Source organism: Seriola dumerili, unplaced genomic scaffold, assembly GCF_002260705.1.
Source record: "Seriola dumerili isolate Sdu_G_001 unplaced genomic scaffold, Sdu_1.0 BDQW01000044.1, whole genome shotgun sequence".
In the NCBI taxonomy this organism is placed as follows: domain Eukaryota; kingdom Metazoa; phylum Chordata; class Actinopteri; order Carangiformes; family Carangidae; genus Seriola; species Seriola dumerili.
The window spans coordinates 5,089,578-5,150,525 of record NW_019174299.1 but is presented as its reverse complement, the minus strand read 5'-3'; the positions used below and the strand labels follow the sequence as shown (position 1 = coordinate 5,150,525).

At 42.1% G+C, this 60,948-nt stretch overlaps 3 protein-coding genes across 4 annotated transcripts; all 3 read left to right on the top strand.

Moving 5' to 3' along the window:
- Positions 1-329: 329 nt before the first annotated feature.
- Positions 330-18,073, top strand: znf652 (zinc finger protein 652). The gene is made up of 6 exons (XM_022739759.1): positions 330-445; positions 4,779-6,341; positions 9,492-9,639; positions 9,966-10,081; positions 13,077-13,221; positions 15,294-18,073. The coding sequence occupies exons 2-6, from the start codon at positions 5,301-5,303 to the stop codon at positions 15,911-15,913; spliced, it is 2,070 nt and encodes a 689-aa protein (XP_022595480.1). The 5' UTR covers positions 330-445; positions 4,779-5,300; the 3' UTR covers positions 15,914-18,073.
- Positions 18,074-20,777: 2,704 nt separating this feature from the next.
- On the top strand, positions 20,778-23,699 carry phospho1 (phosphoethanolamine/phosphocholine phosphatase). Of its 2 annotated transcripts, none has more exons than XM_022739554.1 (3): positions 20,778-20,914; positions 21,415-21,520; positions 22,090-23,699. In XM_022739554.1, the coding sequence occupies exon 3, from the start codon at positions 22,128-22,130 to the stop codon at positions 22,893-22,895; it is 768 nt and encodes a 255-aa protein (XP_022595275.1). In that variant the 5' UTR covers positions 20,778-20,914; positions 21,415-21,520; positions 22,090-22,127; the 3' UTR covers positions 22,896-23,699. The 2 variants fall into 2 exon arrangements, with proteins under 2 accessions (XP_022595275.1, XP_022595274.1); XM_022739553.1 differs by having other exon boundaries at positions 21,919-23,699.
- Positions 23,700-25,073: 1,374 nt separating this feature from the next.
- On the top strand, positions 25,074-38,747 carry eftud2 (elongation factor Tu GTP binding domain containing 2). Its single transcript, XM_022739454.1, has 28 exons — positions 25,074-25,192; positions 25,895-26,009; positions 26,114-26,276; positions 26,418-26,496; positions 26,687-26,762; positions 26,971-27,036; positions 27,153-27,188; positions 27,448-27,538; positions 27,648-27,730; positions 27,852-28,018; positions 28,387-28,511; positions 28,619-28,682; positions 28,793-28,883; positions 29,023-29,158; positions 29,509-29,636; positions 30,041-30,234; positions 30,326-30,437; positions 30,529-30,669; positions 31,516-31,617; positions 32,038-32,120; positions 32,416-32,502; positions 33,657-33,783; positions 34,423-34,510; positions 34,684-34,802; positions 35,120-35,214; positions 35,550-35,703; positions 37,936-38,043; positions 38,126-38,747. Exons 2-28 carry the CDS (start codon positions 25,905-25,907, stop codon positions 38,219-38,221), a joined length of 2,916 nt encoding a protein of 971 aa, XP_022595175.1. The 5' UTR covers positions 25,074-25,192; positions 25,895-25,904; the 3' UTR covers positions 38,222-38,747.
- The last annotated feature ends 22,201 nt before the right edge of the window (positions 38,748-60,948 follow it).

Here is a 60,948-nt window from a genome sequence, read left to right as displayed (position 1 = left end):
TAATTAGACTTTCAGGATTTGCCTTTGAGAGGATAAACGGTCCTCAGGGTCTGCTCATTATTATTTAATCAATCAGTGATTTCAGCCCAGCGTGCGCGCGCGCCGTGCCCTGTCTGGTTTGGAGTGGAGACCCAGACACGCCGCCGCGCGCCTGCTCAGACAGCGGCCTGAATGCCTGGGATGAGCGCGGGACGGCGGTGGTACGCGCGAGAGCTTGGCCGGGCCACGTAGCGGGGCTGAGGACGCACCGGCGCAGGTACCTCCGCAGCCCGCAACGCACATTAACAAATAATCTCCCACATTTTTGCACAAAGAAGACCACTGGCATTTATAAATGCACATCCGCGAATGTAGAGGGGGGGCGAGCGAGAGAAGTGCGCGTGCAACCCTGAATCTGTGCAACTCTGATTGCACGGACGCAAGAGGGAGGTCGCTCTTGACGGAGGTAAGCCAGCAAACCGACAACAAAAATGTTGCCATATAACTTAAATTTATGCACTTACGTGTATGACAAGCATGGCAGCCGCTGGGAGAAGCACACACGGGTCACCGGTAACCAGTGGCCGAAGCTACGGTGAGAAATATCCGTTAGCGGAGCTAGCAGTGACTTTGTGACAGTGTCGAGTTGAGTGGGTTTGTCAGAAACGTTACAGCAGTCTGGGTTTTGTTAGGAAAGCGGTGCTTTTCATTTTTGCGCGACAAGAAAGATACGTTGATAACAGAGCGTGACATCGGCTTTTCATCTCGCTTCATGTGAGTCCTATTACTGTCACACTTCCCCATGAAAGTGCAGTATCGAAATTAAGTGTAACGTTAATGCTAAATATCCGACGTTGACGCTAGCTTTAAGCTAACTAGCCCCAATCTGGGCGGTTTTGGGTTAAAAAAAAGTGAAAGTCCTATCTGTTGTTAGCTCATGCATGTCAGCAATAGTAGCCTTTGGATGGTATATCTTATGCAAGGTAATATGCTTGTTATTCCGGCTGAGTAGCCTTAACTGCACTAGAATATCTACAGACTGCACCTTGAGCTAATGTAGCCAAGTTAGCTTGTCATGTGTGTGTGCAGGTTAGTACCTATGGATGCTAGCTAGCTAAGTAGCCTAAGTTGGCCAGGCCTGCACAGTGTTACTGCTGTTCGGTGTACAATGTTGCCTTTTTGTTTTAACCCTTTCTTCGCTTCATACAAACTGCATTGTGAACTCAAACTCCTATACCTGAAAAGATTTCCCTCTGCAAGATGTAGCACTATAAAATCAGAATGTAGCTGCTGCACCATATCTCGTTGTACTCCCCAAAATTATGTATTATGTTGGTTTCGCGCTGTGTAACATCGATTGGCAACAGTGGAAGGCTTGTTGAACCCAGTGCTTCCGTTTGTAATTCAGTAATTTTTCAGTATTGTAATACAACAGGCATCAGCTTTTAAACAAGAGTCATGTTGAATATTCCCACGTTATCTTTCCATTTTCAGAATGCATATATCACAGTATTAAACATTAGTGGCTTCTGTCTCCTGCCAGGCTTTATAGTGTCTCTCCTTGTGTGGTGATGAGAATAAAGAATACTATGGAAAGGGAGAGCTTAAGGTGGCTGAGATTATAACCCTCCCACTCTTCTATCATATCTCAGACCAAAAACACTAGGCACTGCTCTATGACCCGATTATGGGCTTGAGGGCCAAATACCTATGGAGGCATGGAGCACCCCTGCAGTGCACCACACAGTGAGCTGGTTAAGGTCTTATGAGTTTGGACAGAGTGAGGAATGTGAACCCTCACACGGTCCGCTACAAGCTGCAAAAGGGAAAGCTCATTAAAGTCTAGACTTGAGAGGGAGCATGGATTTAAGGAGCACTGCTGCATAATAAGAGGTAAACGTGACACATTTTGACTGCCTCAGATGTCTCATCTGCTTTACTGTCACAGTTCAGCCATAAGCACTTGCGAACACTTGCACCATTTAGTGCTCTTGGTTTAAGTGTTATATAGTGCCTTTGCAGTAACACTTCCAGCATGTGTCATTCAAATTTTAAGCCACAGTAGCATCTATCCGGTATATGACTGGCTTTGTGGCTTACCCTATATAAAATGAGTTTTGGTTTCTCATCACATCTCTGAAACATACTCAAGAAGGGTTTAAATTAGTTATTGTTGAATAAACTTGGTTTCTGGGCAAGTTTTTCTGAACATTAGTTATGCTTGGGATTCCTGAGATGGAGCTGTCAGAGAGACATTCATTGATGCAGTTTTAGTTTTTTCATCAGTATGCAGAGTTCATCTTTAAAAGCTATCCAAACTAAAAAAAAAAAAAAAAAGGGCAGTCAAAAATGATGATCATTCCAATAGGTTTGACCTCCTGATCTGACAAAGGTGATTGTTTTTGACTTACTACCAGTGATATTGAAGTTTGCGCTGTACTTGATTCCCACATCAAAGGGTTGCATTATTTCACTATGAGTGAAACTCTTAAAGTGACTCATCGTTGATAATGATAAGAGAGTGGAAGGATTTTACTCGATGTGAGTTACATAACACACTGGGTGTTTATTTATTTGCACGTGTGTTTTTTGTGACAGTTTTCAGCAGTGAATTTAGTACTTTTAATGAATTTTATATTGTGATTGGAAAATTAAATACATTCTTAAAATCAGCTGTAGTACATATTTTCAAGTCCATAAATATTTATTTAACAGGCATGAGTTTAAAAGAGAATGGAAGCAGCTGATTGCACTTTTAAGTCAAGTTCAGGCAGTGGGTTCTCATGCAATTTATATTCCTCTGTCATCCAGAAGTAGGATAATCTATTAGGCTTTGTGTCTAAGACAGCCATGTGAGTTGAGTTGCTCTGTCAGTGCAGAGCTTGCCCTCCCCTTGTGGTCTTAATGCTCTCAGAGCTGCTGTCCAATTCTCAGAAAGGATCAGAGTCAGCATGCACAAGAAGACAGGTGTGTCTCTTATGTGTGGGTAGTCAAATTCTGCATAAATGGCTTTCACTTGCAAAACTGGTAGAACAGATTGGTATATGTTTGGTTTTAATATAAACGTAACAAACACAGTACAGTTCAATTTACACATGCCTTCATTCTTGCATGCTTTTTATTAGTCTACCTAAATAAAGTGACAGGAGGAACAAGACAATCAATTTTAGGATTTACCAACATGGATTATAGCAGTTAATTTGAATCAGCTTGACCAGAATTTAAATTCAGATTGAATATTGAGATACACAGCGTCTTTAAAAGAGCAGACAGAGCATCTTTAAAAAATGGATCAATAAACAAAGTTGAAACTGATAAAAATGTAAAATACTGTATGTAAATCTCCTTTTTTTTTTTGATTTCAACAATAGATCTGTCCTTTGGAATTATTCTGGTTTTATTACAGATTATTCTGAGCAAGTGCAGCTTCTGTTCATTTTGAATTTGAGCTGGAATTGAACTCTCAATAATAAAGAAGTGGTAAGGACTGTAATAAATGTAAGAGAAAGAAATAATTATTTTTGTGGCTCAATTGTGAAAAATACTCATGATCACAGTTGATGAAATAATCAGGGTTATCATTTTTGCATAGCTCTACGCTCATAGCTATCCCATCCCTTACACACACATTTGCTCCTTTTCCTGGCAATCTGGCAAAGCCTGCATGTTAACCATGACTGTAAATCAAAGATTAGAAATAAGTAGTCTTCATGTTTGAATATGAAAGTCTCTCTTGGCTAATTTTTTATTTATTTATTTATTTTGTGCACGGTGCAGCAATAGTTGCTAAAAGAAATAAAGCATAAGATGTTCGTGAAGCCACAGGAGAGGGTGTTTGTCATCTCTAGGAGGGGAAACTTGTTTTTTTGTTTCTTGCTTAGGGAGGTTTTCTAGTGAACTAACCGCCCTGGTGCACACTCATTATGGGGAGTAGGGTGTGAGGTTGTTTGAGGTCTTTCAACTGTAAGCCAGGGACACCCCAACATCTATGTACACAAAGGTCAGGAACCAACAAACAAAGTAAGTATAAAAGTAAGGAGTCCACAAGAAAGTAGATTTGTTTTTAATACTTTCATTTTCATCTTTAACTTGCAAACATGATATTACTGTAGGTTCCAAACTGCGCAGTGCTTATGCTTCATTGAAAGGTTGAAATACAGTTTCCTGTGGTTATATTTGCAATACAAGCTCCTGAGCTGTGGTTACACTATGCTCTCTATAACAGTCAATGGGAGGTATGCGCACATCAGTGTGTGTTGTTTTAAACTAGAGACAATCTCGTTTTTAATCATTGGTTTGCTATCGAGTTTATTGTGAAGGAATCAAAATTCAGATGATGTACAGTGATTGCAACTATGTTTACATATAGTCCATTGCAATTGATGTTGAGCTATTAACAAGCTTTTCAAGTTTTTTTGCTCTGAGGCTCATATAAAATCTTTTATCTGATCATCTTGAATAAAATATTTTACATCTTTTTCACAGTGGGGAAAAGTTGTGCCTTGTATTTCCATTGTTGTAACAATCGGAGTGAGGTGTTTCACTTGTGGTCTGGAAATATTTAGACTGCTGATTTTCTGAAGTTGAATCCTCTCACATTCATGTGTAAAGGCTGTGGTTTCAACTCCTACTCACAATACTGAAACATTTGCGGGCAAATGTGGTGCTGCTTAGTGCTGAAATCTTGACAATATGGCTGTAGTTTCAGTTCACAGACTCTCTAGTGACACTAGACAGGAGAACAAAACCTTTTCTAAACTCGTATATATTTCTACCTGTTTCTCTCTCTTATCTTACAGGTAATGCACTGTAAATGGCTCTTCAAGCAAGACACAGTAGTCCCTATAGCAGTTCCATGTCAGGCATTCAGCTTGTCTTTACCTGCTCTGCAATTTGAAGACACTGGCGCCCTGCAGAGCAGCAGTCTTCAGAGAAACTGAATCTGGAACCTGCCTACACCTCACGTAATAACTGGAGTGGAATTTAGCTTCAAATGTTCAGCATCAAAGACAAGGAGCCTTTGATTTTTCCAGTCTGATTTTTAAGCATATGAAACAAAACTTGGAGCAGATTGTATGTCTTTCCAACTGCATTTCCTACCTTGGACAGCATGGATGCTCTTTTTGAATCAGGTTGACTGTCTCTCACCTCATCCCCTCCTTCCTGTCTCCTCAGTAGAAGGAAGGCGGGGGGTTGGTGTGGCATCCCCTGCCCCTCCTTGTAGAATACGCTAGTCTAACCAGGCACGCACCATATCAGTAACTCTTCTCCATTGCCTTGTGGGCCTACCAACTCCATCCCTCTATTCCCTCTCCCTCTTCATGAAATCCTGCCAGAGCCTCAAGGAAGAGGTTTCCGTCCCTAGCCTTGGCGGGATGTCACAGGAGGAAGGACGCAGGGCGCCAGTGTCCCAGTCCTATTTTCATTCCCCTAACCCAGATCTGGACCTGACAGGCAAGCTTTACAAGAGGGAGGTTGGTGGTAAGCCTTATTCTGTGTTAGTGGACAATAAAATGGCAGCCAAGACATCCATGGGAGATCAGAATATTGGTCAGTTGCCCACACAACATGTGACTCCACAGCAACATCAGCAGTATTTCAGAGAGGGAGGAGCAGGACAGGAGGTGGGGATGCAGGGGTCCCAGGCTGGAAACAATGGCACCTCTGACGAAACTGAAGATGATGATGACGATGAGGAAGAAGAGGGTGAGGATGAGGATGGTGAAGAGGAGGGTTTCAAGCGTGAGCAGATCATTGTTGAGGTTAACCTGAACAACCAAACTCTTCATGTATCCAAGGGTGACAACAAAACTGGAACCACAGCAGATGACTCTGAGCGAGCTGGCAGCGATGAGGAGGAGGAGGAAGAAGAGGAGGAAGAGGAGGAGGAGGAAGAGGAGGATAGCCCTGATGAAGAAGAGGAGGAAGACGACGAAGATGAGATTGAAAGCCGAAGAACGAGGTCAAAGAGGGCCCGTCAGGGTGCCAGTAGCTCAACAGCCCCCAGCCAGCCGCGGAGGAAAAGCCTCAGAACAGCTCTGAGCACTGCCACTGCTGGAATGACCACCAGGGGGAGACGGAAGCGAATTGAGCCTCCAAAGAGCATGCGCAGATCAGCCAGGTCAGCCCCATCGTCTGCTGGCTCCACAACCACAAATACAGGAGGGAAAGCAGAGGTGGAGGAGAAGGAGATGCTGGCATGTGAAAAGTGCCCTCGAGTGTTCAACACACGCTGGTACCTGGAGAAGCACATGAATGTTACACACAGGCGAATGCAGATTTGTGACAAGTGTGGCAAAAAGTTTGTCCTGGAGAGTGAGCTGGCCTTACACCAGCAGACTGACTGTGAGAAGAACATCCAGGTAAAGCAAACCCCTCCTGTCTCATACCATACCTCTGTAATTACTCTAGCAAATGTTATTCTTAATGGAAGGGCAGCGTATTTTTAGGGTTTACCATACTGTTAGATACTAAGTTTTAAGATGTAGATAAATTTAGCACCTACTATGTAGATTTATTGGTTGTTTTCATGCATTAACCTGATGTTTAAGTGGATTATTTTGTCCACACATGCAGAGTACAGTCAACATTTGAAACATTGCTGTTGTAATTCCTGTTACACATAGTGTGAGGTAGTTAGTTTTGTTTTGTCTCTCGGCAGTTAAATGCCCACACCCTCTGAAACTGCAAACATGTAGAAAGCTGTTTTCTCATATGAACTCCAGACAATGTCCAGAGAATCAGGTGTGGACATTGTCCAGAGTTGCCCTTTCACTCATGTAGCACACAGCAGGTGTGTGACCATGTCAGACGCGTTCTCACCTACTGGAAATACTCCATCTGGTTTAGGCAAGGAGTGATGCCTGGGTAGAGCATGCAGAAGGCAGGTTAGAAATGACATCATCATATCTACTCGCTCGCTGTGAATTCTCTGGACAATGACCGGTTCTATACACACATCAGCTCAATTGGACATTACACAGACTTTGTATTTGGGAGCTGGCGGGGTAAAGTCTGTTTCATGACTGATTCGGACAATTGCATTCTGACATTCAGCTCCTCTGCGTAATGTCCGGATAAGTTCAGGGTTGCATGTGTGAAAGCACTAGAAAAGTCATCAGCTGCCATTGAAGACATTTCAGAAATGTGGCTCCAATATGGTTTCACTTCTCTAAAACTGAAAAAGTTGATTTGGCATATTAATACTCAAGGGTACTGTGTTTTGAATTGCTTAATTTAGCCCTCTGTTTTGCTGGGTTTGACTTGCATCCTTAGTTACTTTGTGATGACAATATTGTCAGCTTACCTCAGCTGGCTAAAGTAGTTGAAACTGTGAAGCTCTGAAGATACAAGTTTTTTAATGATTAGTTGAGCTTTATAAGGGAAATATTTACTGATGCTGAACCTGATAATACACCTATTCTGCCTTGTAGGCAACACACAAATGAAATGCTTCGTGCATGTAATCTTCAGTGAAGTCTTGTCAAGCAAATCAAATGCATTGACACACTGACTTGCAAATATGACATTAATGCAGTGTCCATAATAACTAACTGCATAGCTATTCATCCATTTCAACTGTAATGCACCAAAACATATATAGTGTATAATAATTATATATATAATTATTTGAATGGAGATCACTTGTATTGAATCAAAGTGTTAAAAGTGACTGTCAACTGGTTTGTCAATTTCGTGGTCAAAATAATATTATTAAGATAAAAATAAAACCAACCAGAAAACCAATTAAGGACAGTTTAAATCTGTGTTAAATAGGTTGACTTCATCAACTAAACGTCTCAGTGATAAAAGTACCAGTGAGGCTCCCAACAGGCCTGTGGCAGCTGTGGCTCTTCAGGGTTCATAGCTGAGATGAAGGACGATGTGCACACAACTGTTTCCCCTGGTGCTTCACCAGTTTTATGGAAGAGGAAAAGAGAGACACTGTTGGAGAAAAATCATATGATATATTGGCCAACGTTTGCTGCAAGGCAAGTAGGAGATTCTAAAATTTGAAGAAGTCTCTTTGATCTGATGAGACCACAATGAAGTTACTATTTTTCAATCACCACGCTGATTCCTGAATTGATATTTTTATTATTCACACTGGGCTAGTAGCAACAGCGCAGGAGCTAGCTGGTTTGCCTGGTAGCATCAGCATGTGAACTAGAGAGTTGTTTGTTGGAATGGCAGCCATAGGTCACTGGTTTCCCTCTCAGTAAATAAATTGTCATGTTTAACTGTGCAGCTGGCTGGTAAGAGTTTAACTTCGCTAACTGCTAACTGTTGTTTTCCGAACATATGTTGACTGGAAGCTTCAACTGGAGGCTTCCACTTTGATTCATTTCATTATAACAGTACTTTATTTACCTTTATTATAACAGTGTTTTATATACCAGTACTTACCAGTACAGTACTTAATTTAACTTCATTTATCTTACCTATAATACTACTTTATCTAATTTTATTGTAATAGTAGTTTATCTAACTTAATTATAACAGTTCTTAACTAACAGGTAGAAGACTAATTTATTTGTCTGTTGTCTACTGACCTCTTAAGTGGTTTTCATGTTGACAAATTTTTCATTAGCATGGTTTTAAGACAGAGCCAAGGGGTTTATAGCTACAATGCTGCTGCTGAAATAAAACTTAGACTCACTGACATGTGATTTGCATTGTTTTGACTCCTGATATACATAAACTGAATCTGAGCTCAATCACTTTTCAAAAAGAGAATAAGAATCCGCAAGTCAATTAGCAGCTGAGGATAGATAAGAAATCCACTATAGATCAGACCATCTCATTTTGCTGGGGCCTTCATGGTTTTCGGAGGAAACATCTTCATAGACCTTGTCCTCTGAAGGATGTGACCACGGAATTGGGACACAGCTATAGTCTCTAGAAGTGTATGGTCTAGTGTTTAAGTGAACAAAAATTAAAAAAAAAAAAAAAATCAAAACTTCAAATCATAATACTTCTAGAATGGTCATACTTAAAAATCACAATACATATATAATCAGCTTACAAGTATGATGGAATCAAATTGGGAAGTGAGCACATTGTCACAGCCTTATCGAAAAAATTTGATAAATGTGACTAAATTCATGTATTTAATAAATAACTGTAGGCCTTATTGTCCCTGCCTCATTCTTTGATCAGTATGGCTGTGGAAAAGGTATCAAAGTGCATTTTATGTAGTATTAAAAGTTCTGTAATTTAATCTAGAATCACATCAACAACCAAATTTGCATTGATTAAATCTTTATATTTAGTTTTTGTTTCTTTTCCTACCAGCATCTATGCTGCCTGCTCTTATTGACTGTCATCAGAGGATATCCAGGGATTTCAGAAAATTAAATCCATGCTGGATTTATCCAGCAGAGGGAGCTGGAGTACCAGGAAACTATTTAAGCAAATGGGAACCATCTAAAGAACCCTAAAGTTTAGTTTATCATGATGCCTGTCAGCAACAATAAGCTTAGTCTTTCTTTCTGCTTTTATGTGTTCTTCAGTGTGTCTCCTGCAACAAGTCTTTCAAGAAGCTGTGGTCACTGCATGAGCACATCAAGATTGTGCATGGCTATGCAGAAAAGAAGTTCTCATGTGAAATCTGTGAGAAGAAGTTCTACACTATGGCTCACGTCCGTAAACACATGGTTGGTAAGTGAGAGCCTTTTTTCACGGTTCCTATTGTGCTTCACCACCTTAATATCCCATACTACAACTATGAGCCAACACACAGCTTAATGAACCACAAAAAAGTTTTATATTATCAATATTTTTCATCCTGTATTTTGTGACTTTACATTTACCATCATCTCCTTTTAAAGGTGCTTATGTGGCATCAGATAAATTTTCTATAATTTTATGTGGATAGGATCAGAGGTTATCATTCTTCAAACACAGCCATTTTGAAACCTTGATAAAACCATATCAGGCCTACTCAGTTGTTTCAGTGTTGTTTTCCTCTTTTTTCCCAAACCCAGCTCACACTAAGGACATGCCGTTCACCTGTGAGACATGTGGGAAGTCATTTAAACGCAGCATGTCTTTAAAAGTTCACTCACTCCAGCATTCTGGAGAGAAACCCTTCCGTTGTGAGGTAAGATGCACACACTGTGGCCTGGTTCAGACATGACATCCTGTGTTCAGAGAAATCAAGATTGGGCTGAGCTCTGATAGACTGATTTCAGTTTGCAGCAGGCTTCAAAATGTGACATAACTGCATCTAGAGTGACCATCTGATTGTATCTGTTAAAACTAAGGCTAGAGCCCCACAGCCAAAATACAGATTTGTACTAGGCCATACAGCTGGAGAACATGATTACCTCACCTTAGACGTCGACTACAAACCTTTTTTCTAAGACAAAACGGCTGAAACAGCAATTGGGAGGTTTGTTGTACTGTATGCGAATTGTCCTTCAGTGTGTGCACGGATGCATTTGTGTCACACTCTGCTACATAGTTTAAATATAGTACATAACATCCCTGGCTTAAGTCAGATACAGACTGTCTTGTATTTGTTTTTATTTTATTATTGCAAGTAACAATGATATTAATGATAATGAACTTGATTTGTATAGTACCTTTGACACAATAAATGCAGTACAAAGTGCTTTGTAACAATTACATCCAGTGCACCAAGTACATCACATGAAAAGACATACACTTAACATTAAAAACATTAATATAAAATGAGATGGAATAATAATGAAACAATATCATGATAAAATAAATAAATAATTAAAATAAGTTCAAAATTGATTACATAGAATGCATAGAATCGGTAAGACACCAGTAGTTATAACGGCATTCAAAAGAAGTGCTGAGCAGTACAGAGGTACGTAGCAAGTTGCCAAATTTCAAAGCTACTTAAAGTGTACTTAGTGTGTGAATTGGTGCACCAAAGCCCCTTTTCCACTGGTCAAAAATCCCACTAACATCTAGCTTTCCTCTGCAATTGAAAAGGGTTCAATCAGCATTCACACCTGGGTCAAATGACTCTGCAGTAGATGCAGGTATTTATCTGCTCTGATCGGCATTGATGTGAACACAAACCTGGGTGAACATGCTAATTTTCACCCCCCTTTTCTGCCGTAACGTCTTTTAGAGCACAGACAGTGTAGACAGACCCATCACCTGTCCAGCAGTGCTGTTAAACCAGAAATACCACAGCTACACTGCGCTCAGAGATGAAAGAGTGAACGCAGCCCTGAACATCACTAGCAGCTCACTCATCCCCCCTGCGTCTTTGTCTATGCTCCTTGCACTTGTGTGTCCTCAGTCCAAACGAAAAGACAAACTCGACTGGCAGTGGAAGACGGATCAATCGTCTTTTATTAGCGGGTTTGGCCGCATTTAAAAAAAAAAAAAAAAAAAAAAAACACTTATACCCACTAATTTTGGTGGAAAGGGGGAATGATAGGAATTTTAGAGCAGAATGCAGCTTGCTTGTCTTTTTGTTCTATCACCCTTTCATATCCTGCTGCTGTTGAAATGTGTGTTTCCTTGTAAAGGTCATTCACATAACATAGAAGACACATGACTCAGCCTTAGACCACTACAGTTCCCAGCCAGACACACTGTTTTCTAAGCAGCCCAAATTCCACACTTGAATGAGTCTCTCTCCCCATGGTCATGGGTTAACTTACTTGCCTGATCAAAACCCCCTATGTTAGAACCTATATAATGTTTAAATTCTGGAGTGTTGGTAATTATTAGATATTGTTTGTCATAAACACACACTTACCTAAAAGTCACAGTCTTTCTTCCTTGTCCTTTGTAACATATTTATTTTGAACTCAGCGAGTGATTGGCTGTCTTGAGTGGAGTGACTGAAGGTTACAGTTTTGAAGAATTTGCCCTTGTGTGCCGTAAAATGAGCCTCAAAGTAGTTTGTACTCATTAGTTTGAGCAGATGTGCCATGTGGTTTGTGAACAACCCAAAATAGTCAGTTATATTCAGTTGATGTTTTTTTTTTTTTTTTTTTTTTTTTTTTGTGGGGGGGGGGGGGGGGGGGTGTACACAGAGAAGTTTAAGTCAAGCCATGTCAAATATTAGCAAACCACGTAAACATGATGTTCACCAATAAACTGGAACATAATATAAATGTAGAACTAAATGTTTTTGGAGCTTTGACTGGCCTCTTTCAAGGATGCTTATTCAGTCACATTGTTCATCAAGGTTCCTTTCTGCTCAGTGGAGTTAGTAACAGTTGATAATCATAACCGTGTCCTGACTCATTGATTCAGAGGAAGGTGACAGATGGGGGTGCTTTACTCCCACCCGAGGCCTGTCCAACCACTTGAATGGAGCATGTGTGTATGGGTGGAGCTGCTCTAATTAAATGTTTTAAGTCCTCCTACACTGTAACATATAATTATGTGCTTATTAAGGGTGTATGTAATGTATAGACCATCATTTTCCTCAGTGGTCTTACAGAGCAGTGCCATATGGAACCTGCTAGATTTTTTTTCACTACATTTATTTAGCCAGGTAGTTCCATTGAGGTTGTGAATATCTCATTTTAGGTAACACCTGACCAAGAAAGCCTCATAATTCAAATAGTAGTGTTTGTGTGGTCACATGCACACAAATAATCTGGTTATTGTTGGCTTGCTTCAGTAACCTCATTTCGTATGTACACATGTATCCTGGGCTGGGCTTCCTCATATGCAAAATGGTTAAAATCCACTTGTTAAGTCTGACTACAACTGAATTGTCTCATTGAAATGCAGATAAAAATTTTCCACTTTCCTGCCTAACCTGACGATAACAAATAACCTGCTTTCTTTTGTGCATGTTATGTAGTCTATGTATGTACAGTAGTCACAGCAGTGTACACACTACTGTAAATAAGATCACATAACATGTATATGTGTACTTTTGAATGCTCAAAGGAAACAGGAATAGACTTAATATTGTTACTCTCTTAAACTGCTAATGGTTGTTTTCAAGTAAGAAGAGTATGTGAAAGATCTTAAGGCTAATTCAAAGTTTTGATTTGTGTGTCTGTGTGAGTGTTTTTGTGTGCATGCCCTGTGCACTGACCTGCTGTGTGCATGTTATCTGAATGCCTCTGTTGTCTCTGCTATAGAACTGTGACGAGCGGTTCCAGTACAAGTACCAGCTGCGCTCTCACATGAGCATTCACATCGGACACAAGCAGTTCATGTGTCAATGGTGTGGCAAAGACTTCAACATGAAACAGTATTTTGATGAGCACATGAAAACACACACAGGTGAGAAGTTTGGCTGTGAGTTGTAAGTCAGTCTATATGCTTACATAGACCAGTTGTGCCATTGTATTTTGGTCTGTTGTTATTTTTCATCCCAAAAACATCATCAGGAACCTTTTTATGAAGTAAGAACCTCAACCTGCTTTTTCACTGTAGGCATGTACTTTCCACTTTTAAAGCCCTTTTGACTTAACAAGCTTTTCCACAAATCTGGGAACTTTTGCAGGAACTCAACCAGTTTAGCGACTTAAAGCACCTCTGTTTAAATTTAGTTACTGGGCCATAAGAAGTTCCTGTTCCAGAGACAGTTGTTTCCAGTGGCCCAGGAGCTATCACTATGGAGTCTCCAGTAAATAACCAGTCAAAGAATGACACAACTTGTATACAGGATTCATTCAGATTGCAAGCAAACTACTGGTTGTGGCTAGTTTCAATATTATACTTGGGAATGGAATTTCTTGTGATGTTATTGACATTTAAAGTTATACAGCAAACTTTCCAACCAGTCTGACAGGGAGTGGGATGACGGAAAGTGAGGGAATAAGAAAAACTCACAAGAACAGCGTTTTACGAAGTGTGGTTTAAAGTAGCTAAAATCAGAAAAATACTATTTTGGAGAGAGATGTCTCGCCTCTCTGGCGTTCTCAGTCTTCCCTTATATCTTTGCACATCTCCTTTCCAACATCTATTTAAATATCACTCGGTAGAGAAACAGTAAATTACAGCGAACAGCAAGATAACTCCTCTGCAAAAATGCAAAAGCTACGTTTCATAAAAGCAATTATTTATTTTTAAACTTTGCTCGATATACACAGTTCGTTAGATAGAAATAAAGACATGAATGCAAAAAGTGCCTAAAAGACTTGTTACTAATGTAGGTCCTGAGTCTCGGTCAGTTTATGTAAAAACACTACATATTTCTTTGTTGTCAGATGTATTTTTTTTTTTCTGTTAAAAATCTAAATACAGACAGTCTGCAATTCTGAAATGAAAACTAACAAACAAGTGTGTTCCTGAGATCCGTCAGTCAGCCAGCCAGCCAGCTAGTCTCCATGTCCTCCCTAAAAAAGGAAAGACACGGGATGTTGCCAAGATGAACATTATAGTGGTAAGAGCAAAGAGACTGCCCAGTTGTTGTAATGAGAGGGACATTTCACATCAAAGAACAGTCTTGCATATATTGCAGCTCATAATGACTACCCAGACATACTGTATTACATCCCTCTGATTTTCTGTCCCTGCTACTTTGCTATTTCTAAGACCAAACCGAGCAATGAAGCCTGTACGTCCTTCACTGTTTTTCTCAAGCTGTGCCTGTTGTGGGTGGACACACTGCTCTCCATTGGCCCTCACAGTTATATTTGTGATGTGTAATTACACTACCCTCTCCTCTGCCTGCCACTGGAAACCAATTTAGCCTCCTGCAGGAGGAGACACACCCAACCATGCCCTGTAATAGGCAGCACATATGTTAAACACCCAAAGTTGTGTTCACGGCACCGATTTTTCATGAAATCTTGAGAGTGAGTGTAATGTAACCGTTACAGAAGACTATCACATTAGCTGTCACCTTTTGATATTAGTTGGTTTGGAGGAGCTTCACACATAACATGCCAGAATAAGGCACATAGAGAGCACTTCAGCAGCCTGTTAATAGATGGCTGTGTGGGTGGTAGCAGGCACATTCAGTGGCTCCATGGAGGGAGGTTAATGAGAGTGGCATTCCAACTGAGCTGCTGTTGTTCACTTTCACATCTCCTCTCCTCAAAGTGTGAATGGTAATAGCTTCCTGCGGAGTGGGTGGGTTGACAGCAAAGACTCTCAATTCAAGATGGCAACTTATTAGCATTTTTAAAGTAGAGCTGCTGCTCTCTGTAGAGGAAAAAATGGGGAAAAGTTAACTTTGTCATTTGGAGAGCTTTAATGAGTTGATTATTTTAAATTTTGAAATCATCTCATTTGACAGCAAATGATTTGAGTCCGATGCATCATATTTTCTCTGTAAAGCTTTTTGTGAACTGATACAGTGTCTGTCTCCCTCATATGTTGATATCTCGTTTTCTGAATCTGTGCAGGAGAGAAGCCTTTCATTTGTGAGATCTGTGGAAAGAGCTTCACCAGCCGGCCCAACATGAAGCGCCACCGGCGCACCCACACAGGGGAGAAGCCCTATCCCTGTGAGGTGTGCGGACAGCGCTTCCGCTTCTCCAACATGCTCAAAGCACACAAAGAGAAGTGTTTCCGGGTCACCAGCCCTGTAGTTCTGCAGACCAGCGGCCCACCTGTGCCTGTCCGCATCTTTGCCAACACCTTCTCCTCCTCTTCTTCCACCTCTGGCCCCGGCCCCTCAGCTGCCACCCCGGCCACCACCTCAGCTTCCCTGGGCCTCAGCCCGACAGGAGGGCCCATGCCTCCGCGGGGCCCTGTGGGACACACATTTTCCCATGTGCAGCTCCACTCAACCCCTTCTCACCATCATCCCCACCCCCCAACATCCCAACAACACCTCTCAAACACACCCCAACATGCCCCACCTCACCCCCACCACCTGGCCGTGCCCCCAGTCTCTCACCTGCCCCCACCCCCTGCCCTTTTTAAGAGTGAGCCCCTAAACCACTGTGGGCACGAAGACAGCAGCTACCTGCACCACATGGCCCCCCCTGACAAGGGTCCTGGAGCCCCACAGCACCACTGAACTATGCTCCAGCACTGCAGGCCCACACCAAACCACGCCTTGTTCCTCTTCTTCACATAGTCCTGCCTCAGTCTCTCAGTTGCAAGGCCCCTAATACAAGGGTACTCTTCTCAAACAGATATAAATAAGTCAAGCTGAACATGCACACCTGTGTATGTGTGAAAGACTCAGACTGAAACACCCTCAGTGCACACGTTATTTAAGTAAGGAACCTACTTAAAAACCCCGATCAACTGACAAAGATTTTTTCATTGTGTAGAATTTTTTTTTTTTTCATGAACATTTTCTTGGGAAATCTACAGAAATGATTTCTGTGTGAGTTCTCTCTCTGTACATTGATGGGTGTAAAGTATCTCCTTTTCATCATAAGCTGCTGATGGAATTCATCATATGTATTACCTGGGCTACATGGATCCTAAAAGATCAGTGTGTCATTGAACTTTCGTCTTTATGTCAAGTTGACTTACGGTTGCACATCGGTCCGGACGTTTGCTTTCTGTGCAGGTCCTCCCCATAGCAATACTCAACCTTTCGTCCGCATTGTACTGCAGAGCCTCAGGCCCCACAGGAATGTGTAATGAATGTTGTAACTGGTTCTACCTGAGTCTTTCTTTGTACTAAGGTTGAGGCTTTCTGTCAGAGGGGAAACAGCAGTAGTGCAAGATGCAGTGCCATAGGTTACAGTAAGAAGGGGGGAGGGGGGATTTTTGTAAAGGACATCGGAAAAAAAAGTTTTGTAAATGGTTAGTTGAATCTAGACGTAGTCTGAGATTCATATGGTTAAATGGTGCTTTCCATTCCAGTACATAAAATATTTCTTAATTTTGCTTTTCCATTTTATTTTCAGAAGTGTAATATTACAAATTAACAATGTATTGTGTCATATAGAACATGTCTTGCCGGCCTGGCTTTTCTACAATGGATTTGAGGTTTGACTAGACTATTTTGTGAACAAGAAACTCAATTTATGCAGGACATGCCCTGGGCACACGCAGCCTCACATTTACTCAAGCACACGCAAAAGACAAAGACCATATGGTCACTGATTTACTTACTGTGATCAGTGCAACCTCAGCTTTTCAGTACTGTTGGTCAACAGATGCTTTTAGATAGCAGATGACTGTCAAATACTGCCACTGTGAGGGGCCAGACACATGGCCCCATCAGGATTTACCCCAACTCCCTTCGCTGCTGTTGAAACGATACGGGTTACCATGTTAAAGGTCATTTGACACACAGTATACACACCTGGGACCTTTTTCATCACAGGTCTTAACAGACAATTATGCATATTCCTCTCAGTCTATATTCCACGGTTTGATGTGGGGCGTTTCTGGTTTATTTTTGACTTTTCAACATACTGACACACTTTGATCCACACAGGCAAAGGCGTCGAAACCTGATGAATGTTGCCTACGCAGAATGATGGCTGCTGAGTCATTCGTGTTTTTTATGTTCTCTGATAATTTGCTCAGTTCTAAGCTAATGAATGGGTCTGTAGTGTAGGTATACTGTTGTTAGCACGTTAGGAAATGTCAGGATAAAATCCAGTGGTCATACAGTTCTGAATACTCGGAATTCTCTGTATAGATAGGCGTAACGTGAAAAAGTCAGCGCAAAAAAGTACATTTGTTAATGTAATAGCCAATGGTGTGAATGTTATTTGTTGAAAAGAAGCAGAAATGGTTGGCAAGTATTTGGCACGAATTTGGGTTGCTTGGTTGTTACCCCTTCACTAAGTATAACGGTGTATTGAGGAGGAACATTGAGCTGTGTGAGTGTGTGTGTGCGTGTGCGTGTGTGTGTGCGTGTGCGAGCATGCGTTAGTCTCTACCTGTCTGTCTGTCTGGTTGTCCCCAGTGCTCTTGTACCAAAAGCTGCTTTTACACAGTGTGCCCCCAATATATGTGTACTTGGGGATAGCTGACATGGATAATAGCAGTAATTTAACATCTTTCTACCACTCTAATGGTATTCAGTCTGAAGTGGTTCAGCTCAGTAGTTAAGGATGTTCCTTCTTTGATTTGAGACCTGCGATTATCCTGCCATTTCTGTGGGTCTTAATACCGCTGCATTATTTGCTTATCATGCTGTCCCCTCAGTTTCACTGCTGCTCTTCAGCATTTCGCAGTATGGATCTTTGTCTTGTATTTTTTTTTTTTTTTTAAAGCCTTTTTCATTTGTGTGTATTCTCTGCACTTTACTGCTGCGTGGGTGAGGCGCAGGGAAGGGAGGGACTGACAATGCATTGTGGAACAGAGTGCAGTTGTGGCTGCATGGGAAAGGGTGGAGGTGATTACTCTGAGTGGATGTTTTTAGGCAAGGAAAGGAGGAGAATCCTGGATGGAGGCGGTTAGTGTGGAAGGGACCATAGCAAATGAAGGACATTTCTTTAAGTATGTGCTTAAAGTTCATTTCCTGTTTTTTAAAAGAAATGCCCTTTTGCTCCATTATGGACCTCCCTTCAAAGTGAAAGCGATGTTCCTTTTGCTTTGGCAACTTTACACTAGCCCCTCCAAGCTATGTCTGAAATACATTCTTCTGTTATGTTTGTTCATGGAGTCTGTCTCTCTGCCATGTCCTGTTCTGTCTTTCAGTTTGCCGAATGATTCTCCTCCTCCTTTCTTTGTTATATAGAATGCACTTTCTACTAAAAATCTTGGCTAGTTAAGAAAAAATAACATTGTATATTCTTTAAAAGATGTTTTAAAAAAAAATCAATATACTTTTTCCCCTTTGTATTTTTAACCACTTAATGTAGCATTGCGTATTTTATTATTGTATCTGGTACAAAATGTGCAGCTTTATAATGTCCTGGTTTGTCCTTTTTTTTGTATGTTATCTGGAGATTGAGGAGAAGTGAAAAAGTTGGGCCTTTTTTGATAATGTACATTTAACTGACTGCTAACTTTGAGAAGTAAAAATGAGTAGCCATGATTATCACATATTTGTGTGTCTCTCTTTATCTTCAAACACTGCTGGTTCACTGGAAACAAGACAGGTAGTTGAATGTGAAACTGAGAAAAGTAAGGATTGTGCACAGTGTGTTCCTGATAGGTCAACAGGTTCAGTCTCAGGTAAGTTTCACAACAAGCTTTGCTGAAAAGCTTAAATTCCTACAGGCTGTTGCAGCTGCACTGGCTTGATTTGCTTGAGTGTGATTGTTTTACTATTTTAGGGTCACTAGGTTCTTGGCATAACACCTCTGACTGCCGCCGGCTGCACGTGACACTGTAGACCTGTTTGCTTGTCACTGCTTTTATCTGACAAGTGAAGTTTCGGGTCCTCTTTGCGACCGCTTCCTCTTCTTTAGATGTGACAGCAAGACTTTTTAAATAGAGTTCATGTTTGTTTTTGCAGATCACGTGAGGGTTCCTTACAGTAATGTTTATTGTAGTCACAGGCTGTGACTGTGACCTTTTGTGACCTCGGGCAGCGATTCTCCAGTTAGGTAAAGTACAGCTTTAATCTATTCATCCAAACTTGTGTCATACCTTTTTTAGATAAGCAGTTACATATGGAGACAGCTTGATTTGATTTTTACAAATTAAATGTCAGACCAAGAGCAAGCAAAAACAAAAAAGGATAGTGTTGCTTTTTTAGTCTTCTTTCCTGGAGATCTCTTGTTCCAACTCAAACATCTTTATTAACACAGTGTTCCTCCTCTACAGCCACATTAAGACATTTACTGTTGCTCGAATACCTAAAATGTCGTGTGCTCTCTGTCACCATAGGTAGTTTTAGTGGCGCACAAATGAGTCACATAATCCTATAAGGTAGCAGAGCAGGCCGATGGGTAGAGAAAAGTGTTGAGTGACTCACTCATTGAAGGTGAGTGGGTGGTCAGGTACAGAGGCTCACTTCACGCGCAGAGGAGATAATAACACACCATCTGCACCATCTCCATTCCCGTTTGGGTTTGAAAATAGTCAGCCACCCCAGCTGTTAGTCATTACGCCTTGCGGTGTAGAGGAGGGAGGAGGCAGCGTCTGTCAGCAGGCAGATAAGGAGAGGAGGGCTTCACGCCGTGTTTTTCAGGCGTGCGTTCGGTGCTCTGGAAGTTGCTGTGTGGGTCATTAATCACAGTGTATTTGCAGGGTTTTATCTAGACAACTGTCTTCGCAGAGGAGCGATCAGCCAACATGAACTCCCTCGCTGTGGCGCTAATATTTCACTGTAGTTCACAAATGGAAACACCACATTGTTTCAGACTTGAAATCATTATTGCTTTTGACACACTTTATAAATTTTATTTCCAATCAGCCTCTTGCAGCTTTATCCTCATTCCTCATGTCTCCCTTACAAAAGAGGTCAGAGGTCAGTAAGGCCACTGTTGATGTTGATTGTTTTTCCACTGTTCTAATAGTCACCCAAATATAGACCATACTGTTAAACAAAGGCCTTTCACTGTTAGTTCATAGACAGCAAATGGTCTGTCTGTTTGGAATAGCGGGATATCAGTTATTCAGATATTTACCTGTTGCCTACAGTTACTGCCATGCACTGTGACATCCCAGAAATCAGGCTCCAAACTGGGTTAACGCCAAACTTAAAAATACAAAAATCTGCGGATTGGACCTTTTCTTATAGAGCTGTCACAACCAGTCATATTTATTCTCGCCTTTTGTAAACGCTCCGCTGGAAAACATGAGCGGCCTACATTAGATCAACTGTAGACGAGAAGCAAGAAGATCTGCGGAAATATTGAAGAAGCAGAATATTTACTGCACGTCCTGCTGTTTTTCTTTCTTTCTTTCTTTCCTGTCCTCCCATAGAAACCCCCACTCCCCTCCCCTCTCCTCTTGAGAGTGTCATGAACGCGCTCAGTAGGCTGCTATTAAATGGGCGGACTTGTACGCGCGGTCACGTCCACAGCTGCTCCGGTGGTTCTGGCTGTCACATAAAAGTGCACGTCCCGGCGGCCGAGCGGCGGAACTCTGTCTGTACTTTCTGCGAGACCGGATCGGAACAGAGGGACACTGTGGACCGGAACCAGCACCGGTGATACATTTATGCTTTTTTTTTTTTTTTTTTAAGACAAAATCTAATCTGCAGGAGCTCAGCCTTTATCTACTGTATGCGGGCGCCCTGCCACTGTTGTTGATGTTGCTATGAGAAAGTAGTTGTTTACTTACCAGTGTTTACTTCTGAATTGTGCTCTAGCCTAAAAATAACTCAAAACGTGTCCTCTGAAGTTTAAAAGTGGACTTGAAATGTGTTTAACAGCAAGCTGAGCTATAGTAAGGTGACCTTTTACATTTTGACGTTTTTGTACTTATGTCTTATTTTGTGTCTCAAATGGATTTCCTGAATAATCCTGTAGTAGTGTGACTCGGTAACCTACTTCTTGTAGCTGCACGAGCTTGCCGGATTAATTAGATGATTATAAAGTTATTATAAGGGCTCTCAGGTATGAGGCTTTTTAAAGTAAAGCGGCTTCACTTTAAAGCAAAAACACTGTCTCCTGCAACTCGGGGTTCATTGTGTTTTTCTTCACACAGACCAGACACCGACAGAAAAAAAAAACATCCTCACAGCTGGAAGGCGCCTGACTGGATCAGGGAAACACGTGAGGTCATTGCTGCAATCTTCGACAATCCAAACAAGGTTTGTAGGCAGAAGCCCGTGCAGCCTGCAGGACATGCACACTGTCTTGTTTTTCATGTGAAATATAGTTGCTCTATTTGCTTGCTTGTAGTAGCATGCAGAGACCAATTCTGCCTATAATCATTTCACCCCCACACCCCTCCTCCTCCTCTTCGCTCCTTACCTTTTTATAAAAATTTTTTTTTTTAAAAGTCCCACAGTTGTTCAGAGACATGTGTTGGAGGATGCTGCCTTCTCTGAGCTGAAAATGCTGCTGGTTGGCTGCTTTGCTCTCTTTATAAGTCTTTACCTTTTAAATTTGCTATGCCTATTTCTTATCTTAAATCTGTATTTGGTTCTGTTTTGCCTCCACCCCACCCCCTTTCCTCCTCGTCTATTTATGCAATAATGTTTCCCAGAAAGCTCCTCGGTAGCCTCCACCTCACCGTGGTCTGCCTGGCGTGGGATGCTGGAGAGTGGGAGAGCGGGAGAGGAGATTTGATGCCACTTGGCAACAGTAAGAGTTGTGGCATAGTTAATCATGGGGGATTCAATCTTCAACTGCTGTTATGTCCCACCCCACCCCCCAGGAGAGGAGGAACCCCGCAGGTCCAAACGCACAGAGATCATGGCCTCCCATTCAGCTAACATCTCCTCCGACAAGCGCTTCCTCATCTTCTTTGACTTTGATGAGACCATCGTGGATGAAACCAGCGACGACATGGTGGTGCAGGCCGCCCCGGGTCAACACCTCCCGGAGTGGCTGAAGGACACCTACCAGCCCGGTCGCTACAACGAGTACATGCAGCGCGTCCTGGCCTACCTGGCGGAGCAAGGCGTCACCGAGAGCGACATACGCAGCATCATTGAGAAGATACCGGCCACCCCCGGCATGCTCACCCTCTTCCAGTTCCTCCGCACCCGGCCCCCGAAGGACTTTGAGGTGGTGCTGGTGTCTGATGCCAACACCTTCTTCATCGAGTCCTGGCTCCGGCGCACCGGGGCCCGCCAGCTCTTCCATCGCATCTTCGCCAACCCGGCCACCTTCAACAAGGACGGGCGGCTGGTGATGAAACCCTTCCACTCTCACGACTGCCAACGGTGCCCCGACAACATGTGCAAGCAGGTGATCGTCAGGGACTATGTGGCCCGCAGGACGCAGGAGCGGGGCCGCCCCTATCAGAGGGTTTTCTACGTGGGAGACGGAGCCAACGACTTCTGCCCGGCGCTTTCCCTTGGGCCCCGGGACGTGGCCTTTCCGCGGCGGGACTTCCCCATGCACCGGCTGATCACTGAGACCCATGAGGCCATGCCCGGGGAGTTCAAGGCGGTCACGGTGCCGTGGGTGAGCGGGGAGGAAGTGGTGCAGCGGCTGAGGAAACTGGTGGCAGAGTAGAGGGTCACACACAAACAGAGGAGTCGATTAAGGGGCCAGTTGACAATTTTAGTCATATTCTCAGGTAAAATAGTCCCAGGAACTAATGTTTGAGACAATAAAATGATTTACTGTCTGTAAACACGTGTCCGCCAGGTCTCCAGCCTGCACATGCCTCAGCCCAGCTTCTCACCTGGTCCAGAGGCCTCTCCAAGAACAGAGACTCAGTTTATCAGCTCATAAGCAGGTTAATGATTATGGAGACCTGCCAGCTTCACCGGAGCTGAGGAAATCAATAACAAATCCAGTGCTTTGTTGTAAACAGCATTTAGAAGTAGACTAAAGGACTTTGCATTTACATAATAAATCTCCTTCACTGGGATAGCCTAACATTTAGAAGCATTCCTCATGGTTTTAGGAGTTAAACTGGGCCAGTAAGGAAATCCCTGTAAGTAGGCTAATAACCTAAATAGCAATATTTAAAAATGTAATGAACACTTGTTAACTAAGTGACTCATTGCTCTTGAGTTACAATTATGAGTGTGTTTTCTTACAAAATGCACTTTTTTGAAACTTTTATGAAATATGTAATTAAAGTGTCAATAAATGAAATCACACTGCCATCTGATGGCAATGGGGATTGCAATAGCTCCACAAAATTTGTTTGTCAGAAAATATACAGTATGTCAAAAAATGTATGACTATGTTTTAAGAGTGTGTGTGTTTGGTTAACTTGTCTATTGGTGTGTTGTGTCTTTGTTGTGTAGGCCAGGCCTACTGAAAAATATATATTAACACCAGCAGGAATAAAGCCATCAACTGAAACCCTGTGTCTGATTTTATTATCAAACCTCCTCAACGTCCACGTGAACTCATTCCGGACCCTTACACTGACAGCATTCATGTACTTCTGCCAAAAAAGGGCCACGTTTGATATTTTAACATTAGCATAAGAAAATCCTGTTTCTTTCTACTCTACTGAAATTTTAGTTATTAGCACACATATCATGCATAACACAAATGTGTATCACTTAAACTTGAAACAGACAATGATCAAACAAGCTTTTGAAACCAAATGCTGAACAAAAGACCTTAAAGAGATATAGAACCTCAACTTATGGTCAAAATATTATTATAGTTTTCCACATATTGGGCTTCTATAGTCTTTCCGAAGAGTCCAAATGGTCTTTTCTGTGCATACTGTCTCTTCAAGTAGGTACGTTTCTGTCTGTGAAAATAATACTTATCATACCAAACTCTATTAAATGATGGTTTAATGTTTATAAAGCTTTTATTTTTGCATAATTTTAAAAGGTTGTTCTGAAGCAGAGGGCTCAGTTGAACTAACTAAAATTCTGGTTTCAACTGTCTATTATAAATCTGTCAGACAATTGGAGAGTTCATGAGTATTTAGTGCCACCTGATGGTCATAGTGCATAACTACACCTCTGTCTTATTTAATAGGTTTATTGTGAAAGTGTTACAAAAACAAACAAAAAAACTGTAATCGTGGCATGTGCAGAAGTATAGGCACCCTACAAAGTCAGTAGTCAGTAACCCCTCACCCCCTTTGGTAGATATCACAATATTTTGCACCCAGCTTATAGTCTTAACATTCTTGATTGGTGAATTTCCATCCACTCTTCCTGTAGACCACAGGTTCTGAGATATTTTATATTGTCTTGCATCTGTGTAAGATCTGACCATACATTTTCAGCGATGTCCACGTCAGAGGACTGTGGGGGCCGTTCCAAAAACTTGTGTCTCTTGAAGTAGTTCACGGTGGATTTTGAGTTCTGCTTTGTTGTGGAAGCCAGCCTCTTTTCAGTTTCGCTTTCTGGACTGACTGCAGGACATTTGCACCCGAAATTTACTGATATTTAGTGGAATCTAGTTTTCCTTCCTTCAATAGTTTGCCCAAACTTTTGCACATACCACACTTACTGTTTCATTTTTTTCTGTTGGTTAAGAATATCAGTGCATTTACATTTAAATAAATGTTAGTTTTTTAGGTCTGTTCGCTGCAGAGGATATATTTAGTGCTTATCACTTCTAAAATCAACAAAACATGTAATCTGCCCAGTGATGATTACGACCGTGTCGAGCAGTCTGCCTGTAGTGCACAGCTATATCAGTGGGGGTGCTGGTGAGTCTTGACGGTGAATGCTCGTCGCCCTCAGGTCAGTAGAAGAAGAAAGCCGGAAGTAGTACCCCATGCGCATGGCGCTATTTGGGAAATTATTTATCTTCTGAATACATCCCCAACTTTATCTTCTTCTGAAAATAATATTTCCCGACTACATTATAACATAACACAGGTAAGTGCATTCTGCAGGTTGCAAGTTATAGCTCGGCGCTGTAAGTTAACTAAAACGCTGAACAGCAACGTAACTGAAACGTCGTCCACAGGTCATTCATTTCTTTGCTTGTTAGCAGGCTAGCATGCTAGTTTTTGATTAACGAATAACTTCGCCAAGTAGACGAGCAAGTAGTTATTGAAAACTTCTCAGTGAAACCAAATATTAGGCTAAAAACTTCAGCCGTCGGAAAACACCTTTGACTTAGATAAATAGCCAAATGAAGTTTGACCAGTGGGCATATTTTGCTACAAGCAAAGTTAGCGTTAGCTTCGGTGGGAAGGCACCTTCGTAACGTCAGTCATCACCGGCATTTGATAAACAACTAAAATCAAATTTATATTGCATGGCAAAATTTGGAACACACGAATATAACAAACGTTGTTTGTGGCTATTGACTCACTCAATAACACTTCATACGTTTACGTCGTTATAATGTCGACATAGTTTGTTGTTTAACAAACATCATCAAACAAGTTAGCAGCGAAAAGCTTCAGTTGAAATAGTTCATTGCTGAGAAAAAATAAGTTAAGGCTACAAAGTTTTAATTGTAATGCGCTAAAATGTCATAAATGTTATGTAACACTGAACGATACTAATATATTGGCTGTAACAGTGACTCACTAACATGAATACTCATTAACACAAAACTCCTGTCTCAAGTCTCTACAAGATGGAGGCTGATCTGTATGATGAGTTTGGGAACTATATCGGTCCAGAGCTGGACTCTGACGATGATGAAGATGATCTGGATGCAGAGGACAGAGATGTTGATGAGGTAAGCTTCAAACTCTGTGTGAACGGTTATTAGTAGGTAATACTTAAAGTTTGTTTATGCAGTATTTGCGCACACAAAATGGTAATAACACTGTTCTTGTGCAGGGCGATGAGGATGATGACGATGAACCGGCAGATGCTGATGATGATGTCCCAGGCATGGAGGTGGTCCTGCATGAGGACAAGAAGTACTATCCTACAGCAGAGGAGGTTTACGGGCCTGAGGTGGAAACTATTGTCCAGGAGGAAGACACACAACCTCTCACAGGTTGGAGACAAACAAAAGTGTAATATGTATTTGCAGAGTCACTATGAAGGATGTTGTATGATTGGTGTTAAAACAGCTGAAGTCAAAATATGCTGTTAAGTAAATACACAAACAATAGTATTTTCTCTCTACTCTTTCCAGAACCCATCATCAAGCCTGTGAAGAACAAGCAGTTCACCCTGATGGAGCAAGAGTTACCTGCCACTGTTTATGATATGGAGTGAGTATTCTAAGTGGTTTCCTGTTAATATGGATGTATGTACAAGTTTGAAGATTCATATGTTGATCCAGAATGTACACGAGTGAACAACATTTTTTCAGTCTTGTGTATTTTTAGGTACATGTCTGCCATTTAATTGTGTTTGCCATGTGCCGCTTCAAGCTGTGACATCCCTCCTCTCCTTTGGCAGATTCCTTGCAGATCTGATGGACGGTCCTGAGCTGATCCGTAACGTCACCCTTTGTGGTCACCTTCACCACGGCAAGGTTAGAGCTGCCTCTGGCTCAGTTTCTCTTTTAGCTGTGTGTTTGTAGTCAGGGCTCTTCTGCAGCTGTTTGCCAAAGAGAGCATGTGTTGCTAAGATGAAAAATTTAGGAGCACAGGGATGTTTTGGAGCATATGCTAATAACATGGCTGCACTTTAGACTCATCTGTGACTTGTGGGGATCTAATGGATTTGTTTATTCCGTTCAGACCTGTTTTGTGGACTGCCTGATTGAACAGACACATCCAGAAATCAGGAAGAGAGATGATGTGGACGTGAGTGTTGTTTCTAATAATGCAATGAAATTTTCCCTTTATTACACATTCATTCTGTATGAGTCAGCAGAGATTAACCTGATTCTTTTTTTCTTTTTCTTTTTTTACTCTTTCAGCTCCGATACACAGACATTCTCTTTACAGAACAGGAGGTAAGAGTTTTGCTTGAACTGTTGCATAATGATCCTAAAATACACTGGGTTACCACATCTCAGAATGGCAAGGGATTGTAAAAATGGAAATAGATCAACTACAGAATGTAGTTTCATTTGTCAAGTTGACTTAGTCTTTTAAAGAGGGGAGGTTGCAGGATTTTCTTGCCAGAAATGATTGTTTCAAGAGACTTTAAAATGACGGACTTGTGTTTCCTTTCCCGCAAAGGTGATTTTTGTCTTTGTGCTTTTTCCATAGAGAGGAGTTGGTATCAAGTGTACCCCTGTCACAATGGTCCTGCCAGACTCCAGAGGCAAATCTTACCTTTTCAACATCATGGATACACCAGGTATTGCCCCTCAATGGGATGCTTTGTTTGCTGCATGCATGTTCAGAAGTTTTGGTTTAGAGAATGATCATGTTTGAAAGTGATATAAAATCCTGTGTTTCTCTCAAAGGCCACGTAAACTTCTCTGATGAGGTCACATCTAGCATCCGGATCTCAGATGGTGTTGTCCTCTTCATAGACGCAGCAGAAGGAGTGAGTCACCTTTTTTTTTTTTTTTCTTTTTTGATGTTCTCCCAATCCGCCACTCTCTCTACACATAGGTGGATTTCTTCAGCCTACCATATAACCTCGACCTCTGTGTATCTCTGCCCAGGTGATGCTGAACACAGAGCGTCTGATCAAACACGCTGTTCAGGAGCGTATGGCCATCACCATCTGCATCAACAAGGTGGACCGGCTCATCGTGGAGCTCAAACTGCCTCCCACTGATGCTTACTATAAACTGCGCCACATTGTGGATGAAGTCAATGGTTTGCTCAGGTAATACTGGAAACCCATGACACCCACTGTGTCTGAGAGTATGAATGGTTCCATGTGATACTGTGCTCTTATTTCAGTAGAAAACGTTAGTACATTATTGTGACGCACGATTAGTCAGTTAAGGTTTGTCGATTTTTCTCTGCTCTTTCCTAAAGCTCGATGTTGATGAGAAAACCTTTATTTATATTCTGTTTTTTGTCATTGTGACGTTAGAGTAGCAGCTGCACTGTTGATAATGATTGTTACATTTGGTTTTCTCACTAAAAATGGGAGCAACATCTTAAATCACCAGCACACACGTCCATTGTGACAAAATCAGACACACAGGACTCTACAGTTGGTGACTGGTCACTTCTTTTGCCTTTCAGCACGTACTCCACAGATGAGAATTTGGTGGTGTCTCCTCTCCTTGGAAATGTGTGCTTCGCCAGCTCTCAGTACAGCATCTGCTTCACCCTAGGGTCCTTTGCAAAGATCTACTCAGACACCTACGGTGAGATAACTCTTCAGCACATATACATCAGCAATGGACTGGAACATCCTCTCCTTTTCATGCCTATTGCACTAATCCGTTTTAATTAACTCTGTTTGGGTCTACAGGTGACATCAACTATAACGAGTTTGCCAAGAGGCTCTGGGGAGACATTTATTTCAATCCCAAAACGTGAGTAGCTAATTTGGATTTCAACAGAGTGCAGCAGATGCTGAGCCAGTGTCTCTATTCTCCTCTTCTAAAAGATACTGTGCAGTGATTACCTGCTCTTCTCTTTTCAGTCGCAAGTTCACAAAGAAAGCTCCCAGCAGTAACTCTCAGCGCAGCTTTGTGGAATTCGTTCTGGAGCCACTCTACAAGATCCTTTCACAGGTTGGACACATCTAACATCATTTTCTAACGGGCAACAAGGCAACAATAGCTAGCTCAGCACCCGTGGGCCCCCATCAGGCCCGGGCTGAGTTGCAGAAGTCAGTGTGTAATCCTCACGCCAAATCCTCTTTGTGTCTAGGTGGTTGGTGATGTGGACACGTCTCTCCCCCGAGTTCTGGATGAGCTGGGGATCCACCTGACTAAAGAGGAACTGAAGCTGAACATTAGACCCCTGCTGAGACTGGTCTGCAACCGCTTCTTCGGAGAATTTACTGGTATGGCTTAATTTGTTTCTGAATGTCCTCCTTTATTTTGTGTGTGGTACTGTTTTAGTATTTAAATCATAATTAGTATCACAGGTATATAAATAAAGACACAAGCTAAAGAAGCTTTAGTATATACAATCACAACCTGAACACTTCAGAGTCAATGGGATAACTGAAGTTCATCCTTTTTTTCTATACAAATAAAGTAATAATAATAATAAAAGTGTTGCATAGATTATCAAAGGCTCTGTATCTGTCTTACCTATCCGCATATGATTATAATTTTAATCTGGAGATAAATGGTCATGCTTCAGTAAACATGATAAATCAATTTTTAATCGACCGTGTCCTCCCTCCAGGCTTTGTGGACATGTGCGTACAACACATCCCCTCACCACAAGAGGGCGCCAGGAACAAGATAGAGCACACCTACACAGGAGGTCTGGACTCAGACCTGGGGGAGGCCATGGCGGAGTGCGACCCTGATGTGAGTATAATGGAGGCAGAACACGAGCCTCCTGGTTATTGGCTTGTGAGGAGCAGATATATTGGTTAACTGCTAATACCTACAGCCTCTTTCTAGCGGAAGTCAATCGTGTCTTTTCAGCTCGTGTTGCAAATGAAGCCACGAGGCTGAATGAGCAAGCTGCTAAATTAGCCAATTTGAGACATGTGCAGGACATTTATCACAGTTTTCCAGGTTCCTGTTAAAAGACTTTCTTCCTCTTCTGCCAAAGCCCTCTCATATTTCTTTTGGTTTACATGTTATATTCCAGTGATAAGACTTTCCTGTCCTATTTTCTCTCTCTCTCTCTCTCTCTCTCTCTCTCTCTCTCTCTCTCTCTCTCTCTAATCCCTCTCTCCTGCTCACCTCATGTCTCTCACCCTCAGGGCCCTTTGATGTGCCACACCACTAAGATGTACAGCACTGAGGATGGGGTTCAGTTCCATGCGTTTGGCAGGGTGCTGAGCGGGACCATTCAGGCAGGCCAGCCCGTCAAGGTCCTGGGAGAGAACTACACCCTTGAAGATGAGGAGGACTCCCAGGTCTGCACCGTGGGTCGCCTGTGGATCTCCGTTGCCAGGTACCATTCAGGGGTTTGGTTTATTAAGTTTGCAGAGTCAGAAATCAATAATTGTTTGAATCAAACTCGGATATTCCTTCCACATTTTCAGATACCAAATTGAAGTGAATCGAGTACCTGCTGGTAACTGGGTCCTCATCGAAGGCTGCGACCAGCCGATCGTCAAAACCGCCACAATCACAGAGCCCAGAGGCAACGAAGAAGTGAGTCACAAGAGAGATATACCAATGACATCTTTAAAAATACCTCATGAGAAGCAGAATCATTTACATTTTTTTTTACCTTGTCTGCCAGGCTCAGATTTTCAGGCCACTGAAGTTCAACACTGCGTCAGTGATCAAGATCGCAGTGGAGCCCGTCAACCCATCAGAGCTTCCTAAAATGTTGGACGGACTGAGGAAGGTCAACAAGAGCTATCCATCCCTGACCACAAAGGTACATCAGTCAGCACTCTAAAGCAGTAGTGAAGTGTTTTTCAAAATGGGCCCAGGCCTATTAGTTCATGTGGTGCATTGCAGTGACATTTGAAAAGGTTGCAGTTCAAAGATTTCAGTCTCTTTCACATAGACAGGAAAATTACAAAAAAACTGACTACAAGACAAACTATGATTTAAGCAGTAAAGAGGTAACTGCTGTAGCACAAATTGTAGTTGACCATAGGGTTGCACGATCGGGAGGGGGGGGGGGGGCTTTATATGCCCCCCCATGAGAGAGATGGCATCTCTCTCTCTCTCTCTCTTTCTTTCTTTCTTTCTTTCTTTCTCGGTTTCCTGAGTGATGACAGTAAGTTGACAAAAACATTTTATGGCTATGTTAAAAGAAAACTGGTAGAACAGATCGCATAAAAATCATTTATTAACTATATTTAATAATCAGTGCATTCACAATACTCATAAAAATCAGCAAATTTTCTCTCTCTCTTACTTTCTCTTTTTCTTGTATTTACAACCATGAAAAGCAGCAGCTAAGAAACCAAACTAAGTGACATGTTCTGTCTGTCAATCGATCTCCGCTCCGTTTAATCACAGCATGTTGCAAGCATCGGTGGTTATATGCGTGAAACTATGGCAGGGAAAATTTAATTTAATACTACAAATAATAATGATAATAATAAGTTAAGACATTAATGGGTAAAAAAAAAAAAGCCAAATGTCATCTTGACATTGGCAAAGGCAGAAGCTATCAACGACCGCTCTGATGATCGGCGATCACAGATCATCATCCGTCGACCCAAACCTAATTTACCATATCTGTGTATGTTTGTGTTCGTGTGTCTTTCAGGTGGAGGAGTCTGGAGAACACGTTATCTTAGGCACAGGAGAGCTCTACCTGGACTGTGTCATGCACGACCTTCGCAAGATGTACTCTGAGATCGACATTAAAGTAATTTTTCATGATTTGATCACCTTATATTACTCAACAGTGTTTTTTTCAGTATCATATCAGCGTGTCACTTTTTTTTAGTTTTTTAAAGAAAAGTTTGCTTACTGCATCAATTTGGACAGAAATTGGTGAAACAATAACATTATTAGATTGTATCATGACACTTCCACTGATAGACAATAAACAATATCATTTAATTATCACCCAGCTTTAGTCATTCACTGTGGTAAAAGGTAGGAAATTGTGCAACAATTTTAGCTCCCCAATACACAACATATATTGAATGGTTAATAAGTGGGGTTTTTTTTTCAAAATATGTACATATTTTATTTATGTCTCAAATACAAAAAGAACATCCATAACCTGAAGGTTCAACACAGGAATAAAGCCTTTGGTCTCTTTACTCATCCTTACCCACAGGTTGCCGACCCTGTTGTGACTTTCTGTGAAACAGTTGTGGAGACATCATCTCTCAAGTGCTTTGCTGAAACGCCGAACAAAAAGTGTGTATTACCCTTCTCTTTTTTTTTTCACATCTTCTCCACAAATACAACGACATGAGTGCAACTTAGAGAAAAGTTTACTCTGCTAGATTATTCCTATATCTCACAAAGGTTTGTAATTTCTGACATGAGCTGCTATTCACACTGTCAGTCTGGATGTTGTATTTCTTGTTGAGAGTTAAGTTTGTGCATTTAGAGATCAGTTGGACTCTGTGTCAGTCAGTCCTTCCCTCTGGTCGAGTGTCTCCCTGACCCAGAGTGTGTGTGACTGACAGCTGTGTGATGTGATTGACAGGAATAAGATCACCATGATTGCTGAGCCCTTGGAGAAGGGGCTGGCTGAGGACATAGAGAACGAAGTGGTGCAGATCACTTGGAACAGGTATGATATAGAAGACATTACCACCACACTCACACACACACATATAGAAGTTTAAGTGATATCTTAATTAATTGAGGTGATGTAACGTGCCTATAGATTTTCCCCATTTCAGTCTGGTATTGTACTAGCCTTATTAATTTCTCCATCTTTTAGAGCCTATCTGACCGATCATTTATTCTCATTTATCCCTCATTCAGCCGTGATAAATGAGCAGCCATACAAGAAAGATGATTGGCTCTTTAATTAAATGTTGTCATTGAAGAAGGTAGAGGATTATAGGAATGCCCAGGGCTGAAATAATCATTTAAAAAGTGCCGTTACTGGAATGAGAGGGCAATACTTTTTAAATCCATTGTACCTGATTTTCTTCATCTAATTATGAGGGGTGTACTCACTGATGTGCCCCTAATTTTTTAAGTTGGACAACCATAGTGACATTTTGATATCAGTGCTTTAACTCTGGTCTTTTTAAATGTAATTAAAATTTTTGTTCCATTCGTGTCTCATTTGCTTTACAAGTAGAGTTTTGAAAACTGTCACAGCTGCAGAGCGATGGGACAATAAGCTGGAAACCCATCCATGCCAGTAAACATGAATTCCTGCTCCACCTTGTCACTTTGAAAGCAGTATTAGAAACTCTGAGTGTAAGCAATGCTAAATATTAAAGTTATATTAATCACTGATGTATTTTTATTAAAATTTTTTAAAATATGTGCGGTGCATTTCTGCATTTGTATATTGAAGCAAAGTAAAGGACAGTCTGTACATCATGACAAGCATGTGCTTATTAAAAACCCCCCTCGGAGTATTGATTAGTTCGCTCACAGTAATTGAATCATGCACTAAAAGCATGCATGAATTTCTCCACCCGCGTGACATCAAGAGCATGCATGAGTGTGTGTGCTCTGCTCGAGAGCAGCTTCCTGTCACTGCTCGACTCATCTGTGAGGCCATCTGGACCCGGCGGTGCCAGCATGCAGTAGCGATGCCAGAGGAGTGACATACTTCACACACCATTAAACTAAACCTTCGCTCCGCTCCTCCTCTTCCATTAACCCCTCTGCCCCCTGATCAACCAATCTCCTTAATGTTCCAGCTGACACATTGTGAAAAACCTCCTTCCGACCAGTGGCTGTTCTGTTTCCTCCTGGCAGGAAGAAGCTGGGAGAGTTTTTCCAGACGAAGTACGACTGGGATCTGCTGGCCGCCAGATCTATCTGGGCCTTCGGACCGGACACAACGGGGCCCAACATTCTTGTAGACGACACTCTGCCTTCTGAGGTGAGTTATGTATCAAGCAGGTGAAATAAATAACTTGTCTATGTGAGTATTGGTTTATTTGGTTAAGGAAAAGATACAGCTTACCTGCTGTAGTGAGCTTACTCCTAATGTTTAGTCACACAGAGCTGTGACTAAGCTATTTTAATTTTGGATTAGGTTTTCAACTGTAATCATTTACTCTATAAATCATCAGAAAATGGTGAAAAAGGTCCATTATAACATCAGAGTCCAAAGTGACATCTTCAAAATGACCTGTTCAAAATATCAGATCACAGACAGAAATCCAGTGAATTTAACAAACACTGAAGCAAGTATAGGAAATGGTTGCTGATTTAATTTTCTGTGATTCTCTGCTCCAAAGCAACAACACTCAGATGACAGTAATTACATTTTTGGAGCTGGTATTATGTAAACACCAAACTGGGCCATTGATGAGTTTGAGAAGCCAAAAATCCTTTCCGAAACCCGAGGAAAAATGACTGCATTTATTTAGGCTTTATTTGCAGCTATTAATCAGAATGACACAAGGCTACTGATGTCAGTTTGGTGTATTGCACAGCCCATCAGAGAGTAGCTGTTTTTGAAGAGAAGCCCATGTTTTCGTAGCGAACTGTAGATGTGTTTGCTTCTCCTGTGTAGGTGGACAAGGCGCTGCTCGGCTCAGTCAAAGACAGCATTGTTCAGGGCTTCCAGTGGGGCACCAGGGAAGGACCTCTGTGTGATGAGCGTGAGTTTTCACAAAATAAACCTTTTGTTCTCTGTCCTGCGACCGGTCCTGGAACGTCCTCTTTGCCAGAACGTCTGGCCTAGTGCGCCCTTTGCGTCGTGCTGAAAGGAAAATGTATTTTTCCTCGGTGTCAGTGATGTGTTACCATAACTCAGTGTTTCTGCTGCCCTCAGCCATCAGAAATGTCAAGTTTAAGATCCTGGATGCAGTCATCGCTCAGGAGCCTCTACACAGAGGAGGCGGCCAGGTCATCCCTACGGCCAGGAGAGTGGTGTACTCCGCTTTCCTCATGGTGAGATCACCCCCCTACCCCCCACCCTAAACTCTATTCTTCCTTACATCTACCATTACTCCCCCCAGACCTCCTATTCATCCTCACCTTCTTTAATGTTCCATTACCTTGATTAGAGTTTGGCATTTTGCTGACGTGCGTACTTTTTAATTGTAGTCCAGTAACATTCCTCTGTCACGATTTTGGCTTCTTTCCTCTTCTGCTTTGGCTCCTTCGCCGCTTTCACCATAAATCCATGGGTCAGCTGTATGTGGATTAGCCATACTGTTTTCTATAGGCTTTTGTCCCTTTAATGTATCGTCTCCCTCGTGTTCCAGGCCACGCCAAGGTTGATGGAGCCCTATTACTTTGTGGAGGTTCAGGCTCCGGCCGATTGTGTGTCTGCTGTCTATACAGTGCTGGCTCGAAGAAGGTTGGTCCACTCTCATTATGCTAATGTGAAGTATCAACCCAGGCAGAAATGTTGATACTAGAACCTCCTAATGAGCACCTATTTTGATAATCAATTCATCATGTAAGTAAATTCTTTAGGCACAAAGTCCAAAAATTCACTAGTTGTGGCTTCTGAAATGTGAATATTTCCTCTATTTCTTATTCTTCTGAGATTTATATCAAATAATCAGTTTAATCGAGAAAATAATCAGATTAATATATCATGAAAATAATCATTAGTTGCAGCATCATCTCTGAAATTCAGTAATTTCTTTTTTTTTTTTTTAATTCTGTCCTGTGTTTGTCATCTATCAGGGGTCATGTGACCCAGGATGCACCTATTCCAGGGTCTCCTCTCTACACCATCAAGGCTTTCATCCCAGCCATCGACTCCTTTGGCTTCGAGACAGACCTGCGCACACACACACAGGGACAGGCCTTTGCTCTGTCTGTGTTCCACCACTGGCAGGTGAGATTTAGAGACACAGGCTTGCTTTCCATCTGAAGTGATGTCAGTGAAAACAAGTAAAATCCAGGCTTAAATGCACTGAAGATTCACACGATCACAGTCTCTCTGGAGGTGTCCAGAGATGTATCCGACCTCATTGATTATTCATGTAAATGTGATGCTTCTTTAATGCAAAGACAGTAAAACACAGGCTTGATCCGAAAGAGGAACACGCTCTAAAAACTAGCTTGCATCTCAGGTGAGAAGTCATTCGACAAACATCAGGTTGCCACAGATGAGCAACAGATGAAACGATAAACATTTCACGCCTACACAAAATCAGAGGAAGTGCCGCAACTCTGAAGTGTACACCTGAGATTCATTCACGTGTCAGCTGTTGTGTCAGATGTAGTGAAACTGAAAGCGTCACCAGTGCGTTGCTAACACTCACCTGCCTGCATCATCACTATGACAAACAGTGCCACAGGAATTCTGCAAATCGCATGTTTGTTTTTCAGATAAAAAAACAAAAAAACAAAAAACTGCTCTGTTCAGATGGGAAATCTGATATTTGTGTCGTCAAAGATGGGATGTTGTATCCTCCTGTCATCCCCACACACACTCGCAGGCACAAACCCTCACATACACAGCACTGTGGCAGCTTGTGCAGCAGAGTGACCAACCAATGTGCACATGTCTGCCACTCTGACTAAACTGCTTTTGATGTGGAGTAGAGCGGAGTGTTGAGTCATTAAGTTTTAAGTATAATGTGGCTCTGTCTCTGCCTGCCGTGTCTGACGTGTGTTTGTGTCTGCACTCTGCAGAGCTGTGTCAGTAAAAATTAACTCCACTTAGTGTAGATTAATATTTCACTGCAGAGTCCATTCATCTGGAAGGGAAACAGGGATTTCATAGGTTTAAATGTTAATGTTTTATTCTTCTAACGTGTTTTATCCCCTTGAGGAGAAAATGCAACTGTTAGACAAGAAGCTGCACATGAATTATTTATGTTTAATGAAAGCGAACATACAGCAGAACCACACGTTGGTTTTGCAGTAATGTTGTTAGGATCGAGTTCATAGAAATTTATTATTCTGTCATTGTATTTGTGTTGTGGGGTTTTTTTAATATCAAATCATGAATTAACAATGATTTCCTATAGGATGATTCCTAAATTTTATGTTAACATCAGCTGATGTGGACCTTTCCATTCTGGCGTCCAGTCATTATGTGCTGTCATCATGTAGTGATTTATTTCCACATGGCCTGAGGTTGTTGGGGAAAATGTACCTTTTCTCCCAGTAGACTCTCCTGGGGTCCAGCACCAATCATGTTCTCCATCTCACCTGAGATTACTTTGTACAGAGCAGCTACAGAGTCTGTACCCGATACAATCAACACTCTGAATCTTCTTCTCTGCTCCTCTCTTTGACAGAAATCACTCCTGCTAGCACAGATCGATTCAACTGTCCCAGAAAATAAGAATAACATATGAGTCCCTGAACTGTGTTGTTTGGCCAATTAAACCCTAGACTCCATACTGTCCCTCCCTCATTAGTTTGATTATGTACTGCCAGTATTGGCATGCAAACGGGACAGTGTTGAGTTACTGTTGTTAGCAGCTCCCATCCATCTGTTGATTGGGCTTCAGCCACTCCATTGATTATTTTTTCCCTTTTCCTCCTGTTTTAATCTTTCCCTGCGGCTGGGAATGTCTTATTTAGTCCACTCTAGCCTACTTATTTCAGATTCCACATTCCCCACAAGCCCCCTCTTCCTCCTCCTCCTGTCTTTGCATTTAGGGGAATGTATCATATATCCATAACAATGAGGTCACTTTGTGAAGGTCATACCATGAGCTACTTAAGGTAATGGATTTAGTGAGTCATTTTATAAGCCTGTGGACACTTAACTTCTTCCAAGTCGACCTGCTAACGTTGCATTGGTGCCGTGTTGGTCACCAGCTCAAGGAGTGACAGCACTTGCACGTTGCTTTTTCCATCACGTTGATGGACGCGCTCCTGACTCAGTAACAACGGGACAGACTTGCAACTGAATCAGATATTTAGTGAGAGGTCGGCGCCACTACTAGAAGTGTCCACGCAGCTTATTGAAGTTCAACATTTGATGTGTGTTTTCATGCTGTCAGGCTGTTTCTCGGATTATGCGCGGCTGGATGCGAACGGGAGGATTTCAATAGATGCCAGACGCTCGTTTTCTCTGGTTTAACTAACTGCTGCATTTCCCTTCCAGATCGTGCCTGGTGACCCCCTGGACAAGAGTATCGTGATCAGGCCTCTTGAGCCTCAGCCTGCCCCCCACCTGGCCAGAGAGTTCATGATCAAGACCCGAAGGCGCAAGGTGAGCCTCGTGTCTGCTTGTTCATGACTACATGATAATGTGTTTTTGTTTTGCATGACTAACGTGCTTTGTTGTTCTGCAGGGTCTGAGCGAAGATGTGAGCATCAGCAAGTTCTTCGACGATCCTATGTTGTTGGAGCTGGCCAAACAGGACGTGGTGCTTAACTACCCTATGTGAGACTGCAACACTGACTGCAAACCACGCAGCCAACACCTAAACCTCCACTTGTCACAACAAAATCCTGCTTTTTCTAAGGATGTTTGGGGGTATAACACAATCACTGTAACACAGAAACCCAGAGGGGTTTTCGTAGATCCAGGTTAAACAGTGGTCGTTTTGCAGCTCCAAAGACTCCTACACTGTTTTATTAACTTGTCTCCAATTTTCCAAATGAAAATCAAAACAGCCAACTATTTTGAAAGCTCTATAGCAAGGGAAGATCACCGTGATCAGTCATTAGATTGATGAAAACCTCAGAAACACACAGGACTTGTGGGAGTTTTTGGCTCCTTCTTTGGAGAGCGGCTGTAATTTGTTTGCAGAATTTAGTTGCAGCTCATCTTTGTCTTGTATTTTTATTTTTTATATGTAAAAATTATCAATGTTTTTGTAGAATAAGATAACTTGGAAGCTTTTTTTTTTAAGAAAAAAATTGGAAATCATTGATCTGGTGAATGTCTGAATAAAATGTGTGTAATTCAAAGGCGGATGTTGTACTTCCCAATGATGTCTCGGTTGCTTGTGTAATTGAGGTGTAGATGTAATTAGTGTGTAACTGTCAGTTGGGGAGCTTGAGTGTAGTGGACTCAATTCTGTGACAGTAAGTTGCAGCTTTGCTGTTGGTTTGAGTGATCAGTGTGTCTGTTTGGGACGCTGTGTGGGCGGTGACTGATGGACAGGCTGCGGGATGGTTGGAGGCAGGCGGAGAGCATGTAAAGGTTAGAGTCACACGACCGAAATAAAAGGAAAAAAGAGGGAATGATGCTGCGTTTCAAAGAAGACGGCAAAAACACTCGGTTTTCACATCTGAGTTGGACGGAAATGAAACGTTGGCTCTTGGACTTCCTGAACACTAATAACAGAGACCTGCCGTCCCGGTACGGATGCTGTTGTGGAATCCGGGGGAAAGATTGGAGATTAGTTTAGCAGTGAAATAATGAGACACATAGGAATTACAAGTTAGTGTCAAGCTGATCTCCAGTATATTTACTGTCACAATAACTAATGAACTACCAGCATCTCCTGACAACCAGAGTCAGTGCTGTGGAAAAGTCAAAGTCCACAGCTGAAGATATGAGAGAAAAGGTTCAAATGTTCCTCCAAATACAAATCTGCTGGAAAAAAAACCCCAGATCAAGTCAGTTATATAATACTGTTAAATAACATGCAGTGTAATATCAAATGAACATATGTGGATCATGTTGGGTGGTGTTGATGAGGGGGTATGTAAAACTAATCAGATGGAGCTGTAGAGACAAGACAAGGTTATAGGAACAGCTGCACTGGACTGTACTTTAATCAACAAAACACCCACATCTAAACCACTTGAATCACAAAATGGTGCTGCAATAGAAAGTAACATTCTTATACACCACGTTCATGACACCGTTTGTCTGTTTTCATCTGTGTGAAAGAAATTCTCAAACTGGGAAAGTACCTTTTTCTAGATGGCACCAAACCACAAATAAATGTTTCTCTGTTGTGGTGTTAATTTCACAAACCTTGGTGTCACATTCTGGGGTTACTTGAACTTAAAATGTGAACATCTCATAAAAGCAAGATGACAGCTTACAAGTCACCAAAACTTTGCAAAGCATGTGAAGTCTTAAAGGGATCTTTCATTCAAAGTCTTTCTGGGGGAAGTGGATAACACTGTGGGCGGTTCCTACAGATTTAATTGTACTTTCTGCTGTAAAACTTGTCATCATTCTGAACCTTTATAACCAACGTTATAATAGTTTTGAATTTTTCATTATTTTTTAAAAAATGTTTTTAAAGCAGGTTTATTCATTTAGTTTCGTTTTTTTGAAAATGCTCAGATTTAGTTTAGTTTATATTATTTTCAGTGTGAGTTTGAGTTTTTTTCTAACATTTGGTATTTTTCAGGGGTGCGATTTGGAAAGATCAGTAAAAGTATTGTGTGATTAAAAACTCACCAAAACATCAAACAGTTTAAAAAATGTTTTCACCGAGGGACAGATGAACAACCACAAAAGACAACTACAAAAGATGTGTGTTCGTCAGTGTGTTTGTCATTAACCAGTAAAAATTCAACTGGACACGACAACTACTCGACATGATTAATACAGTGAATGTTTTGGACAGTTAAAGTGCACGTACTGGTCGTGCACTGAGAGCCAGGCAGCTGTAACATACTGCTCCATCTGGCACAGGTAAGAAACTGGAAGATATCCGCCCGTGACACTTGTATAAAATTAACTTTTTTCTTTATTTTAGTTGAGTTACTTTTGTAAACACACACAGTTTCAGTTGGTTTATCTTCCTGGCCAACAGATGATAGTTGATCCATAAAACTTTTATCCTGAGTGGATAATGACTGTAAAGAGCAGCGTTTAACTTCACTTCAAGATGGGTTGATGTTTGAGTTTTGTCACACCTTCAGAAGACTTTGGTGTCTGAACGGATTAGTCCTTCATCACTCACCACTGACAGTCCCCCCCCCCACCCCCCCCACGCGCCTGCACTCACCCAACAGTCCTGGAGGTAGTGGAGATGGGGAAGGTAAGAGCAGGGACATGAAGTCAAAAATGGCTTGAGCTGCTTTGACATTTGGACTGAATGTCAGTCCTGTCCAGTGAGACATGGGATGTTTTTATTTCAGCAGACGTGGGTAGATGGTGACGGGGCGTTGCTGTGCCCTTTACAAATGCTTGGAGGAAGGAGAAATGAAGAGATGGAAGAGTTGCTGCGAACATGAACGCACCATTAAGAAGAGTTAGGTACAGTGATTTACTTGTCAAGGTATCCACACACAGGTGTTTTCTAGCGTTCATCTCCCCTCACTTTGCTTTGAAGGCATCTGCTCCGACAGAATGTGATGGACTCTGTACATGTGTTAAGTAAACGTGCTCCCAGACGACACGGCCCCATCACTCCCCCCTTGCGCTGGCGTGAGCCGGGATCGTGCCCGGCCCCGGGCACTGAGACGGATGGCAGCAGTCCTTGCCGGTCTGAACACAAGGCCCCGGAGCACTTGATACAATCTGTGGTCCCTGTGCTAAATATAGACGGGAGCAAGACTCTGCCGTTGGTACAGGGCCGACTCGGGGCACCCTCCTGATGCAAGTCAGGCTTTTTCCTTTTCAGCTCCATCTGCTCTCAACCCACCTCATCAGTCACCTCCTGCGATGAATCTGTCCTCTGCTCTTACCTCTACTTCATCTTGTCCTGTCTCTGCACCTACACACCTCTCTGCCTCTGTCATGTGTCTGTGACTCAATCACACTTGTCTCTTCCTGCTAACATCACGGGAAGACCTTTTCCTCAGGAACATCCAGCCTAAAGTAGGAAGGAGAGTCCAGTGAGGCTATTTCATGTTGATGCTCTGCTGGTAGTGCGGAAGTTGCCAGTTACACAAATCATGAATAGATCTGCAGGCACACTGAAGATGATGAAGGTTGAGTCAGCCTCCAAACACACGGCGGACAGACACAAAATTCCAAAGAGACGGAGAACAACCACAAAGACACACACAACAAGATGCAATAGTGCAAAATGAACACAAAGAGTAGCTCCGCTGTATATAGTCATTTTGTCTCTTTTTCATTCTGGATGTCTTAATCCTTTCTTTGAGCTAATAGCAGCTATCTAATAGTATTATTATTATTTACAGTTGTTGTTTGATTGGCATTCACATATCACACTGAATACTCGGTGTAATTGTTAATAATGTACAGTTCAATATGACCAAGAACCAGGGCTTTGAGTCTTAACATGTTTGTACTGTGACACCCCCACCCCCTCCTCCTCAAGTTTATATATGTCTCCTTCTTGACCAGTCAAATGTAGCCGGTCCTACAGAAACACAGCAGGTCAGTGACAATTTGAGGTCCAGCAGGGTCAGAGCTGTCAGCACACACAAAGAAAAACCACAGCCACATGACTGTGTGACTCCTGCACCCTAAGGCACCTGAAGGAGCCACAATACTGAATCACTCTCCAATCACAGAGGATCAAGAGGTCAATCCATCCCAGACTGATGTGAGGCTGCGCATGCACGGGTGCTGGAAATGGCTGCAGAATCAGAGGAAGGGTAGGGGGTGGAGGAATTTGTGAGCAAACTTCCCCCTGTTTAGAATAATGGAGCTCCAAACTCAAAGCAACTAGCTGTTTCAATTTGCCAAATGAGCCATATGTGTTCCCGTGCTCGAGGCCTTCCACAACAGCAGATTGAGACCAGGCGTGCGCCCTCACCCAGAGAGCTGCTGTAATGGTGAAACACCTTGGAATAATTCTGATCATTTCCACTGATTTCTGAGCGGGAGCCTCCTCTGACTGTGTGGAACCACAGACATCATGCGCTTCAGTCACTTCCTTGGAATATGGTTTGCGGCCTGGTGGTGAAACCTTGTCATTTTTGTCATGGGTCACCAAGTTGTGTCACTTCGGTTTCCATCCAACAGGCTAGACTCATCAAATCTGCACTTTATTCAAGCTCTGTGGGTTCCACAAGAACAACCAAGGACCTAACGGGGGCCAGACCAAGGCTGATCCTGCTCAGAGAGAAGACCACTCTGTAATAACTTTCCTTTTCTCTCCTTTTCATTTTATTTCATTAAAAAAAAAATTATTATTTTAATAAATAATAAAAGTCCCGTTTAACCTCATGCCTTGCATTAAACACTTTAAATTGCTTCTGTGTTCAAAAGCTGCCATAGAAATAAAATGACCTGGATTTTGACTGTATCTTTATATATTCACTTAAAATATTAAGGTTTTAATATTGTAATATGAACCAGCTCAACATTTTAAATTAAGAGTAAAACACGTGATGCAGTAAATTCAGCACAAACCAAAGCGATCATCAGAAACACACTGAGAATATGATATTTGTGAAAGGCTCCGAATCATAAGCTGCAAACACAAAGTGAAGCTTCGGTTTAAAATTGGCTAAATTGCCCTTTTCTCTTGGGCAGATGTTTATGGACCCGAGATGTGTGTGACCTGTCGGGTGCGCGCACTGTCAAAGACGGTTACGCGCAACATCCTGCCTCCACTGCTCCCCTGCAAAGACGGGTCGCTAAAGCTTTCAGTCAGGAAATCCAGCTGTCACTCAGCGAGACCCGCGTTTCAGCCAGTGTCAGGTCGTGTGTGGCACATCGCGGGAAAACCCGGTCCCGATAAATACGAGATAAAGACGCCGCTGGATGTCGGGTGGACCTCTAGTGTTCAACAGATCGGCAACTCCGTTGTCCACTGCTCCTGCGAAGAAGAACAAGATGAGGGACCCGAAAGACAATACCGGAGCCAACTGGCACATGTGAGCGACTGACATATTTATCAGCAATTTCTCGGGCCCGACACAGAGATATGAACAAACCGGCTCTCAAGATTTGCTTTTAATTAGCCGATGCAACTGTTCTTGGCAGCGGAGCAGGCTCAGTCCGTGCCAAAATGACCAGACTATTGTCTCGCATCGTTGTAACGGAACGGGCCCGCAGGAATTTTGGCACCGGCTTTACGCAGCAGACCACATAGTATAATCGACGTTCCTCGATCGAAGGCAGAAGCAGTGTGGCTGACATGGACAAAGACCGCTCACACATCTCGCAGTGATGCTTTGAGATAGAATAAAAAGCTCATCAGTGAAAACACCCAGCTGGTTCCTCCCGAGAAGTGGAGCAGATAATCAACGGCGGGATTCAAGTTTGGACCTCACCAAGTCCAACACGACCTTCCCCTCCCAAAACAAAGGATCATCTTATATCTTAAAGCATCTTCACAGACTCGCATAGCGGTAAGAATCCATCTATTGATTCCCAGTCTTGTGACGGTTTTTATTCCCATCTTTGCTCCCATCGTGGCTAATTTCTAACCCAATGGAACCCCCCGCTGAGAGTGAATGTCGAGGGTCACAGACGCACCATTTGGCACCATTTGGCACCATAGCGCAGACTACGGTTTCATCTCCGTGCTGCGTTTTTGTTTAAATTTGCGCTGGATTTTCTCTGATTTCTCCGTGTGTAACACGCTCGGCTAAGGCCAAGCTGTGAGCAACAAGAGGATCAACTTCTCTGAACAAACGTGCTTTTAGGAACCGGTGCGTTTAATTGACATACAGCTGCTAAATCTGGAGTCGGTATGAATGCCCATCAGTTTCAAATAAGACACAATTTAAGCTTTAAAAAAAAGAAAAGGCCATGCTGATCAAGTTCTGATACTAAACCACCAGTGTGCCCTCATCTTTTGTTCTCAAATCATTTCGGCAGGATCGTGGTGTAGATGGGCGGTGCAGGGATTCTGCTCAGGGTTTGGTTAAATCCCGCAGGAGGTGTTCACATCACTGGAAACACAAACAGACTTTATAATCACTTTATTGGTAAACTCTTGAGATTAATTAATAATTAATATATTTGACAAGTGCCTGTGTTTAGTGGAGTGATTTGTATTGAACAGAGCTCTAATCTGGCATGCAGGCTCACATTATCAGAAGCTATAGAGCTGAATTATTTAAATCAGGATGACAGAGGTGCAGTTGTTAGAGGCTAATTGCTTAAAGAATAAAACTAATGAAAAATATAACAATACAATATTTATAATGGTCACCATTCCAGGCATTAATAGTTGCCCAAGCAATCTTAAAATGTGCTTAAACCTGCGTTTAAAAACAACCGCAGTATTTTATTTATCCATGACAGGGCTGGCGCCTCTACCCATGGTGCCTTGGCTCTAAAAGCCTTTTGCCTCTCTTACAACAGATTGTGCTAACTATTGCTTTGACAGCCTCTCCACACACACACACACACACACACACACACATACACACACACACACACACATACAAGCAGATTCCCTGATCCAGTGATTATTTCATCGTTTCTGAAGTCAATATATCAAAAGAAACACTACCACCTCTCAGAGCAGTTAACCCGGGGAGCAGCCGGCACCCGGCATTATTCACCATGATGAGAAACCGTTTCATTGTGCTGGATGCCTTTGAAATATGCCACGTTGGTTCCTGCATGGAGCATTTGTCAATGCCACAGCAGCAGTGGCTCAAATATGAGCCACTGTAATGAGTTTCTCCCCTGTGCCTCAGGAAATCCTGTATGTATGTATATTTAAAGTCATTGTGATGGATTTGGGATATTGCCAATTGAAAGAGCTTAGTGCTCGTGAGTGATGCTTGCTTTCCAACATCACATATGGATGGTATGTATGTGTGCAGAATTTATTCTTTGGTAAGCTGCCAGTAGAAGCATATCTACCTCCATTTGTCCTCCATTCCTGCTTCTTTATTTCCTTTAAGTGCAGTTTTGGCTTTTCACAGCTTTGCATACTGTAGATTTAACCAACGTAATCTCCTGTACGTGAAACTATTTCCGCGAGGCCGTCCATCTCTGCTGCCCGTTACCCCTGCACCCCCCACCCCAAGACCATTATCTCGCTCCCTGTGGGCTGAAGGAGAAACTTGTACCAATATAGGAGGAGGGGAAGTCGACCCCTGTGCACTCCAGAACTGAGAGAGAGATGAGGAGCAGATTCTGTGTGGCAGCGAGCAAATGCCCCATCACTTCAGTTAGTATCATGACCAAAGTGCTCCTGTCCTCTTTTCATTTAAAATACGTTGCATTTTCTGTATTATTACACTGCTGGAGACGCTGCTACCAAAAAAAACAAAAAAAAAACCTCATGACTTGGCAGATATAAGTGATAAATTGTGCATGGATGTTTATTAAATGATCAGAGGACGTCCTAGAAATATCTCAGAAATGTTACATAGCCTTTCAGCCGGCGGCTAAGTTGATTTATAACATATATAAAACAGAAAATGTTGCAGCTGTGTCTCTTCAGAGATCCAAAAAAAGAGTCCATCCAATAAAAAGGCACCAAAAATGGCAAGTAGAGAGGAGCAACTCAGACAAAGCTTATCTATCTGCTGTGTCTTCATTTCCAAATTGCGTGATTAAAGCATGAAATTCAGAGCTCTTACTAAACAATTACACACACTAAAGAGATGAGTCAAAAGTGGAAACAACACAAATCACCAGTGGTGAAGGAAGAATTCAGATCCTTTAAGTAAAAGTGGCCACACTGCAATATAAAAACAATCCAAGTCCTGCATTAAAAAGAGAAAGACTACTCCTAATTCTTAAAAATGATCCCTGAGTTTGTTTTACTGTCACATATTGAGATTTATTCATGTGTAAGTAGCATTTTAGTGTCATAGGTGGAGCTAATTGTAATAGGTTTATACACTGTTGGGTAGTTTAATACGTTAGTGCTTCAAATTTTTATATTCATCATGTGTTTTGCAGGTAAAATCTAAACAAATGTAGTGCAGTGGGAATAACGGTATTCTCTAACCTGCAGTGCAGCAATGACGTACAAATAACTCAAACGTAATCCCAAACTCAGCACACAGCTTGAAGACACTTTGCCTTAAATGCTATGCAACTGAATTCTTAATGACTTATGATGAATGGAAAATCAATATTGTTGAAAATATTATTCTGTTTCTATTTCAATTTACTGTTAAAAGCTGGAATAATGCTCCTGGGGGCAGCGATCAATGATGGCATATTAAAAGTGAAGACGCAACAGACTTTCTTGCAGCCTCACAGTGACTTTTCAAGAGCTCAGTGTAACATTTCATTTCCCCACACAGAGCAGAGAATAAAAATGCCAGTGATTTTTTTTTTTATCTCCACACGAACACAGAAATGCACATATTCTTTGAGATTCAATACGCTTCAATCTGCAATGTTCCCCTAACCAAGATAAGGTCAACATGACAGCCAGATGTACAGAACAGAGTAAATGCATCAGTTATTGATGGTAGTTTTAGTTTTTGAATCATTAAATTGCGTCATTGCCACCATTAAAAATCTGCTTTAATCTCCAAACATCTCTGGGATATTATGTGTATCATATTCTCTACCTTTATGCTGTTATTTAAATGTGTTTTATGTTAATCACTTGCAATTAAATCAGGCATTGACAATTATCATAATTGTGAACTGAAATGTCTGCGGGGTGTGTTTAAGTCAATTACATGCTGTATAGGCAGCTATTTTGAATAATTGGAGTAATTCACTTCCTGTTTTTCCCAATTCTTCCCTTCAGAGTGTGTGATGTGGAGCCAGTACAGTAAGAGGTAAATCTTATGCTTTTAGCCACTACATCAAAAAAAAAAAAAAAAAATCACTCCCACTTGTAAATGAGGAGCAGGTGTTTTGCAGCATAAACAGTCAACATGTTCTGATATTTGCATCTGTAAAGAAAAGTGTATATGTATGTGAGCGATTGGTGTTGTGGATGGAATATGTGGAGACCCTGTGCCACTGTAGCCTTTCCTCTAACTGACTTTGTGCAAACATGAAATATCAAGGTGTTAAGTGTATATCTTGTTTAGCAGACGTGCGCACACTGCCAGCTTTAATCCTCGGAGTGCAGCACACACTGAGGGAAAACTGTCTTTATGCCTGCCAACTAGTCTGGATTCCCTCTGCTTGACACTGTGTACTCCGCTCTGCATTTCCTGGTTGCCAGTTCTTGTAAATGACATTAAAAGCTAGAGCATGGTGGAGGTGCTTTGCCCTCTTTGTAATTACCCAGCGATTAGGATTGTTAGAGGTCATCGCGTGTAAACGGCAGACACAGCAGAGAGTGTGGGTTTGGCCAGTTATGTAGGTCTCCCTCATTTAAAAGCAGAACTTTCGGCTGTAGTGATGGGGGACATTTGAAGGTACCGTGTGGATGTAATTTATGGATTTGGATGATGTAGTGGAACTATTTCTGGAATGAGCAAATGGTAATTTTCTGGGAGGATAGTTTCATCTAGAAGATTGAACGACTATAGTGAAATCTGTTCCGTAACATTGGTATGAAAATAATTGGTGAGGCTACAGAGATGTGCCAGTGTGTCTTAAGATAATTGCAAAGATTGTAATTAAACTGTCATTAAATGTAGAAATTAGGAGTTTCAGTTGAGTTGAGCTAAAAGATTTTGACCTTCATGCATTTCCCAAATTTATTCAGTTGACTTGCTATTGAGGAATCTGTTGAATGCCAGCTGACTGTAGTCTTATGTGCATTTACTGAGCCCGCTTTGTGGCCGAAAACGCCTGATATTTCAGGGGAGACTCCAAATATTAGGCAACGACTAACAAGGGAGGGGAGGGTTGTGGCGAGCTCTCCGTGACTCAGGATGACTCCTCAGGAAAACGAGCCCCGCAGTCGGCCCTGACCCTTCGCAAACAGGCAGCATGTTTCCAGCTGTGTCGGTGCACGTGACGCCGCAGCGGATCTCTGAGCCTTTAATTGCACAAAAAAATGGAAGAGAAATGTCTGATGTTGTCAGATAAAGGGAATCCTGACCACCATGATTCTTTTCATCCATGTAGCACAGCTGCAGCATGTGATGGTTGCGCAACACACGTATTCAGAGTAACTGCAATGCAGCAGTAGTACTTGAACACTCAGTAAGTACCCATCAGAGTTTACTCTAATTGCATTTATTTACTATAGAGCTGAAAGAAATTAGTTCATTAATCGATTGGTCTGTCAACAGGAAATTAATCACCAACAATTTTGGTAACTGATGAATCAGTTTAACTTATTTATCAAGCGAAAATGCAAAATATTCACCAGTTTCAGCTTCTCAAATATGAGAATGTGCTTTTTTCTGTTTAACGTCAGTATAAAGTGAATTTTGTAGGTTTTGAAACAGAAATGTCACTTTGGGCCCTGAGGAACTGTGGTGGATATTATTTACCATTTTATTGAACTGAAAACTGATGAACCAATAATGACAACAGTCATTGGTTTAATTTACTATTCAATCAAGTTTACCTTGATAAATTTAATGTTATATACTTTATACTATATTTAAAATTAAACTTCTCTGCCATATCACGGGAAATTATCCTATTAGGGCTTGAACGAATTATTATTTTCATTACAGTGTCTTTGCAAAACAAATGGCAATTTTTAATCATGAGCTTCCAAAGCCCAAAGTGATGTCTGAAAATTCAAAAAAAAAGTTGGAAAAACTGAAAAGTATAATGTATAAAGTAACAATGTTTCCAGTGACATGAAACAGAGATAAGCAGTAAATCCTCATGTGGAGAAGGTGTAAGCAGCAGTGACATGTGTAATAAGAGAAAAAGATGGAGGCGCGCACACACACACACCCACCCACACACACACACACACCCACACACACACACACACCCACACACCCACACACACACACACACAGACAGAGAGAGAACCCCACTGAGTGTGGATGAAATCAGATGTCACTTTCACCTAGCCTGTCCCCATGAAGAGATATGGACAGTCTAGCAAATGAAAACAGTCATGAGGCTCCTTCCCACCGGGAATGTCAGTATAACATACTGGGATCAGCTCAGACATACATACCGTGTGCATGGAAGTACACACACACACACACACACACGCACACACACACACACACACACACACACACACACACACACAACCCTGCACGTACAGAGATGTTTATGCTCCAGTCAGTGTTGAACATGCATATTCAAACTGATATGTCAGACCCGTGAATCTGTGCATGCTGACACATTTACATATGAGCTGGGCTGTCGTGGCCCAGGCTGTGATTCGGGGTGACAGGTCTTATGCCACTTCCCTCGGGCTACCTGAGGGGCGGAGCCACAACGTGACAGGCAGAGAGAGAGAGAGAGAGAGAGAGAGATGCATTTCATACACTGTCACTCTCCGATGACACAGCCTTTCTTTCTTTCTCTGTTTTAGTCACATTCTTGTGTTCAGCAGTGATGAGGTAACATTTGGGCTTCTACACAGCTGACTGTGCCCATGTGACTCATACCTGTTGTTTCCCTTTTACCTGTGGTCACTCTGCTGCCTCTCGTGCTGTTGGAGTAGGTTAAGTGTATTCCTTACCAGGATAGGATCCAATGATCAGTTCGGCTGTGTTGCTCTTTCTGTACAATACATATGAAACATCTGCATCGAAAATATGCATTTGTTTTACTCCTTTCTATGCAAACATTACTGATCAACAAACTTTATCTTACAACACAAGAATATCTTAGACTTTCTTTTTACTTATTATGCTTCCATTTGTGCCTTAAAAGCTCCTGTGTGATAGCAACAGTAGTTTCAGTCATTTCTGTTAATTGTAAACAAAAAAAACAAACTTGTGCAGAGCTTAAATGTCATGCCAATGTAGGGACTGTGTATCAGAATAAGTCATTCTCAAGTGTTTTAACCTTTTAAAATACACAGTCGCACTAGAGGGATGCTTTGGCCTTAGTAGTGCTGCTTTAGGTTTGTGTTGGTCTGTCTGTGCAAAGCATGTTAGGATCCCCATATCACTCACACTATCACTTCCATTTCTACCATGTTTGTGCCTCTGTAACGTTGGTTCAGTGCCTCTTGCACTCATTCTTACGCTTTGGTTGTAAGTAACCTTTCAAAGAAGACCAGGGTTGTGACTGTAATCAAAAGGCTTGAAGAACAGTAACCGCTTTTATTTTGGGGACATTATTTTCAGGCTTGTGCACGGAAATGTTGGTGTCTGTTAACAGGTTAAAGAAAGTATTGCATTACATCCTGTTGGAGCAACCCTGTCTCCTACACGTTACATTCATATGCCACTAATTTGCAAATTCATTTTGCCGGAAACATAATACCACCCAGATTGTTTTTTCTATTAACATAATGAGAAGACGTTGTTAATTAATGTACTGTATTTGTCCCAAAACGCTGATACTGAATGTATCAGTGAAATGTTTTCCCTGCAGTATTAGAATTTGCGGTTAAGGTAAAGGAACAGATGGCGGTCTTAGCTTATTTGTCTTGTTATCCAAGTCAATATTTCACTATTAGCATTTAACCCTAAAGGTGCAAGTTCTACTTTTGGTACATAGCTAATGTTAGCATTACTTACCAGTCTAGAAGAAACATTATGAGTTCATCCTCAAACTTCATTCCTTTGCTCGCCAACAGCTGTTTCCAGCGGTGGAACGCAACACCAGTGTTAGCTCTTGTTTCGCTTCTGTTTCTATCACTTTGCGATAGCGAGTCACTGTAGCATCCACTCTGCCCTGAAGAAGCAGCGCTGCTCAGAGGGCGTATTATAACCTCTTGTCTTGTAGACACAACAATGGCTGAAGCTCTTGGCAAGTGACCACCACCACCACCACCACCACCACCACCACCGAGTGCTCCCAGCGAGGGAGAAAACTTGCATAGCTAATTTAAACAAAATCTTTCTGGTTGCCCAAACCTAACTGCACACAGAACTGAGGGTGCAAACTCCACCTGTCCCTCAGTCCTTTGTATGCCCAACATCCACCCAGTCTAAGCCCCTACATTAATGTTCCAATCATTTATTTACCGCTTATGTGTTCTTGGATTCAAACACACATTCATTAACTCGGTGTTGCCAGGTTACATAATCCATGTGGCAATTATGTTTCAGCACAAAAAGTAATTGGGAAAACAAATTAGTAGACTATAAATGTAATTTTAATAGGAGTCAGTACTACGAAAAAGTCATTGTAGAACTTTAATCTTTGTAATGATGGAAGTTCAAGACAAGAAATGCTTAACAACAATCTGTAAAGCGTTAGTCACATTTAATTTCCTTTTAATGCAGTTGGAAATTTATTTCCATTTACATGCCCAATATACCACAGAGATTTAATAATTGTAGTTGGTCGATTTGCCAGAGCCGCTAACCCCATCAAAACTTTATTAGTCATGGTTTCATGGGAGAGTTTAAATGTCACAAAGGTTTAAACAGAGTTTCACAGACATTTCCAGCCTGCTAAGAACAACATCCCGAGGGAGGCGCTTACTGAGTGTGTTATTTTGGATCTTTTTTGCATTAAAGGTGAGAATAAAAATCAGCTTCAGGCCCAAAATACAGTTACTGGTGTCAGCTTTTAGAGACCCACAGCAGTGAAAGTTTAAAGCGTTTAAAGTTTTCACAAACCCGCAGTGTTCAGCCATGTGACTGTGTAATCTTTGGAAACACTATAGGTGCAGTGAAGGAGGGCGCAGAGATTTCATTAAACACACACAGTCACCTTCATTATCTGTACAAATGCACACACGAGTGATCAGCAGAGCGCCACTGACACTGTGGAGAACATATTAGGATCCATAAGGGGATCTGTGCCACAGCGCTGCACATGGCGGAAGGCATGCGCTGATCCGTCCACGAGCGCTCACGCCTGATTGGCCCAGCTGGGGCAGCCACGGCCGGGCGACGTCCCCCTCGCTCTCTGTCACTGGCGTATCTAAACAGAGCAGCCAGGTTCACAGACCGAGGACGACACCCTGTCACAGCCCTGCGTGGCACACTCCGCCACACACCGAGGCAGACGCACACACTCTGATGCACAAAGTCAGGCAGAAATGTGAGAGGAGCTGGACCGCAGAGCAGAGGAGACCCAACGTAGCGGAGGACTCGCGGGGAGGGATTGCGTGATGTCTGAAATGTGATTCCGGAGAGGAGACATTTTCGGGGGGCATTTCTGTTGCCTATGTAGTAATGATTCATCCAAACAATATCCAAATGCACATATTACTCCCATTTCGTCAGTGCTGTGTCAGCTTTTACGTACCCTCCACCCCCTTCTCCTCCTCCCTCCCTGTCTTTGCCGTACGACCTCCGTTACTGGGTCACGACCTCCATTATTGGGTCACAGAGATAATTATGTAGCTCGTGATGAAGCACAACAGTGTGAATATTCATCAGGGAGAGAGCTGCACAATTCCGTTTATCCATCAGTGCGTTTTTCTCTCACATGCACCTTCGCTGAGACTGATTCATCTCAGCACAAACAGTAAACACCAGCAGCTCAGGCTCTTTCTTGGAAATACTATGTTTTGAAACTTTATGCTTATTCTGACATGAACCAGCCAGAGTGGTGGCTCTTTAAACATCTCAGAGAATGATTTAACTCAATTGAGCATCTACAAGGGGGTTACACTTATAAAACGCTAGAAGGAGACAAGCTAGAACAGGGTTATTTTTAGCTGTTGTTCCATATACAACATGTTCCTCCAGACACTAAGATGCTCCGGGGTCATTCTCAGTGTTTACACAGTCTCCTATGGAGAGCTCATGTCTCAGACTGAGCTTTACTGGACCCTCAGAGAAGTTTGGAGGATGTGTCGTAGGCATGAAGGTTAAATTTACAAAAATCAACAAATACCCATAAATTGATTCATGAGCTTTTATACTGTACCTAATGATCACCACAGCAGGTGTTATCTGTCTAATGAGACGTGGTTTATGACATATTTACAGGCCTATTAGTGTTTCAGCAGATGGTCCAGGTTATTAACAGAAGCTCTGTCTGTCCTTGAATGTTCAGTTATTTGAACCTAAAGGAAGTGAGTTTCATTTCAAACAAACTGGGACCTTCCTTTCTAAAGGATATTTGATGACTCAATAACATGTTGGATGATAAAATTATAAATTCACTTTCAATTATGAAACTTTTTTTTTAGAGGTGACACAGTCAAAGGAAAATGAATCTACAACTGTATGAAAATCAATTTATTGTTTGAGAATTATTTATGTGCTTCACAAACTTGAGGATATGTTGTTTTTTTTATGTTGTTTGGGTTCTGGACTAATGGTTGGATTAAAAAGCAGCAGTTTGAAGATGTCCCAGTGGCTTCTGGGAAGTTTGTATGGACTAAACGAAACAATAGATTTATATAAAAAAGAAGAATGGGCAGATTAACTGATAAAGAAAACAATCTTTGCACAGCTAATCCATCACTGAAAGAATCGATTTTCTCTCAGCTTTTCTGCCATGTCATGAGAAATAATCACATTAGGCTTCTAGATAGTAATTTCTTTCATTGTTTAGTGATAATTGTTTTTGACAAACAACAATGACAAACGACCATCACGAGTTTCCAGAGAAAAAAGTGATGTGTGTAAATTTTCTGTTTTGTCTGAGTATAAATAAAAGCAGCAAAAGACTGCAGAGACGTGAGGTAGAGACAGACGGAGAGAGAGAGCGCCACTGAGTCTGGATCACATCAGTGAGTTCAGGAAAAAATCTGTTGATTCATCATGAAAATCATCATTAGTTTCAGCCCCGTTTTCAGTCCTGCTTTTTCCTGACTAGATTATTCATAGCTACTGAGACTTGAAAATATTTACAACACATGGAGGAAATCTCTGTAGTGTAAGAAGTTGAGTAATATTTTATCCCCAGTATACTGAGGAATGTCCTGCACATACAACCTGTCAGCTTCCTCTTGCCTCCATTTTATTTTTTGGGGGGGGTGTCAAAACAATCAAAGCAGCGACTCCTTTAACTTTTTTCTTTCCTGTTACATCACCACCACGTGATGTGTCTCCCAGGACAGTCCTGTCCTGTCCTGTCCTTTCCTCTCTGTCTCTTCTCCTGGAGTCATGTTTAAACAAAGTAACATTCATACATGAGTGGGTTTCCATGGCCACAAGGCCTCAGGATTATCTGAGCCATAGCCCACCATGGTGTGATGGGTAGGAAAAAGCCCAAAGGCGCGCACAGATGCTCTCGTGCTACTAGTGTAGCCTTGCTGATAGCCTTACGGGCTAATACTTTGAGACTATGTCTAAAACAAAAAAAAAAGGGGGAGAAAGATTCACTTGACAGAAGTGCTTAAGGCCTAACTTTAAATAGCTGTGTGCTGTTTCTGTTTTTCTTACTTTCTATTTATTATTGGATTGGGCCTCGGCTGCGCGGGACCATCTTGAATGCAGTAAGGAGCAGAGGGATCTGAGGCTCTCAGCTAAAGGAGCCTTAAGACAGACCGTTTACATAAAGATTAACTCAGATGAGGAACGTGTTTGTTCTGAGAATGATAATGACTTAGTGATTGTATGCGCAGGCTGTAGGGGAGAGCGGCAGCAGCAGCTTCCTCTGCTGGCACAGGGCGATTGTTTCTGGATCTCATCATCGCTCCTGTCTCCAGCCTGGTTTGGAAGCACAGGAGAAGTTACAACTCCTCAGCCTCTGCTGCACAGCCTCCCCCTGAGGTCAGCGAACCTGTCTCAAGCACTGACCTGGTGGTTTGGGCCTGTCACTAAATATTCACTTTGCCTTTAAGTTGTAGACTTCAGTGCTGGTTGATAAGCGTGGATTAATATTACAGCAGAAAGAGGTCAGACAAAATTAAAAATGCAATCTGATCAATCTGAAGAAGAAGCTGATGAACATGCTGCACACGTGGCGAGTAGGTTTCCACGCAACAGCAGGACACAGTGAAGTAAAGTAAAGCTGGTCCCTTTGAGAAGATGTGCAGCCTGTCTCTTCTTCTTCTTCTTCTTCTTCTTCATCTAACAGCTCACTGTGGCAAAAACTCAAAAATGAACTGCTGCTGAAAATGACTGTTTTGTTTTTTAGACACGTTGCAGTCAGTGCAAACGACTGACATATAAACTGCACTTCTTGTGGCTACTTCACAATTAAAGCCGGTTGAACACGTTGAATGTGAAGCAGCAGGATGTGTGGTTTGCATTAGCACCTGCAGTGATTCAATACAGCTCTGATACAGTGTAAAGAAAACAGTGAGGCTCTTATCAGTGAGATAAAATTGTTATGGATTACGTGCATGCGTGGACTCTGAGCTATAACTTAGAGAAGATTTTTCCATCTTCCATTATATACTGCTGTTTACTTAATCTCTTATTATAACAGAAGTCTCGCAGAGCTCTGAACAAAAAGAGCTCTGTGTGTATCTTGATGTTGGCAAATGTAAGCAGAGCACTGTGTGGTCTTAAATATGATGTAGGAGACTTCATTAGGTTGTTGTATACACCGCGCGCCTCGGCTGTGAGGCGGCCTGAAGGATTTGCCTCGGGCAACAACGGATTTATGGAGTCCATACTCTCAGCTCAGAGAACGTGCGGTATATCTTCAGGCAATCCTTAATCAGACGTCTCTTTTTTTTGGCATTTCTTTCTGTACGTGACAAGGTTGGATTGTAATGCAATTTCTAAAAGCTGATCATAAAAATCTGATTTTGTTAACGTTACATTATGTCCACACTCGGCCCTCAAAGTAGCTCTCGTGCAGTCGCCATGGTTATTTAATCCGTTTTTTCGCTCTGTTTTTTCTCCTATTCTTTCTGCTCGTTCGCTCGATGCTGGATGGCATGGAGACCGTGTTGATGATAGTGTGAGCCAGGCTTCTTTTAGATTCAGTACTTACAAGTGTGAGCAAAATCCAATTTTTGTACAACCAGACCTGTCAGTTGACATGGCAAGCATGATTGGATGATTAAAGTTGCATTGGAACAAGTGTATCCGTAGGCGAGAACATATTGCTGGGAAAAGAGCTCTTTTTGTTCTCCAGTCATTCGGCATGTTTCCTCCTCAGCTCCTCCAGCCCCCTTGTGCCTTTTCAGCCTTTTCTTTCCTCCTCTTTTTCTGCATCCTTTAAGGGTTTTGTAGGAAATCTGATTGCTCAGTTCCGTTTACATTCACTCGCCATCTGCTGAATTTGGCTGCAACTGTGAATCAATTCTCAATGCTGGCAGCTTTGCATTGACTTTGCCTCCTCTGTTTCTTTGTGTCTCCGTTTCATCTCCTCCTGGTCTCTGGCGTGTTTTGATCTATAAGCACTAAACAAAACGCCAGTCTGACCCGGAGCTCACGCAGACGACACCGACATAAAAGAACAGGTCCGTGCATCTTTCATGGACTAAGATCAGCAACAAAAAAAAAACTGCAACGGACATTTTAACTTGTCGTAATGAAAAACACGGTTGTTACCAGTGACATTAATGATGATGTTTTTAATCTACAATACACCACCGTACAAAGGTCTGTCTCCCAAAAATTCTGTTTACACATAATTAAACCACAAAAGCAAATATTTAAAGCTGCTTGCTAAACTCATAAGTAACCATAACCAGTAAGTGTTTTAGTTTATTTTACTTCACAGCATTTTCCTGTCCGATTCAGCCACAACTCAGAATCCTATTGTTATAAATGGAAGATAAAGAGGTTTAAAATTAGAGCTACCGCCATCCACTGTTATCAGTTTACCTCTGCACTCTCAGCCATTAATCTCTCATTTATAGTGACATGTATCTAGATCTGGTGCTTCCCTGTGAAGCACTTCATTGAATTCAGGCTGAACTCAGACTATCATCGTCTGATAAACCTTGGCCCCTTCCTGCAGCTGGGATCCTCTCTCCGCCCGCTTTGCTCCTTGAGGCGAGCGCGGTGTCGGCCGAGTGATAGTGTCCATGGTGCAGTCAGATGAAAGTGGATGATGGCTGATGAATGCTTTGCACTGACTGACTTATTACCCAGATATTAAAGTAGAATAGCTCGGGGGATCCTTGTCCCCTGTCATTCGTGGCACAGCCATGGCCCTATATAAATATGAATGATGTCCTGTGGTTCTATCTGAAGAAACAGGGTCAGGGCCGGTGTCTGCCAACACATTTGTATGTTTTTCTGATTGGGTGTCCCACAATCGGCAGGATTTGCTGAAGTATCCTTGAGCGAGATGCTTAACCCCAACCAGCTCCCAGCAGATGGTGAACTCGAGGCAATAAATTGCTCTTTTAAAAAGAGAAAATGTTGTACAGAGATCTTTGTGTTCTCCACTCTGTGATGTGCATGGTGTACTGTACATCCCGCAAACTCTGATGTGGAGAAGCCTGTTCTTCCCGCAGTGGACAGGGAGAAACCTCCATACTGAGCTGGACTCTGGGTCGGCGGCTGTCTCCGTTGACCGTTGGGTTCTTGGCACAAACTCATACTCTGGGTTTTTTGATTACAGGTTTATTTTAACAAAAATAAACCTGTAATCATCTCCCATAAAAAAAAAAACTTGCAACATCATTAAATGCTGCTGTTGTTAGTTTTTGGACTGCGATAAGTTATTTTTCATGTATAGAAAGTCGTAGTTTAAATCGTAGAGGGAGGGAGTGTGGGTGGGGGCAGCTGGCAGCAGACCTCTCGATCTGCAGACCAGACACCACAGGTGGACAAGAGTACTGGTGTTCACTGAATTATTCATGTCAACAGGGAGACTCAGTTGCAGATTATCAAGGGTTCATGTCAACAGCTTAACCCAAATAAAATCCTTAATTAGAATATGGAGTTGTAAGGGTGTGTGTGTGTGTGTGTGTGTGTGCGCGCGCGCGTGCGTGCGTGTGTGTGCGCGCGTGTGTGGGTGCACGTGCGTTATTGCACACACACGTTCATGCCAACATCAGCCCACAGTGAACAGACATCCCTCCTCCTCCCTCCGCACGAGCTCAGCCAAAATCATCTTCTCAGCGTTCAGTCACTGTGATGGCAAGGATGTCTCTACTTATCTGGAGTAAACAAATTCAACTGCGGCTGGCAGTGGCATTTGGCCTCGGTGTGCTCTCAGTCCTGGCAGAATAAATGTGTGTGTGTGTGTGTGTGTGTGTGTGTGTGTGTGTGTGTGTGTGTGAAGCTGCTGCCATTGGATGCAGCAACGTGAAACTCAGATCCTGAAGTTAACTGTCGCTCCTCTAAGATTTTAAACAGCCCGTTGCCGCAGGGCGAAAGCCACATTTCATTAGACAAAGCCAATTAATTTCTGCAGGAAGCCATGCGTGTTGCTAACTGATTGACTCATTGTCACACCCTGAATAGATGTCCACGACTCATGATGCTCTAAGTGCCAATTTCACGCTAGCTAAAGGGGTGGAAGTTGAGCTATTAGCTTGTTTAAAGTGAAATGTCAGGTGCGAAGAAAGAGATGGCTTTAATGGGACAGCTGTTAATCAGTCACTCATTAGTGTTGTTGCATTGAATTACATCCTCAGGGACCTGTTTGCGATTTACCTTCTATTAATACCTCCCTTAAAGTCTGCCCGTCATCTGTATGGCGAGCGCTGACAGAACAGAGGGGGGTGAGCGCAGTTGGCAGGTCTCAGGTCTGCTTTGGCCCGAGACAATGAGCCTCACAGTGAAGCCGGGCTTCTGTACAGGAGCGGCCTAATGCTCTTATGTCCTCCTTCATCTCGTTCCCTCTGTCCCGCTTTACCTCGCTTAACCCATTTGTCTTTTTGCCATGCGTCCCCAGCTTCTCTCCTCTCAGGTCAATCTGAGCTCAGAGAACCATTATTCACGGTCACTCATAAATCTCCACTCTAATCAGCTCCTGTACACATCAGATGGCAGGGAAGTACCTCCCCGAGCACAGGAAATCAATCTCATCAATAAGTGAAGAACTTTCTGTATGTGTGTGTGTGTGTGTGTGTGTGTGTGTGTGTGTGTGTAAGGTAATTGACCCTTGTGCTGAAGTCTGTAAATCTTTCTACCCTGTTAGAGGGTCATTCCTGCCTTTCCCTGCTTGTTACCAGCTTATTTCATGTCAGTGCTGCGTTTCACTGAGAGCACCTGAAGTGCTGTGTGGATAAGAACAAGATGATATGTGTGCGCTGGGCTACGTCTACACAAACACTGAAGAGATGTGATTTTTAACCCAGCACATATACTTGTGAGAGCTAAAATGAAATTAAACAGCATCATTTAACTCTCATTAGAAAAGCATGGTTTGCTCTAGAAACCCTGAAGCCAAAAAGACCAAACAGACATGAATTATATCTTATTTTTCTGTGCAGAGCTGAAGGCTGTGTTAACCCTTTCCTTCATTTTGGAGTGCTCCTCCATAATAAGAGCTCGTAGTAAAAATTTGATTGCCACATCTGCATTGTTCATATCATTTGAAGCAAACACAAGAATGGAAAACATCTTTTTTTCTTATTGTGTTGGTTCATAGATGATTGATCATGACTGGTGAGTTGTTGCTAAAACATTATGGATAGACCTTGATGCTGAAACATCTCTGGTCCTGAGGGAGAGAAGGAGGAATAGGAAACTATCACTTCTAGAGATGATTTCAATTTGAGGCGCCACTACATTTGCCATAAATGTGCAGCCAGAAGAGATAAAGTAAAGCTGTGTTTCAATTTCACTGACAAGTACAGCAACACGCAGTGCACTTTAAGTACCTGGATGGGGCACTCAAAACAGTCAAGAGTGTAAAACGATGGACACTTCTCACCCTAAACGGTCGCCATCTCGGCTGCATAGCAGAGGGTGAGGAACCACAAATGTTTTTCTAAACTTGTGAAAATGGCGGCAGATGACGGAGGACACGTCATCAACGCTAATGGTGGCCTAATTTCCATGTCGTATGAAACAGGCTGCACACACAGGGAAGTAAAATCAGAGACAGTTGAGAAAGGAGACGACGCAACTTAAAATCATTTCCTGTATCTGTGTCACATGGGTCTCGCCACTTCCCCTCCTCTTAGCTTAATAACACTATTATTGTTATTATTATTTAAATGCTAAATTTAACTGTTAGAGGGAAAAAAGTGAGCATTGTTAGACTGATATGATCTTGGACTGGGTTGATCAGATATAAGCTAGCAGAAAAATCGAGCAGAAAAATCAGGCCCTAATTTGTACTGTATCTAGTGTTGTATTGTTGTGTTTTGTATTGTTGTATTGATTTGATGCTCAGCGATTGGCCGTAATAACAGGAAAAACGTATCTGTCTTTTCTTTCCCAAAAAACTGCAGACAGGTTATTCTGGATAAGGTTTGATATTTTTATTAGCTACTATCACATTTCATACCAGTTGCATAGCCCTGAATGAGCTAGCTCCTATTGTTTCGCAGTGTTCACTTAGGAGACAGGA

Excerpts from the sequence above, each read along its gene's own strand:
- znf652 (XM_022739759.1), top strand. The coding sequence starts at position 5,301 with ATGAAATCCTGCCAGAGCCTCAAGGAAGAGGTTTCCGTCCCTAGCCTT. Across the intron at positions 6,342-9,491 it reads ACTGTGAGAAGAACATCCAG|TGTGTCTCCTGCAACAAGTC; the intron begins GTAAAGCAAACC and ends TGTGTTCTTCAG. Across the intron at positions 10,082-13,076 it reads AGAAACCCTTCCGTTGTGAG|AACTGTGACGAGCGGTTCCA; the intron begins GTAAGATGCACA and ends TCTCTGCTATAG.
- phospho1 (XM_022739553.1), top strand. The coding sequence starts at position 22,041 with ATGGGGGATTCAATCTTCAACTGCTGTTATGTCCCACCCCACCCCCCA.
- eftud2 (XM_022739454.1), top strand. The coding sequence starts at position 25,905 with ATGGAGGCTGATCTGTATGATGAGTTTGGGAACTATATCGGTCCAGAG. Across the intron at positions 26,277-26,417 it reads AGACACACAACCTCTCACAG|AACCCATCATCAAGCCTGTG; the intron begins GTTGGAGACAAA and ends TACTCTTTCCAG. Across the intron at positions 26,497-26,686 it reads GCCACTGTTTATGATATGGA|ATTCCTTGCAGATCTGATGG; the intron begins GTGAGTATTCTA and ends CTCCTTTGGCAG.